Source organism: Musa acuminata, chromosome BXJ2-7 (assembly GCF_036884655.1).
Source record: "Musa acuminata AAA Group cultivar baxijiao chromosome BXJ2-7, Cavendish_Baxijiao_AAA, whole genome shotgun sequence".
NCBI lineage: Eukaryota > Viridiplantae > Streptophyta > Magnoliopsida > Zingiberales > Musaceae > Musa > Musa acuminata.
Window position 1 is genome coordinate 19156942 of NC_088344.1, and position 72089 is coordinate 19229030.

Sequence of the window (72089 nt, forward strand, 5' to 3'; positions counted from 1 at the left end):
GCATATTTGATCAGCTGATCTTTTATTTTGAGAGTATTGGACATTATTTATCTCCTTGCCTAATGTATCCCAGGATGACTTGTTTGGATTACCTCCAAATGTGATTTTGCTTTTGATTTGGTCCTTGGGACAATCCCAATATCTAAGCCTCTCTACATAAAGATATCATTTGAGTAAGTGGAATTGGTAAAGCAACTACAAGGATTATTAAATGAGGATTTTATTTGGCTTAATATTTCATCATGGGGTGCTCTGGTGTTAGTTAAAAAGATGTATGGAACATTGAGGCTTTGTAATGATTATAGACAGTTGAATTAGGTGACCATCAAAAATGAGTTTTTTCTGGAGTAACGACTTGCTTGATTAATTGTAGGGTGCGCAAGTATTTTTAGAAATTGATTGAAGGTCGGGTTACCGTCTATTGAGGATCAAGGAGAAGAATATTTCGGTCACTCGTGGATAATTATGTAATTGTATTGTATTGATGAAACTATTTAAGAGTAGGAGGAGGAAATAAAGATATCATAATCCTCATCTTTTCATCGATTGAGCTATGATCAATTTAGAGGACTAAATTTTCTTTCAAGGAGGGGAGAGTGTAATATCCCTCGCTTTTAAAAATTATTAATAAAGATTTATTTATAAATCGGGGGACCAATATGTAAATATGGAAATTTCAAGGACTAAACTGTTAAGTTGTAAAAAGAAGAAAATAAAGAAAACCGAAAATTTCGGTTTTATCCCATCGCCTCCCACGCTCTCTCTGTTTCTTCGAGAAACAGAGAGAAGCGGTGGGGCGTGGGGAGAAGAAGAAGAGAAGTAGAGAGAGAAGAGAAGAAGAGGGAAAAGAAGAGAGGAAGAAGAGGGAGAAGAGAAGAAAAGAAGAAGTAGAAGAGAGGGAAGATGGAGAGGAGAAAGAGAGGCAGCTGCAGCAGCTAGGGCTGTAGCACCTCTGTTTCCCGCAGGTGGAAACAGAGGAGAGGATGTGTGGGGCGTTGAGGATGAAAAGGGAAGAAGAAGAAGAAGAAGAAGAAGAAGAAGAAGAAGAAGAGAGGAGGATAGCTGCGGCAAGGCTGCAGCGAGGAGGTGTGTGGCCTTGGGGAGGGAAAGGGAAGAGGAGAAGAAGATAAGGAGAAGAAGAGGGAAAAGATAGGGAAGATGGAGAGGAGCGAGAGGTGGCAGCTGTTGGGTTATCATGGGGGGCGACATCATATGCGCAGCGGAAGAACAAGAAAACAAAAATCCCCGATTCCCAAAAAGATGTTCGTCGTCGTGCGAAGATTGGTGCGCAAAATCCGCAAAACACAAAACTGCGTATAGAGATTGTGTTACCTAGGGAGATCGTATATCCCTGTTTCCTTGCAGATCCTCAGGAGAGGGTGAAGGAGGTCAAGCGTCCTCCTCTCTAGCGGTGATCCACACAGCAGGGTTGCGACGACGCTCCTCAAAACTCCAGGCCTACTCTGAGGTGGAGAGGGAGAGGAGAATAGGAAGGGCAAGCAAAGACTCTAGCCTATGAGGCTGTGAATCCCTCCTATTTATAGAGATCCCGTGTCAAAACCCTAATGGGTCCTTTTCCCTAGTGGGTATTGGATCTGCATCCAATAAGACAAGGGCTCCGTCGGATATCTCATATCCGAACCTCTACTCATCACAATGCCTACCATATGTGTGTGACCCTCTAGGCCCAATATCGAGCTGGCCGTGAGTCATACCTGTCAGAACTCCTTCTAACTAAGTGAATTATTATCTCTGTAATAATTCACTCGACTCATCGACTACGGAAGTACTAGGCCACTACGCCGTAGTCCCCAGACGATACAGGGGAATCCAATCCATTGGACCTGTCTGTCCTCAGTTACCATGTACCTATAGTCCCTCATCCATCTAATATCCCAGAGACCGTATATCGAGCATGGTGCTGTCAGACCCATACGGTTTCTACTTGAGTCTCGCTCTAATCGGATTCTCCCGGAGAACTCTTTCTCTCTCAACCCGAATGACCCTGGCCAGGGATTTGTTTGAGCAAGAACACATGGGATATTCCTCTCATGATACCGAGAGTGGATGATCCTCTATCGACACTCAATAGCTCTCGTAAGGTCGACTACCACTCCCAATGACCAGCTGTACTAGATCTGGGAACAGCCAAACCTATAAGTCTGGTATCAAAGAGTGGAGCACTCATACAGGACATCCTTGGTGTCTCAAGTCTAAGAACCAGATACACCACTAGGACTACGGAATCGTTGTCTGACAATAAGGCATCATCAACCATCCAGCATTCCGTAAGCGGATCAATCAGTGAACTCATTCTCCAATGAGCACCTGTACTGTATCCCTAGTGTCCCTACACGAGCAGCTATGAGACCAGCTGCATCCATCATATGGACGGGTATACAGCACACCAGTCTATCCGGTTATCACGATGTCCCTCTCGAGTAACCTATGACCGGGATTATTTAGGATATGTGTTTAAAGGTGAATCGATCTCATTATCGTGATCTCATCACGATCCGATTCCCATTGCACAAATCCAAGGACATCACTATACATATGCATTTATGCAATAGTTATAAAGTGATATACGCCAAAAATATAATAAGCAAAAAGATTCTGTATCAAGTCACACGTGCCATCACTCACGTGATTGGCTTGCTGGGCACTTATGACTAGCAATCTCCCACTTGACCTAAAGCCAATCACCTATGTGTCTGATCCCCATCAGACCCCTGTGACGCTCAAAGACAATCTGAGACAATGGCTTTGTTAGTGGATCTGCAATGTTATCTTCAGATGGAACTCTTTCCACTACTACATCTCCTCGGGTCACGATCTCTCTGATAAGGTGGAACCTCCTCAGAACATGCTTAGATTTCTGATGAGACCTAGGTTCCTTCGCTTGAGCAATTGCCCCGTTGTTGTCGCAATATAGGGAAATCGGCTCCCCACTATCCGGCACGACTCCCAAATCTGTGATGAACTTCTTCAACCAGACTCCCTCCTTTGCTGCATCTGATGCAGCAATGTACTCCGCCTCTGTGGTCGAGTCAGCAGTGGTATCTTGCTTGGAACTCTTCCAGCACACTGCTCCTCCATTCAAGGTGTACACATACCCTGAATTCGACTTGCTATCATCGACATCAGACTGAAAACTTGAGTCAGTGTAGCCTTCAACCTTAAGGCTATTACCTCCATATACTAGTAAAAGATCCTTAGTCCTTCTCAAGTACTTAAGGATACACTTTACTGCTTTCCAGTGCTCCAAGCCTGGATCCGCCTGATACCTGCTCGTGACACTCAGAGCATGCGCTATATCAGGCCTAGTACATAGCATGGCATACATGATAGACCCTATTGCTGAGGCATAAGGTATCATATCCATGTTCGCCCTTTCTTCTGGAGTCTTTGGGGACATACTCGTAGAAAGCGATATCCCATGTCTCATCGGTATGAGACCTCTTTTGGAATTTTCCATGCCAAACCTTTTGACAATAGTTTCTATGTACCTGGACTGGGACAAGCCAAGCATCCTTTTGGATCTATCTCTATAGATTCTAATCCCCAAGATATAAGATGCTTCTCCTAAGTCCTTCATGGAGAAGTGTCTAGATAACCAAGCCTTTATTGTGGATAGCATTCCTATGTCATTCCCAATGATGAGGATGTCATCCACATATAACACCAAAAAGCTAATAGCGCTCCCACTTACCTTTCTGTATACACAAGGCTCATCTTCGTTCTTAACGAAGTCATAAGATCTGATTGCCTCATCAAATCTTATGTTCCAACTTCGGGAAGCTTGCTTTAGTCCATAAATGGATCTAAGTAACCTACACACCTTATCTGGGCAGTTCTTGGACACGAATCCCTCAGGTTGCATCATATACACCTCCTCCTCCAGGTTCCCGTTGAGGAATGCGGTTTTCACATCCATCTGCCAGATCTCATAATCATAGTGTGCTGCAATAGCCAATAGAATTCTGATGGATTTTAGCATTGCTACGGGTGAGAAAGTTTCGTCGTAGTCAACACCTTGCCTTTGACGATACCCCTTAGCCACTAGCCTTGCTTTATAGGTCTCTACCTTTCCATCTACTCCGATCTTTTTCTTAAAGATCCACTTGCAACCGATGGGTACAATACCTTCGGGTGCATCAACTAGGTTCCAAACCTTATTGGAGTACATAGAATCCATCTCAGAATTCATGGCTTCTTTCCACTTCCCGGAGTCTATACTCATAATAGCCTCCTCGTAGGTCTGAGGATCAATATCCTCTACATCCTCTGCTCTAATATGTCCCACATATCTCTCAGGAGGATGGGATACTCTATCAGACCTGCGTAAAGTTGAAACTTGTGTATTAGATACCTGAACAGACTCGGGCTGTAGAGTGGTGCTTGAGCTTGGTTCTCCAACCTCGCTCAATTCTATCATTCTCCCACTGTCTCCGTCAAGAATGTGTTCCTTCTCAAGGAACACTGCTCTCTTAGCTACAAAGACCTTTTGGTTCTCGAGATGATAGAAGTAATACCCACAAGTTTCCTTGGGGTATCCCACAAATTTACATCGCCCTGTCCTTGATTCTAACTTATCGGGGTTGTGTCTTTTAACATGGGCAGAGCAGCCCCAAATCTTAACTACTTTAAGATCAGGCTTCTTCCCTTTCCATATCTCATATGGTGTAGACACCACCGACTTAGTTGGAACTCTGTTCAGAAGGTAAGCTGCGGTTTCTAGGGCATATCCCCAGAATGAGATGGGTAGGTCAGCGAAACTCATCATGGACCGTACCATATGTAATAAAGTACGATTTCTCCTTTCAGAGACACCATTGAGCTGAGGTGTGTAAGGAGGTGTCCATTAGGATAATATCCTATGGTCCTTGAGGAACTGAGTAAACTCTGTACTTAAGTACTCACCTCCTCGATCTGATCGAAGAGTTTTGATACTCTTTCCAGTCTAGTTCTCCACCTCATTCTTATACTCTCTGAATTTCTCAAAGGCCTCGGACTTGTACTTCATTAAGTACACATATCCATACCTTGAGAAATCATCAGTAAATGTAATGAAGTAGGAGTAACCTCCAATGGCATGAGTTGACATGGGTCCACATACATCACTATGTATGAGTTCCAACAACTCATTGGCTCTCTCTCCAGTTCTACTAAATGGAGATTTGGTCAGTTTTCCACGAATGCAAGGCTCACAAGTTGCATATGACACGTAGTCGAATGGATCTAGATATCCATCATTTAGCAACTTTTGAATCCTTCTTTCATGGATGTGACCTAGCCTACAATGCCATAGGTATGCACTATTCACCTCATCTCGTTTCCTCTTAGACACTTACATTCATGATATGTGGAGTAGTGTCTTGCATAAACAAACCTTTATGCAATATTCCTCTCGTCAATCTCCCCTTAGCTTTGCTAGAATTTACAATAAATTATAGATGTGATAAGCAATATTGGTATCCAATACCAATGCACTATCACAAAAATCTAACAATTGGAGATTGATCATGAATGTACTTGAAGCTTCACCAAGCTTCTTGTTTCGCCCTTTCTGCAAGGTACTCTTTGCAGTTCCTCTTTCAGTGCCCATCTTTACCATAGTGGAAGCACTGGCCTTTGTCCTTTGTTGGGTCTTTCTTAGCAACCTTTGCTTTACCTTGTTTGCCCTTGCCCTTTCCCTTCTTAAGGGACCTTTCTGCTTTCCTTTTCTTTCTGGTCTCACCAGTGTAGAGAACTGGCTTCTCTTTCTTAATAGTACTCTCTGCCTCCCTCAACATATTGAGGAGTTTTGGGAGAGTCACCTCAAGCTTGTTCATATTAAAATTCATTATGAACTGTGAAAAAGAATCTGGTAGGGACTGAAGCACAATGTCCACACACAAGTTATCCTCTAGGACCATTCCTAGACCTGTGAGTTTCTCTATCCACTCAATCATCTTTAAGACATGGTTCTGAACCGGTGTTCCCTCAGTCATCCTAGCGCGGAAAAGGCTCTTGGATATCTCATATCGTTGAGTCCTTCCCTGTTCCTCAAATAATTTGCGGACATGTAGGAGAATAGATCTAGCATCAATCTTTTCATGTTGTCTCTGTAACTCTGGAGTCATAGAGCCCAACATATAGCATTGAGCAAGAGTGGAGTCATCAATGTACTTCACGTAGCGAGCGATCTCATCCTCGCTTGCCCCTTCTTCGGGCGTAGGCATCACTGTATCAAGGACGTACACGATTTTCTCCGCTGTGAGAATAATTCTCAAGTTACGGAGCCAATCTGTATAATTTGGACCAGTGAGGCGGTTGACATCAAGTATGCCACGTAAGGGATTTAAAAGCGACATTTTCTGAAAATAAAGATGCAGCAGAAATGAATAACATGCAGATTTTGCAAGAAATAAACTATCAAGATATGGACTTCTATCTTAATATGCTCCCACTATTTTACTAACGAGTCACGCGACACCCTCAGCACGTGAAACGGAAGTCTCCGGCAGACTTCTAGTGGGGATCAGGATCCAATCAGCGTCTTAGTGTAACCTCGAGGGACTCGACCAATCACACTAAGCCTAAAAGGTAGACAACTCTTGCCGATCACAACTCCTTGTGATTCCCGTCCTGTTCGGCCTCCGAATCACCATGGCCTCGAGGGACTCGACCAACCATGATGCTCGGTTAAGTCAACACCTTCGTTACAAGATGAGTCTGATTTGATGATATACCCTCGAGGGACTCGACCAAGCATACCATGCCCTCAGGTCACCGGTGACATCTCTATGTCGTAAGCAAGATAGCGAATCGCGATATAGGTGAGTCTCGAGGGACTCGACCAACTCAACCTACACCGGGATTCGGTTCCTACTCATAACGATGGAAGGCCACGTGGGTCAATCTAATTGCCTCACGTTTACCGACTTAATATTATCGAGAGATGTTTCTATAATTTGGTCTCCTAATATGACATGTCACACATATACATATTTAATATATATCTACATCGCATGCAAATATATATACATATCTAGTATGTGTATAATCAATCACATCAGATGATCATGGACCACAACCTAATATGATTAGGCCCGAGCCAATAGGCCTAATCACTCACATCAAGATCTATGTATGCAACGGTGCATCTCCATGCCCTGTGATCGTCCATCTTGTCCTCGTCGGTTCCGTCGACATCTTGATGCATCTCCATGCATCACGATCGTCCGTCTCGTGGGTCCCGCTATCGCATCCACGCTCCCGCTACGCCTCCTCATGTGATTACAACTTAATCATAGGCACGCAGGCCCGACAATAAACGAGAAATATAATGGAGGTTCGCAGACCTCAATAATAATAATCACAAGTACACACATCACACGGTCCATGATCATCCGTCCACTCATCATACATCACATGTATAAATAATCGTCATTATGTAGGACTACTAGATAATAAAAATAATAATCAACTAAACCTTTTAATTAATTAATATTTTCAGAAAACAGGGATATATAGGGAATTTCTCAATTCCTAAGGGTATTTTCGTAATTTGGACAAAAGACAGAAACTGGAATTTCTCAAATTCCGAGGGGTAAAACTATCTTTTGCCCAGAAAACCCTAATTTCCTACTGCCCTTTGCTGCTGCCGTTGCCGCCGCCACCCTGCTGGCGGCGGCCTGTGCGGCGAGGGGCGGGGCGCTGCCCTCGCCTGCGGGCGGCACGCCCGCTGGCGGCGCTGCCGCTGCAGGTGGGCGCCCCCGCGGGCGTCGCCGCCTCCGCGGGCAGTTCTGCCGGCGAGGCAGCGCCCGCAGGCGGGGCTGCCTCGCTGGCGGCCGCCCCTGCGGGGTTTTTGCCCGTGGGAGCAGCGGCCACAGGCGCCGCTGCCCTGCAGTGCCTCAGCCCGCGCTGCTGCCCCGCGGCGCCTCTACCCGCGGGCTCAGCGGCCGCAGGCGCCTCTACCCGCGGGCTGCCAGCCCCGCCGGCCGCAAGCCTGCTACAAGCAGACCGCCGGCCGGCTGCTGCAGGCACAGCGCTTGCGCATGCGCCGGCGCTGTGCTGCCTGGCTGCGGCTGCGGCTGCCGCTGCAGGTGGCTGCAGGCATGCAGATCGAGGGCAGCAACTGTTGCTGCCCTTCCTCGCTTTTGCGTCATCGATTTTGACGTCAAAATTCTTCCTAAACACAACACACGCAGTTCAAAAACCAATCATTCGCACGAACAACCTGGCTCTGATACCACTGTTGGGTTATCATGGGGGGCGACATCATATGCGCAGCGGAAGAACAAGAAAACAAAAATCCTCGATTCCCAAAAAGATGTTCGTCGTCGTGCGAAGATTGGTGCGCAAAATCCGCAAAACACAAAATTGCGTATAGAGATTGTGTTACCTAGGGAGATCGTATATCCCTGTTTCCTTGCAGATCCTCAGGAGAGGGTGCAGGAGGTCAAGCGTCCTCCTCTCTAGCGGTGATCCACACAGCAGGGTTGCGACGACGCTCCTCAAAACTCCAGGCCTACTCTGAGGTGGAGAGGGAGAGGAGAATAGGAAGGGCAAGCAAAGACTCTAGCCTATGAGGCTGTGAATCCCTCCTATTTATAGAGATCCCGTGTCAAAACCCTAATGGGTCCTTTTCCCTAGTGGGTATTGGATCTGCATCCAATAAGACAAGGGCTCTGTCGGATATCTCATATCCGAACCTCTACTCATCGCAATGCCTACCATATGTGTGTGACCCTCTAGGCCCAATATCGAGCTGGCCGTGAGTCATACCTGTCAGAACTCCTTCTAACTAAGTGAATTATTATCTCTGTAATAATTCACTCGACTCATCGACTACGGAAGTACTAGGCCACTACGCCGTAGTCCCCAGACGATACAGGGGAATCCAATCCATTGGACCTGTCTGTCCTCAGTTACCATGTACCTATAGTCCCTCATCCATCTAATATCCCAGAGACCGTATATCGAGCATGGTGCTGTCAGACCCATACGGTTTCTACTTGAGTCTCGCTCTAATCGGATTCTCTCGGAGAACTCTTTCTCTCTCAACCCGAATGACCCTGGCCAGGGATTTGTCTGAGCAAGAACACATGGGATATTCCTCTCATGATACCGAGAGTGGATGATCCTCTATCGACACTCAATAGCCCTCGTAAGGTCGACTACCACTCCCAATGACCAGCTGTACTAGATCTGGGAACAGTCAAACCTATAAGTCTGGTATCAAAGAGTGGAGCACTCATACAGGACATCCTTGGTGTCTCAAGTCTAAGAACTAGATACACCACTAGGACTACGGAATCGTTGTCTGACAATAAGGCATCATCAACCATCCAGCATTCCGTAAGCGGATCAATCAGTGAACTCATTCTCCAATGAGCACCTGTACTGTATCCCTAGTGTCCCTACACGAGCAGCTATGAGACCAGCTGCATCCATCATATGGACGGGTATACAGCACACCAGTCTATCCGGTTATCACGATGTCCCTCTCGAGTAACCTATGACCGGGATTATTTAGGATATGTGTTTAAAGGTGAATCGATCTCATTATCGTGATCTCATCACGATCCGATTCCCATTGCACAAATCCAAGGACATCACTATACATATGCATTTATGCAATAGTTATAAAGTGATATACGCCAAAAATATAATAAGCAAAAAGATTCTGTATCAAGTCACACGTGCCATCACTCACGTGATTGGCTTGCTGGGCACTTATGACTAGCAGCAGCAGCTAGGGCTGCAGCACCTCTATTTCCTGCAGGTGGAAACAGAGGAGACGTGTGGGGTGTTGGGTAGGAGAAGAGCAGAAGAAGAAGAAGAGGAAGAGAAGAAGAAGGGGAAGCAGGAGAAGAGGTTGTGATACCTCTGTTCCCTGCAGAGGAAACAGAGGAGAGGGTGTGTGTGACACCGGGAAGAAGAAGGGGAGGAAGGAGAAGAAGAGAAGAAGAAGAAAGGAAGGAGAAGGAAGAGGAGAAGGAGAGAAAGATGAGCAGGGGAGGAAGAAGAGGCTGCGGCTGTGGCTGAGGCTGCGACTGCTGCAGTGCAGCTGGGAAAGAAAAGAAAGGAAAGGGGGAAAAAGGGGCTACGGAAGGGATTGCGGCCACATTGGCAGCGACTGCGTATGCAGCAGCTGTGTCTGCGAAAGACAAGGAGGAAGGAAGTAGTGTAGTGGAAGGGGCAGCAATTGTGGCAGCGGCAGTGGCGGCAGCTGTGGCAGCTGCGTTTGGGAAAGAAAACGAAGGAATGAGAGTAAGAGAGAGCAAGTGACTATGCCTCGATGTTCGACACGTGGTGTAGTTGCGAAGAAAGGAAGAAAACGGGAGCACAAAACGAAACAGAGAGAGGACACGGAGGAAAAGTAGAAGGATTGGACTGACACCTTCCTTGGATATTCAGATCAAAATATTTGAAAGGCAAGTTCCCTGATCGTTTCTCCTATAATTGCTCTGATATTTCTTATTGCAAGTTTTCCGATCGTTCCTCCTATAATTGTTCTAATCCTTCCTATTGCAAGTATCCTGATCTTTCCTCATTGTCATTTTTATCTCTACATTTGCTTTGAATATGAGGAACTTTGAATTGTTCTAGCCTTGCACTTGATATATCTCCTATTTAGATGTAACGATTCGAATCTGTGCAACTTCCAAGATTCTGACCTTTCTACCTTGTTATGATTATAACTTCATGTATTGACATCTGTACTGATATGTTCTGAAATATCCTATCTGCCATTGATATGCTCCAATTACTCTGTGCTCCATTTGTTATGAATCAAATATGTTTGAATGACATGATACATATGATTTTGTATCTAATGAGATGGTATCCTGCAGAATTCTTGTATTCTGCCTTGCATTATGATACCTTACTTGTTTGAAATCGTTCTTTTTGTTCTGAATATGCTTTGTCACTTGCTGAGCCGTTTTTGGCTCACTCCGTTGTTATATAAATCTTTCAGGTCAGCTTGTCACTCTTCGAGATGTTTGATTTGGGCTGAGGCAGTGGATAGCTATTCAGAATTATGGGCAAGTCTGGTTGGTTATTATGATATTATTGTATAAGTATGTTTTGTATGTAATGAAATGTTGTCGATGAACCGAAATGGATATACTGTGTCAAAGTGTTAGGAGATCTCTCTTATTTGGAATTTCAGAATGTTAAGTCTAATTTATGATGATACAAACTTGTGGTGAATAGTTGGAGTTCTGATTGTATAAATTACTTAGCTTGTGGATTTATAAATGTTGTTCATGTTTGTTAAGTTGGCTTGGGATGCCATAAATGTGAATTATCGAGTGATGTGATATATGATTATAAATTGCACAGGTTTTATATATGTGAATTTGATAGAATGTTTTTCAGTGTCCTCAAACGTTAGTTTGGATCCTGGATTGGTTTGTGATGAAATTGTTTTAAAAATCATGGATATTTTGAGGGGCGTGACATTCTCTCCCAAATTGAACCCAAATGTGTTGATGAAGCCATGAAAGATGATTCATGGATTATCGCAATGCAAGATGAATTGAATCAATTTGAGAGAAATGAGGTATAGACGCTTGTTCCTAGGCTAAATGACCATTTAGTTATTGGTACTAAATGGGTCTTTAGAAATAAGCAAGATGAAAATGGTATCGTGGTTAGAAACAAGGCTAGATTAGTAGCCAAAGGTTTCAACCAAGAAGAAGGTATCGATTATGAAGAAACCTTCGCTCCTGTGGCTCGATTAGAAGCCATAAGAATGCTCTTTGCCTACGATAGTAGTAATAATTTTAAATTATTTCAAATGGATGTTAAAAGCGCTTTTCTTAATGGCTTTATTTCCGAAGAAGTCTATGTTGAACAACCTCCTGGATTTGAAAATAATAGTCTCCCTAATCATATGTTTAGATTAACTAAAGCTCTCTATGGTTTAAAACAAGCTCCAAGGGCTTGGTATGAGAGACTTAGTTCTTTTCTTATTGAAAATAATTTCATAAAAGGCAAGGTTGATACTACATTATTTATCAAGAACTTTGAAAATAATTTTCTCATTGTTCAAATTTATGTTGATGATATTATCTTTGGTTCTACGAATGAATCTCTTTGTGAATCCTTTGCTAAAACTATGAGTCTTGAATTCAAAATGAGTCTAATGGGAGAGTTAACATTCTTCTTAGGTCTACAAATCAAACAACTAAGCAATGACATCTTTATTAGTCAAACTAAATATACTATGAGTTTACTAAAGAAGTTTAATATGAATAACTCAAAAGCTATTAACACTCCTATGAGCACCTCCACTAAGTTAGAAATTGATGAAAGTGGGGAAAGCTTCGATCAAAAAACCTATAGGGGTATGATAGGAAGTTTACTTTACCTCACTGCAACTAGACCAGACATAATGTTCAGTGTAGGACTTTGTACTAGATTTCAATCAAACCCTAAGATATCTCATCTCAAGGCAGTTAAAAGAATACTCAGATATCTTAATGGTACCACAAATCTAGAATTATGGTACCCAAAATCAGAGAAGCTTGAGTTAATTGCTTATGCTGATGCGGACTTCGCTGGTTGTAGATTAGATAGAAAAAGCACATCAGGAACATGTCAATTCTTAGGACATGCCCTTGTTTCCTGGTCATCTAAGAAACAAAACTCGGTTGCACTATCAACAACCGAAGCTGAATATATTGCAGCAAGTACATGCTGTGCACAAGTTGTTTGGATGAAAAATACCTTAGAAGATTATAAAGTTCATCTTAAAAATATTTCTATTAAATGTGATAACACAAGTGCAATATGCCTAACAAAAAACCCTATACAACACTCAAGAACAAAACATATTGATATCATACATCACTTTATACGAGATCATGTAACGAATCATGATGTAATCATAGAATTCATTGATACGAAACATCAACTAGTTGATATCTTTACAAAACCTCTAAGTGAAGAACAATTTGATTTCATAAGAAGAGAATTAGGAATGTTGATGTGTCCGAATACTTAAACTAGTTAAAATTATTTTTCGGACGTTATTGATTACTATTACATGCCTTGGTATCACTTGATCAAATAACATGTTGGAAATTATGTGACAAATGTTTTTGAAAATCAGTAGCTTACTCATATCCGAATGCATGTAAGAAGTTCATCTTATTTTCGGTTTGAATGCTAAAAATAGGATTTTCCTATACACTCTTATGAAAACATTTTGAAAAATGAGTTTCCTCCTTCAAGCAACGAACTATAACATAACAAGGAGAAGAGATATTCAAAGTATTATATGTGTCATGCCTTCCTTTATGTGCTTGATAACCTGTTGGAATCACATCTACCATGCTTTTTGATAATGCTACCATGCTTTTTGTTGATGACAAAGGGGGAGAAAAATATGAATTGATATGGTTGCTATTACTGATGTTATGATTAGGCCATACCTGCTATCACTGATAATGATATGGCTACTATTACTGATGTTGATATGGTTGCTATCACTGATGCTATGATTAGGCCATACTTGCATCACTAAGAAATATATGATTGCCATATGCCCTATATCAAGATATCAAACAAAAATTTGCATCGTACGAACTGATATCTTACCATGTGATGCAATGCTACACTTGCTAAAATATTAGAAATGTGTACATCATGTAATGATATCAAAATCTTGCTTCACAGCTTTACATGTCGATATCTTACAATATGATGAATTGCTACAATAACCATCATTCAAACTTGTTAAATTTGAAAACGTATGTCAAGCCTTGACATCATCTTCAAAGAGATACATTATGATAGGAATCATGATGGGAATATGTCTCTTGAATTTATAAAGTTTTTAAATTCAAGAAGTATGGCATATAGACAGGGAGAGTTAAGGTTAACTCCATTATCAATTGATTGTCATCATAAAAAAGGGGGATATTGTTGAATCTCATATTTTGATGATGAAGTCAATTGTCATTTGTTGTCTAATGTTGTGTTGAGATAAGTGTGCAGGATTAACTACGATGAAAGTAAGACATGCAGCAGGAGTTGTGCCGGAGTCATGACAATGATCACGTTGGGAGTTCGAGAGCTCGACAGAAGTTCGGACAATCGTCGGAGGTTCTACGGGAACAAATCCGAGAAGTCCAGAAGCTTGCCAAAGGAGCTCGTCGGAACTTGCCAAGTGGATCGTCGCAGTCCAAGAGTTTGCTGGAAGTTCGCAGGAGCATCACCGAGGGTTCATCGGATGATCGACGGAAGTTCGCCGAAAACTCGCCGGAAGAAGCGAGTGACGCACCGAAGCAAGCTGCAGAATATGTCTTAGGAAATAATCGTAGTTAGCACTTTGATTAAGTTAGAAATGGGAGGTGATCCCATTAGCTTAATCCTGGGGCAATTGGGCCCCTGAAGAACTCAAATTGGGTCGAATGGTTCAACCCATTCGGACCCAGGTTGCTGTGGGAGGTGCAACCGCCCAGGCAGGGAGGTAGCACCGCCCAGGCTATGTCTCCCAGTGAGACTGGGCGGTGCAACCGCCCCAGCCAAGAGGTGCAACCGCCCAGGGCTCAGTCTCCGAGCGAGACTGGGCGGTGCAACCTCCTCTGTCAGGAGGTAGCACCGCTAGAGCTCAAGTTTCGAGCTCTGCCAAGCGGTGCAACCTCTCCAGTCAGGCGGTGCAACCGCCTGAGCTCGGTCTTCGAGCTCTAGCAGAGAGGTGCAACCGCCCCTGACAGAGGTAGCACTGCCCAGAGGCTCAGTCTTTGAGCTCTGCCAGGCGGTGTAACCTCTCCAGTCAGGAGGTGCAACCGCCTGATCCCGGAATTCCGGGATTTGATCGTTTTGAGCTCCAAATTTGAATTGGGTTGGGGCCTATAAATACCCCACCCATTCAGCACTGAAAAGATACAGACCTACACCGAATTCTTGATCTTTTCTGTGATTCTAAGAGCTCAAATTTGTGTAAAGTCCAAAAGTTCTCCTCTTTCTGTTCTTCAAGTCTTGAGTTATAAAGAGAGGAGAGAAAGGTTCTGTAAGGGTTGTCTCCTGAGCCCGTCAAAAGGAGTGAAACTGTAAAAGGGCAGTTGGCCTTCACCTATTGAAGGAAGGCCTCTAGTTGACGTCGGTGACCTCGTCGGTGGAGGAAACCAAAAGTGGAGTAGGTCAAGACTGACCGAACCACTCTAAATCTCTGGTTTGCTTTTATTTTGAGCACTTTATCATTACTGCAAACCTCCTACATAGCTACTGCTCTCTGTGCTTTTACGAACAAGTTTCTAGGTTCTGATCTTTCCGAATCTGCATTCAGACGTAAATCGATGTTTTTGTACAATCTTTACATTGTAGTTTACAGTTACGTTTTGATTCTATTTATAACTGCAAACTGTCTTCTGCGCTTTTACGAACGAGTTTCTTTGCAGTTTACGTTTACGTTTTGATTCCATTTATAACTACAAACTGCCTTTTGCGCTTTTACGAACGTGTGTCTAAGTTCAGATCTTTCCGAAATTGTGTTTAGACGCAAACTGTGCTTAGACGCAATCTGCGCTTAGACGCAAACTGCGCTTAGATGCAAACTGCGCTTAGACGCAATCTGAGCTTAGACGCAAACTGCGCTTAGATGCAAACTGCACTTAGACGCAATCTGCATTTAGATGCAAACTGCATTTAGACGCAAACTGCGTAAACTACGCTTAAACGCAAACTGTGTTTAGACGTAAACTGCACTTAATCATAAGTAATCTTAGAATCGGTTTTTGCATCAAAATAGTTTTTATCGAACAAACGCAGCTTTCGTTTTTAATCGCTGAAAGATTTCCGCTGCACTAATTCACCCCCCCCCTCTTAGTGCTCTCGATCCTAACAATCCCTCCACAAATCTTCTGTAATAACCTGCCATGCCCAATAAGCTTTTAACTTCTGTTACATTTGTTGATACTTTCCACTTAACTACAGCTTCCACTTTCTTTGGATCAACAGATATGCCCTTCCCTGAAATCACATGGCCTTAGAAAGCAATTTCATTCAACCAAATTTCACATTTGCTGAACTTTGCATACAACTTCTTTTCTCTTAGTACGGACAATATATTTCTCAAGTGTTCCTCATGCTCCTGATTACTTCTTGAATATACTAATATGTTATCAATAAATACAATTACATAATCGTCCAAGAATGGCTGAAATCTCCTATTCATCAGTTCCATAAAAGCTGCAGGGGCATTAGTTAAACCAAAAGGCATTACTAAGAATTCATAGTGACCATATCGAGTTCTAAAAGCTGTTTTTGGAATATCCTCCTTCATGATCTTCAACTGATAGTAACCTGACCTTAGATCAATCTTGGAGAATACTTGTGCACCCTGCAATTGATCAAACAAATCATCAATTCTGGGTAGGGGATACTTGTTCTTGATGGTCACCTGATTCAATTGTCTATAATCAATACAAAGCCTCAATGTTTCATCATTCTTCTTAACTAATAGCAGCGGAGCACCCCATGGTGAAACACTGGGTCGAATGAAACCCTTATCTAATAGTTCTTGTAGTTGCTTTTCCAATTCCTCTAACTCAAGTGGTGCTATTATGCATGGAGGCTTAGATATTGGGGTTGTCCCGGGGACCAAATTAATAGTAAATTTACCCTCTCTATCTGGAGGTAAACCAGGCAAGTCATCTAGAAATATATCAGGCAAGGAGGTAAATCATGCCTAATACTCTCAAAATAAAAGATGGGATGATCTAGTATGCAAAAAGTGATCATTTTATATAACAATCTATACTGGTATGATTTGAAGATAGTCAATCCATACTTAGTATAATATTAAAACTCCAAATATCTAAGAGAACCAAATCAGTAAGAAGTTCGTGTTCTCAAATAGAAATCAAACAAGATGACCAGATCGAGTTTGTTATTAAACAATCCTCAATAGTCGTATTTACATATAGCATATAATCTAGTGATTTAGGTTGAATGCCTATGTGATAAGCAAAATATTACGAATCAAATCATAGATGAGACACATGGTCAAACAAATATTTGCATTCTTTCAGAAACATGAATAATACCTTCGACCACTAATTCAGAAGCTTTAGAATCATATTCCGTGATAATATACACTCTAACATGGGCTGATGATTTATGAGGCAGTGATTCTTTCTTCTTGTTCAAAGGGCAGTCTTTTATTTTATGATTCAAATTTCCACAAGGAAAATAGGCTCTAGTCACCTACAAATATAAACTTATTTCATAATTTAACTCGCATCGTACATAGGATTGAATCTTTTGTGGTGACTTCCCTTTTTAAATCGATGATGTCTTAACCCTCTTGTTATCACATTCTGATTCATTTCTAATCTTTTTTTTTTTGGTAAACTTGTCCTTGCTATTCCTTTCCTCGATCTCCAAAAATTCTTTTGATCATCAGAACAATTTCGTACATCAAATATCTTCTACAATTGTATCATCCATTTTTCTACTACCAATGTATTAGGTACCACGCTTCTATTATGCCACTCTGATTTAATATCCCCGATCAACCCTTTTATCACACTTAATTAATCAAAAGCAGATGAAGTAGGAAGACTAAATGTCCTCGTCATCCTAGATTCCTAAAATGCATCAAAGAAAATTTTCACCAATCACTATAGTTCACTAGACCTCAATAGATTTTACACATCAACATATCAAATATTTCAGTGATCCTCAAACCATGCTCTGATACCACTTTGTCACGCCCCCCGAATTTAATTCCCATTCAGGAGGTATGAACCTAACTCAAAATTGATAATTTTATAATTCAACAAACAATCCAGGATCCAATCACACATTTGAGGTGACTAAAAATAATATTCAAGTCATTCACCTCTACAATCCACAATTCACAAAACCTGTGCAGTTTATAATCATACATCATGTCACTAGATGATTCTTAAAATCCATGTTAGGATCAAGAGCACTAAGAGGGGGAGGGGGTGGTGAATTAGTGCAGCGGAAAACTTTCGATGATTAAAACTGCATTCGTACGATAAGAGCGATTTCGGTAGAAAAGCTGATTCGTAAATCACTTTAACTTGTGATCAAGCAAGATGCAGTTAAAGCGAATCTATAAGGGCAGTTTGCAGTTATGATGAAAATCAATATGTAAGCGCAAACTGAAATATGATGTTCGTACGATATGCAAATTTGTCAAGTTTTGCTAGATGTGATGGAAATCTTGCTTCTTGAAATATGCAAATTTGTCAAGTTTTGCTAGATGTGCAAGTTAGCATTTTTGCCTCTTGAGATAGGCAAGATAGCACATTTGCTTCTTTTGAGATAGCAACTTTTTGCTTCTCTTTAGACTACAAGCTAGCAATTTTTACGATATGTAAGTTTCACAATATACAAGCTAGCAAAAATTTCAAAAGCAAATGCAAAATAGCTTTCTTGTGTAAGCTCATGATTCTTGCTTCTTATTGCAATGTCTAAGTTGCTAGTTTTACTTCTTGAGATAGGCAAGATAGCACTTTTGCAATTTTTGTTTCTTAAGATAGGCAAGCTTGTGATGTTCAAGATAACAAGCTCTTTCTTCTCTTTTGAGAAGTGTCATTTTTGCTTTCTTTGCAAAGTGCAAGCTAGCAAAATGCCAAACTAGCAAGAGATAATGTTTTACATGAGGCAAGCAAACAATTTGGCAAATGTTACATTTGCATCTTCTCTTTTGAGAAATGCAATTTTTGCTTTCATCTTGAATTGTGCAAGCTAGTTAGTTTGCCTCTTTTCATAATGTCCACGCTAGAAATTCTTGCTCCCCCTTTGTCATTATCAAAAAGAAGGGAAGACCCTTATATTAATTTTCATATTATGACAAAGGTAAGTATCATTCTTATTTGTGCATCATTATATATTCAAATTAAAACATACACAATTTCAAAAACCTTATTTTTCATGCACGATACCAAAAAATAAATCAATCATCATTAATAGGCATATCATACATGATACTCAAACATTAAATTTTTTAAGTATTTATCAGCATGTTGATAATGATACCAAACATTCATCATTTAAAGCATTCATGATACACATCATATGCAATAAATACATCATGTATATCATTATCATAAGTATTGCATACATCATTTTAACTTCATGAATATTTCATCATTGCATGCATCATACCAAAACATTTCAAGCTATACAAGCCATAAATACAAAGAAATCATGTCACGAAGGATAAAATCATTTGAATATCAAAAGACATGATTCATATAGTAAATATCTTCTTTAAATAAAATATCAAGAAAAATCATAGGAGTACAAAGAAGAGATCTTGTTTTAAAAGAAAATCAAGTAATAACTCCAAGAACTCACAAGGAAAAATCATGATTCATTTAGAAAATCTCCAGAATATCAAGTAAAATCGTAGAAAATCGATTAATAAGAAATTTTGATTTATAATAAAATCTCATGTATCGAATTTCGAGAAATCAAAATGATGATTTATATAAAAAATATCACAAGTTATATTCAAGAGAAAAATCATCATTCATTTTCAACTCATTCAATTTGTCACATCAATATTTTTTAGATATGCATGATACCGAAACATGGTTTTAAATCTTCAACATATAACATGCATAAATTCAAAATTTGAAAGGAGAATGGAAGAATTCAAAAGTATGAAGATTTTAACCATCTGATAAACAAATGTAAGACCAAGTCATGAATCCAAAATTCCATGAATCAAAATGATCATCAAAGGTAATCTCATGTTATTCCAAGAAATCAATATCATGATTTTGATAAAACTCATTTCAAATTTAAATCATCGAAATCACTTTTATGGTTCACAAAATTCATAACATAGGTAGATTCATGATTTCATTGATAATATATTTTCCCTTTTTTTTAAGTATTTGATTTCATGTTAGCATGCTTTTTCATTTATGTTAAATAAAAACATGCATCAACATTTAGGATCGAAAAATGAATTTCGTCATAAAACCATCAAGATCAATAGATTCTCAAAAATGAATTGTTATTGTCAAGAAAATCCGAAAATGAAATTTAACACTTTCATGCATTCGGACATGGTTTTGCAATATGTTTTTCAAATACACTCATGAAAATAACACATGCTTATCATCATGTATAACTTAAAATCTCATGCATAAAACTGTCAATCATTGTATCAAAAATATTTAATATTTTCATTACATCATTATGCATTACTTCAAATCAAACATGATTTCATTCAACAATGTTAATCAAACATGATATACATTATTACTTCTTAACCATGATTTAATATTTTCAATCAAAGTCATTTTGTTTGTTTATCATAAAATATACAATATTATCATTTTCGAAATTACTAGCATGATCATAATTTTTGTATTTTTATTTTTAAATATGTAATTTTCAAGAAAATTAATTCTAGACTAAAAAAGAAAATACATCATGAAAGCATCAAGTAATTTCAAAATAAATCAGGGGGATTTCGATTACCTTATCATTAAAAGCGGTTAAGGCGTAGTTTGCCACCTCGCCTTTCTTGATTTTCTCCTTTTTTTCGGAGGAGTTCGATTCATCCCACTTTGTGTTCTTCTTCTTTGGCTTCTTCCTCCATTCAAGTTCATTGTTTATTTTAGTTTTTTATTTAATAAACTTATTAAGATTTAGTGTTCGAAGTTCAAGTTCATCAATGTCCTCATCACTTGAGTCATCGCTCAAGTGGTATTCATTTGTCCAGGGTTCCAAATCCTTCATGTTCTTTGGAAGGTTGTTTTGTTCATCATGTTCATCATGTGCATTGTGCACCATTTCATATGTCATCAACGAACCAATTAGTTCTTCAAGTGGTAAGTTGTTTAGGTTTTTAGCTTCTTATATTACAGTTACTTTTGAATCCCACTTCTTAGAAAGATAACACAAAATCTTGTTTACGCGTTCAAAATCAGAAAAACATTTGCCAAGAGCTCTTAAACCATTGACGACATCCATAAAACGGGTGTACATGTCACCAATGGTTTCGCTTGGCTTGATTTGAAAAAGCTCGAAATCATGCTTCAAAAAGTTGATTTTCGAATCTTTAACTCTAGAAGGGCCTTCGTGTGTGATTTCAAGAGTGTGCCATATGTCAAAAGCCGTTTCGCACAAAGAAACCCGATTGAACTCATTTTTATCCAAAGCGCAAAATAAAGCATTCATAGCCTTTGCGTTTAAAGAAAAATACTTCTTCTCCAAATCCGACCATTCGTTCATCGGTTTAGAGGGAAGTTGAAAACTATTTTCAACAATATTTCATAAATCCAAATTCATAGAAATCAAGAAAACTCTCATTCGAGTTTTCCAGTAAGTGTAGTTCAATCCGTTAAACAACGGTGGACGAACAACCGATAAGCCCTCTTGAAAGCCATGAAGAGCCATTTCTCTCAAGTGTAAATCCAAAATGAGAAATACCGGACTCTAATACCAATTGTTAGGATTAAGAGCACTAAGAAGGGGGGGGGGGGTGAATTAGTGCAGCGGAAAACTTTCAACGATTAAAACTGCATTCGTACGATAAGAATGATTTCGGTAGAAAAGCCGATTCGTAAATCACTTTAACTTGTGATCAAGCAAGATGCAGTTAAAGCGAATCTATAAGGGTAGTTTGCAGTTATGATGGAAATCAGAATGTAAACGCAAATTGAAATATGATGTTCATACGATAAAACTGATTTATGTCTAAACACCGATTCGGAAAATACTAAACTTTGAATCACGATCATAAATTCGCAGAAGGCAGTAAGCTATTGAGGAGGTTTGCAGTAAAGATAATATGCTCAAAGTAAATGCAAACCAGAGAGCATCGCGATTTTAGAGTGGTTCGGTCAATCTTGACCTACATCCACTTCTGGCTTCCTCCACCGATGAGGACACCGACGTCCACTAGAGGCCTTCCTTCAATAGGCGAAGGCCAACCACCCTTTTACAGTTTCACTCCTTTTGATCGGCTTAGGAGACAACCCTTACAGAATTTTCTCTCCTCTCTTGAAAGATAAGAACTTGGAAGAAAAGAGAGAGAAGAACTTTTAACTCATACAACACTTTTGAGCTCTAAAAATCACAGAGTAAGATTAGGATTTTGGTGGTTTTGGCTGCCCTTTCATTGCTGAAAGAGTGGGGTATTTATAGGCCCCAAACTAGTTTAAATTCCGAGCTTAAAACTATCAATTCCCGAAATTCCGGGGTCTAGCGGTTGCATCACCTAGCAGAGCTCGAAGACTAAGCCTCTGGGTGGTGCCACCTCCTGTCAGGGGTGGTTGCACCTCCTGCCAGAGCTCGGAGACTAAGCTCAGGCGGTGCCACTGCCTGACTGGGGCAGTTGCACTACCCAACCAGAGCTCGGAGACCGAGCTCAGGCAGTTGCACCTCTGTCAGAGGCGGTTGCACCACCCAGTCTCGCTTGGAGACTGAGCCCAAGCGGTGCCACTACCTGCCTGGGGCAGTTGCACTGCCCAGCTTTCCTAGGAGACCCTCTCCTAGGCGGTGCCACCGCCTACACTATTTCAGCTCACTGGTTGGGCTCCAAACTTGGCCCAAACCAGTCCGAACACGGGCCCCATTGGCCCCTACGTGAGTTATAGGATTAACACCTAATCCTAACCCTAATTAACGTGCTAACTATGAATTTAAAGACATTTCCTAAGCTATTACAAAGTCCGTAAGTCAAGACTTCTTCCGGTGAGCTTCCGGCGAACTTCCGGCGGTCTTCCGATAAAACTCTTGGAAACCATTCTGCGGACTTCCGGGAAGCTCCGAGACTTCACGATTTGATCTTGGCGAGTTCCGACGAGCTTGTTTTGGCAAGCTCTTGGACTTCTCAGATTTGTTCCCGCAGAACCTCCGACGACCGTCCGGACTTCCGCCGAGCTCTCGAACTCCCAACGTGATCATAGACTTGACTCCAGCGTAACTCCTGCTGCATGTCTTTCTTTCATTGTAGTTAATCCTGCACACTTAAAACAAAACTTCGATCGAGACAATTAATCCTAAGAAATTAACTAAGTCGTCCGGCATGTCATTAGTCCCTCGACGCTTCGTTCGATTCTTCGGTGCATCGTCCTCTCCTACGGCCTATTGGCCAATCGGCTAGTTGACTCTGTAACTCCGATATCCTTGGCGCAATACCCGCTCTTCTTGGCCCAATGCCCAAGTCCATGGCCCGAAGCCTTCTGTCGATACGTCGATCGATCCATCGGCCCGACGTCCAATCTTCTGACATGTTCCTCCAGCACAACATGATTTTTCCTGGTTTAATTGTCTCATCCTGATCGAGGCATCCTGCGTCACTTAAAACGCAGATTAAAATATAAACATAATTATCAATTGGTTTCATCATCAAAATACGAGATTCAATAATCCAAAGGCAACTAACTAAATCATAACCACATCGTAAATCCATAGTTGTGAGAATCTTGTTGAATCTCGTATTTTGATGATGAAACCACTTGATATATGTTTACTATTTAATCTACGTTTTGAGTGATGCAGGATGCTTCGATCAGGGTGATACAATTAAAGCAGGAAAAATCATGTTGTGCCGGAGGAACATGTCAGAAGATTGGACGTTGGGTCGGTGGATCGATAGACGTATCGACAGAAGGCTTCAGGCCGTGGACTCGGGCATCGGGCCAAGAAGAGCGGGTATTGCGCCTAGGATATCGGAGTTGCGGAGTCAACTGGTCGATTGGGCAATAGGCCACAGAAGAGGACGATGTGCCGAAGAATCGGACGAAGCGTCGAGGGACCAATGACATGCCGAACAACTTGGTTAATTGCTTAGGATTAATTGTCTCGATCGAAGTTTGGTTTTACATGTGCAGGATTAACTACTATGGAAGAAAGACATGCAGCAGGAGTTGGGCCAGAGTCAAGACTATGATCACGTTGGGACTTCGAGAGTTCGACGGAAGTCCAGACGGTCGTCGGAGGTTCTGCGGGAACAAATCCGAGATGTCCAGGAGCTTGCCAAAAGAAGCTCGTCGGAACTTGCCAAGTGGATCGTCGCAAGTCCAGGTGTTTACCTGAAGTCCGCAGGAGCATCACCGAGGGTTCATCGGATGATCGACGGAAGTTCGTTGGAAGCTCACCGGAAGAAGTGATTGATGCACTGGAGCAAGTTGCAGTAAATGTCTTAAGAAATATCGTAGTTAGCACGATGATTAAGTTAGAAATAGGAGGTGATCCCATTAACTTAATCTTGGGGCAATGTTTAGACTCTAGCTTGGAGAGTCCTAATTGAGAGGGACATTCATGTAAAATTGTTAGGACTCTAGCTAAGAGAATCCTAATTGAGAGGGACATTCTGTTATGACTCTAGCTAGGAGAGTCCTAATTGAGAGGGGCATTCATGTAGGAAGTATTTTCTTAGAGAAGAATTAGGAGTTGTAAGGGAATAGGAGTCTTGACTAGGAGTCCTACTAGGAGTTGGTTAGAAGTAAGAGTCTTAAGTAGGAGTCCTATTAGGAGTTAGGGTTTAGAAGCCCTATAAATAGCCATATATTCCTTCTCTTTTTATAAGCATTAGATGAATCTTTTATGCAGCCTTTGAGCAGCAACTTGGAGGGAGGAACCCTTATAGAGTTCTAAGGAGGCCGATCCCCTAAAGAGATCAACCCCAAGTTTAGAATCTGCAGGGGTTCTAACACCTGGTATCAGAGCAGCGTTCTTGGTGTCTCGCTACCCTTCCACAGCCATCCATCAACCCTCCACAACCATCCAAAGCAATTCCCACAATTGCTTAAAAGATCGTCACCGAATTCCGCCATCATCTCTACCACCGCAGATCATCCTTTGATCTCCCCGTGAATTGCAACAGGTTCTAGTTTCCTACCTTACTTTTGCTGCAATTTAGTTATCCTTATTCAAAAATCAAAAAAAAAAAAAAAATCGTTCTTATATTGCTGCATAAACTTTTCGTCACAAAGTTTTCATCTCTACGACGAAAGATACATTGCAGAATTTCAGCCGCATAGCACCAACTGTTTGATCTTGCTACTATGCTTTTTCTATCCAAATTTCTGTGAAATTTTTATGACATCTTTGACACTTCCTAACAGTGGATTTCCCTTTGGTTTCATCAAAAAATTCTCAATATAAACTACTGATCTTTTATGTCCAATCTGCTACACTTGAATTGCAGAATTCAAGCCGCATAGCACCATCTGTTTGATCTTGCTACTATTCTTTTTCTTTCCAAATTTCTATGAAATTTTTATGACATCTTTGACACTTCATAACAGTATATTTCCCTTTGGTTTTATCGAAAAATTCTCAATATAAACTACTGATCTTTTATGTCCAATCTGCTGCACTTGAAAATCTATGTTGCAGAAAATTTCAGCTGCATATCGTTGCCTTAACCCATCTATTTGCAATATTTTTTGAATGAAATTTCTTATAGACTTCATATATCATCTTGGCTTCCATTTAAGATTGATCTATTAAGAAATTCATCTCTAAAAACGATTTTATGTTGCTGCAAATTTTCATCGTAGCCCGCTGAAATTTTTCGATGATAATTCTGCAATTGCAACTTGCACCAATTTCTTTGTTGTTATACTGCCGAAATTTTGATAATTAAATTAGATATCCTTGCTGTCATATAAACTGTGATTTTGCTATCAATTCCCTCCTCAATTCTCTCAAGTTTTTGGTGGAAATTACGTCGAGAAACCGTTGTTTCTTCGACGACAATTCTACTCTTACAAGACAGCACATACTTGCTGCAACTTCCACGGATTTCTGTCAAACCTTTGCTACCATCTACCATAGATCCAAAACTTTCATCCACATCCCTAAAACTCTACTAAACCACACCCTCAAACTGCACCCAAAACAGCCACAAAACAAGCCTAAACCGCAGCCTACATCCACCAATCCACCAACACTTTCGACCATCAATTCTCTCAACCTATACATGCCTTTAACCCAACAGCAAAAGAGAGATCTTAACATTATTGATTTGGGGCCATATACTATGGCATCTAAGGAGGTAATTAATGCTAAATTCGAAGCCTTGGAGGTGCGAATGGAGGATAAGATTCGGACGCTCTTTACCGAACTCAGATTGGGCCGACCACTAAGCCCGAAGAAATCATATCAAGGAGAGAGCTTTGCCCAATCACACAAAGCCCGAAGAGATGACTTCCAAGGGAGGGTAGGCTCTATGACCAACCCCAACTATCCATGCATAAGAGTGGACTTCCCTAGATGGGAAGGAGACCCGATTGGTTGGATCTCGCGCGCGGAGCAATATTTTCGGTACCACAAAACCGCGGATGTATCTATGGTGAAAATTACAGCTATACATCTTGAAGGGGATGCTATACAGTGGTTTGACTGGTTTGAACATACTTATGGAGTCCTTTCATGGCGTCAATTCAAAGAAGGGCTGCTGATTCGCTTCAGACCAACCGATTACGAGAATATTGACGAACAACTAGCAAAGATCCAACAAACCTCCACCATTCAGGAGTACCAAACCAGGTTTGAAAGGTTATCTAATCAAATTCATGATTGGTCTCAAAAACAGCTATTGAGGACCTTCATTGAGGGCTTGAAGCCGGAGATCCGAGGAGAAGTTAAAGCGCGACAACCGTATACGCTTATGGCAGCCATCTCTTTCGCACGACATCAAGAGGAGCAATTGAACCATGAAGCTCGGAGGACTAGGGTTGTTCCTCAACCAGTAATATTGAAGCCCTCAGCCCCCCCTACTGTCGACCAAGTCCCTGCACCAAAGAGGTTAACAGGAGAAGAGCTTTGGGAGCGATATGCGAAGGGGTTATGTTGGCATTATGACGAGCCGTGGTGCCGTGAGCATCGCTGTAGTAAAAGAGGACTTCTTATGATTGAATCGATAGAAGAAGAGGTCATTGAACATCCAAAAGAGAGCCTTGAACATGAAGAAGAATATGCAAAAGAAGAGCCACAACCGACTGACGTTACAGTACACGCACTAGCCAGCTACTCAAACCCGCAAACGATGAAAGTTGGAGGCCTTCTCAAACAACAACCGATCACTGTTCTCATCGACACGGGCAGTACTACTAACTTCCTATATAGTAAGCTTGTTGTTCGGATAGCATTACCTATCGAGAATTGTTGCAAGCTTGATGTTAAGGTCATCAACGGACGGATTTTGAATTGTGATCGTAGGCGCCCGCAGGAGAAACTATTGCTGAAGGACCAAGAGATAATTGCAGATTTCTTCCTTCTCCCTCTTAACAATCATGAGGCCATGTTTAGAATTAAATGGTTGATGACATTAGGTGATATTTTCTGGAATTTTATGAAACTAATTATGAAATTTTACAGTAAGGAGAAACAGGTGACATTGCACGGGAAACGTGGGGGCGACATAACAACGATTTACACACAACAAATGGAGAATGTTTTGCATAAAGCATGCAGTGGCTTTTTGGTACAACTTGAGCAGTAAACTAAGGGAGAGCTAATAGAATTTGAAGATCTAAATCTACTTTCTTTGCTTGCTAAATTTTCAAATATATTTGATGAACCGTGCAACCTACCTCTTACCCATCGGCATGATCATTGTATAACGATTCTTCCAGGCAAATCTTCAGTAAATACTTGGCCATATCAGTATCTACATCTCCAGAAGGATGAAATAGAAAGGATTATAAAAGAGATGTTCGAAACAGGAGTTATTCGGCCGAGTTGCAACCTCTACTCTTCACCGGTGCTACTTGTACACAAGAAGGACGGAACATGGCGAATATGCGTTGATTACTGAGCTCTCAATAACATAACCATTAAGGATAAATACCCTATTCCAGTACTAGATGAATTGCTATATGAAAGTGTAACATCCCCCATTTTTAAAAATTTAGTAAAAGGTTTGTTTGTAAAAATAAGGATTATTTAATAATTTTTTATATTAAATGATATTATATTAAAGGTTTATGGCTAGGGACCTAAAAGTAAATATTAAAAGTTTGATATAATTTATGGAAGATTCAGATTTAAGTTAGAAAAAAAAAAAAATATATATATATATATAGTGGACATGTGTCACTAACTAACATAAGGTTGGTGCCACTTATCTTTGCTCTAAAGATGACACCTAGCCCCTTTCATGCATGCATGACACCTTGCAACTTTTGTATTAGCCAAAACCTAAATAATTAGATGAAAGGTTAAAGAAAACAAACCTGAAGAGTTGCAGCCAACGTGAGTTTGAGAGAAGAAGAAGAAGAAGAAGAAGAAGAAGAAGAGCTTGAGGTTTTTCATCAATTTTCTCACATTTGGGATTCAAATAATTTGAAGGCAAGTGTTCTAACCCAATCCCACAGTAACCTTAATCTCTGTTTTCATTTTTATTCTATAAAATTTGAAAGATTTCAACTGGGAACCAGACCTTCTTTCGTTTTGATATAAAGTTATGAATCTGTAATTTTTCGGTAATCTGACCTCTATGCAATGTTTCGGTCATAACATTTTGTAATAAACTCTGATTTAGACAAAACCTATTCCATTTGAAAGTAGACAAGAAAATCTTTATTTTGATATAAAGATCGAATGATTTGGAGTTTAAATGCCTACTAAGACTTCTGTTTAAATTAACCCTACAGATTCTGCAAAACAGGGACCGAAATTTCTGACCTCTTGTTGCTTAACTACTTATAACTTTCTGTTGTGAACTCAGATTCATACAAAGTATGTTTTATTCGAAGATAGACTCAAAATGATTTCTATATATACCTGATTTGAAATTTTTGGAGTACAATTGCTAACTGAAACATCTGCTTTCATCGACCCTATGGATTCAGTAAAACAGAGCTATTATTTTCAGACCTTTCGCTGCGAAATTATCTGTAACTCCCGGTTGTAAATTCCAAATCTTGTAAAACTTGATTTGCATAAAACTAGATTGATAAAGCTTTCTAATGACACCTATTTTGTATAAATTGGAGCATAATTGGTTATCCAAATAGTTTATACAATGTTCCTATCAAATTCTGCCAGAATCGAGCTTTGGTCGATTTCGGCTTTCCTTGTTACTTTCCTTTGGAAATCGATTTTGGCAAAAACTCTTACTTTAGTTAAGCTTTACATTATTATCTTAAATTCCTGTATACTTTAGTCCTTTATTTATTTGTATATCTGCAGCTATCATCTAAAGTTCATGTTTGCATCGTAATTCGGCACATGCATCCCATTGTTCCGCATTTGCTTTTGAAATGTGCCTCTTCCAGTTTCATTTCGTTGGCCATTGTATTCACCTAACTTTCTTATTTCAATTGAGCTATATGTGATTTCTTTAAATCCTTGTATGCTCTTGCTTTTGCTTCCTTTCAAATCTGAATATACTTGTGAAAGATTATTGCTTACTTCGGATTGACTCGTAAAGGCACATGTACACTTTGTTGTTCCGCGTGTGCTTCCGATATATGCTGCTTATTGTTAAAACTGCCCTCTTGTACTCTGGTGTGTGGGATTGTCTGGACCCTTGCCAGAAATGGTAAAGGATATGCGCTTGTTGCCTGCTATGTGGGATCCCGCTATGTGGGATATGCGCTTGTTGCCCGCTATGTGGGTATGTGCTTAGAGCCTGCGATGCTCTGCCGGCCCCCTTTGACTTCACCTAGGCGTGGGTGGATGGAGCTCCCAGACGTGGGAGACTTTTGTCAGGTGGTCATTCAGAAATGGATGAATCACATTCTGACTGAGATCCCACTACACCTTCTGTATGTTTGATATGATATCCAGAGCTTTGTTTATGTGTTTCTGTACATGCTTTGGATAAGATTGATATGTTTGCATCGTCATGTGACATTTGAGCTTATATTCATGTTTTGTTCTTTGATATATTTATGAAATGTTATAAGTCTTTGTTATGCCTTGAAAACTACCATATGTCATCGATATGCTCCTTATGCCAATGATATACTCCAATTATCTTTCCTCGATTGTATAAACAAAACGTTCTTCGAACGAAATGACATCGTAATTCTGCATTCATGGTATCCAAAATGCTCCTTACGTCTTTGTTATGCCTTGAAATTACCATATGTCATCGATATGCTCCTTATGCCAATGATATGCTCCAATTTCCTTTCCTCGATTGTATGAATAAAACGTGCTTCGAACGATATGATATTGTAATTCTGCATTCAAACAAAGCATGCTACTATTTCATCCTGTATCTCTGCTTTGTATTTTGATACCTCATTTGTTTAAAAACTATCCTCTTTGCTATGGATATGTTAGTCATTTGCTGAGCTTTATATGCTCACCCCGTTGCTATATATATTTTTCAGGATAGCTTATCGCTCACTAAAATGTGTAAATTGGGTTGAGGCAGTGGAAGACTAGAATATTTTGGGGCAAATATTTTGTACTTGATAGGTTGAGGTTATATAAGTTCTTTTTCGGTGTAATGAAATATCAATGACAAATCTAGATTGATGTATCTTGTAAATATTTGAAAAGTACCTCTTATGTCAGGATTTTGGAAATGTTAAGTCTAAATTGTGTACTGATATAAACATGTAGTACATGTTGGTTTTGTGATTGCATTAATTACCGCGCTTATGGATTTATGATATAGTTATGGTTTAATTAAGTTGCTTTTGGATTTTAAGAATCTTCTATTGGCATGATGTATGATTATAAACTGCACAGGTTTTGTGAATTGTGGATTGTAGAGATGAATGACTTGAATGTTTTTCTTAGTGACCTTAAATGTGTGATTGGATCCTGGATTGTTTGTTAAATTATAATATTATCAATCTTGAGTTAGGTTCACACCTCCTAAATTAGAACTAAATTCGGGGGGGGGGGGCATGACAGAGTGGTATCAGAGCATGGTTTGAGGATCACTGAAATATTTGATATATTGACGTGCAAAATATATTAAGGTCTAGTGAACTATAGAGATTGGTGAAAATTTTCTTTGATGCATTTTTGGAATCTAGGATGACGAGGACATTTAGTCCTCCTACTTCATCTGCTTTTGATTAATGAAGTACGGTAAAAGGGTTGATCGAGGATATTAAATCAGAGTAGCGCAGTAGAAGCATGGTGAACCTAATACATTGGTAGCAGAAAAATAGATGATGTGATTGGAGAAGATATTTGATGCACGAAATTATTCTGATGATCAAAAGAATTTTTGGAGATCAAGGACAGGAATAGAAAGGACAAGTTTACCAAAAAAAAAAAAGATAAGAAATGAATCTGAATGTGATAATAAGAGGGTCAAGACATCATCGATTTGAAAAGGGAAGTTACCACAAAAGATTCAATCCTGTGTATGATGCAAGTTAAATTATGAAATAAGTTTGTATTTATAGATGACTGGAGCCTATTTTGCTTATGAAAATTTGGATCATAAAATGAAAGATTGCCCTTTGGACAAGAAGAAAGAATCACTGCCGCATAAATCATCAGCCCATGTCAGAGTGTATGTTATCACAGAATATGATTCTAAAGCTTTTGAATTAGTGGTTGAAGGTACTATTCATGTTTCTGAAAGAATGCAAATATTTGTTTGACCATGTGTCTTATCTATGATTTGATTCGTAATATTTTGCTTATCACATGGGTATTCAACCTATGCCACTGGATTATATGCTATATGTAAATACGACTATTAGGGATTGTTTGATAACAAACTCGATATGGTCATCTTGTTTGATTTCTATTGGAGAACACGAACTTCTTACTGATTTAGTTCTCCTAGATATTTGGAGTTTTGATATTATATTAAGTATGGATTGACTATCTTCCAATCATACCAGTATAGATTGTGATACAAAATGATCACTTTTTGTATACTAGATCATCCCATCTTTTATTTTGAGAGTATTGGGCATGATTCACCTCCTTGCCTGATGTATCTTAAGATGACTTGCCTAGATTATCTCTAGACAGAGAGGATGAATTTGCTTTTGATTTCGTCCTTGGGACAATTCCAATATCTAAGCCTCTTTATAGAATGACACCACTTGAGTAAGTGGAATTGAAAAAGCAACTACAAGGACTATTAGATAAGGGTGCTCCGGTGCTAGTGTTTCATCATGGGGTGCTCCGGTGTTAGTTAAGAAGATGGATAAAACTTCTAAAGGATTATGATTGTACCATTCGTTATCACCTGGGTAAAGCTAATGTTGTAGCATAGGCCCTTAGTAGAAAATCTACAAGTTTTATAGCGACTTTGGTTGTGAAGCAATGGAAGTTATTAGAAGAGAATTATGATTTGAATGTTGAGAAAAGGGCAAGACTCAATGATATTAATGACCTCCATCCAATCTGATCTCATTCAACAAATTAAAGGAGGACAACTACGTGATCGATGCTTGATCTGCTTAAGGAATGAAGTAGAAAAGGGATTGAAACTGAATTTTCGAGTTTCAGAGGATGGCCTATTGAGATTAGGGAATAGAATATATGTTCAAAATGACTCAGATATCAAAAATCAAATCCTAAGAGATGGTCATAATTCAAAGTACACCATGCATCCTGGTAGCACTAAGATGTATAGAGATCTCCAAAGTCATTATTGGTGAGAAGGCATGAAGAAGGAGATTGCAATATATGTTTCAAAGTGTTTGACTTGTCAGCAAATCAAAGCAGAACACCAAAGACCTAGAGGTTTGTTGCAACCTTTAGATATTCCTTAATGGAAATGTGAATGTATTGCCATGGACTTTATTTCAGGACTACCCCGAACATCTATAAAGCATGATGCTATTTGGGTTATCATTGATAGGTTAACGAAATCTGCACATTTCCTACCGATCAATATGACTTATTCTTTTGATAGGCTTACAGATTTATATATATAAATGAAATAGTAAGACTTCATGGTGTTCCAAAGGAGATAATCTCTGACAGAGACTCCAGATTTCTATCTAGATTTTAGAGAAGGTTACGGGAATCTATTGGCACTAAAGTCAAGTTTAGCACTGCTTATCACCCTCAAACTGATGGTCAATCAGAAAGAACCATTCAAACACTTGAGGATTTGCTTCGAGCCTATGTTATGGATTGGAAAGGTGAATGGGATAAAGATATCTCTCTTATTGAGTTCACTTACAATAATAGTTATCATTCAAGTATTCAGATGGCTCCTTATGAAGCTTTATATGGGCGAAAGTGCAGGACGCCTATATGTTGGGAAGAAATTGGCGACAGAAAGTTATTAGCATCAGAAAAAGTACAAGAGACTATTGAGAAAATTCAACATATAAGAAAAAAGGTTAAAGACTGCTCAGAGTCGTCAAAAGAGTTATGTTGATAACAGAATATGAAATATTGAGTTTCAAATCGGGGATTTTGTATTCCTGAATGTCTCCCCTTCTAAAGGCATTGTAAGATTTGGGAAGAAAGGAAAGTTAAACTCAAGATTTATTGGACCTTTTGAGATTCTTGAGAGGGTTGGTTCTGTCGCTTACAGGATTGCCTTGCCACCATCATTGTGCCATATCCATGATATATTTCATGTTTCAATGATCAGAAAGTATATACCTGATCCCTCTCATATCATTAAGTATGAGCCGATGGTGATTGATAAAGACTTGTCTTATGTGGAAGAGCCCACTCAGATTGTTGATAAAAAAGAAAAGATCTTGAGGAATCGGGTTATCCCTTTAGTTAAAGTGATCTGGAGATATCATTCTGGAGAGGAAACAACTTGGGAGCTTGAGGAAGAAATGATGAAAGCTTATCCTCATCTTTTCGTCGAATGAGGTATGATAAATTTAGAGGACTAAATTTTTTTTAAGGAGGGGAGAGTGTAACATCCCCCATTTTTAAAAATTTAGTAAAAGGTTTGTTTGTAAAAATAAGGATTATTTAATAATTATTTTATATTAAATGATATTATATTAAAGGTTTATGGCTAGGGACCTAAAAGTAAATATTAGAAGTTTGATATAATTTATGAAAGATTCAGATTTAAGTTAGAAAAAAAATATATATATATATATATAGTGGACATGTGTCACTAACTAACATAAGGTTGGTGCCACTTATCTTTGCTCTAAAGATGACACCTAGCCCCTTTCATGCATGCATGACACCTTGCAACTTTTGTATTAGCCAAAACCTAAATAATTAGATGAAAGGTTAAAGAAAACAAACCTGAAGAGTTGCAGCCAACGTGAGTTTGAGAGAAGAAGAAGAAGAAGAAGAAGAAGAAGAAGAGCTTGAGGTTTTTCATCAATTTTCTCACATTTGGGATTCAAATAATTTGAAGGCAAGTGTTCTAACCCAATCCCACAGTAACCTTAATCTCTATTTTCATTTTTATTCTGTAAAATTTGAAAGATTTCAACTGGGAACCAGACCTTCTTTCGTTTTGATATAAAGTTATGAATCTGTAATTTTTCGGTAATCTGACCTCTATGCAATGTTTCGGTCATAACATTTTGTAATAAACTCTGATTTAGACAAAACCTATTCCATTTGAAACTAGACAAGAAAATCTTTATTTTGATATAAAGATCGAATGATTTGGAGTTTAAATGCCTACTAAGACTTCTGTTTAAATTAACCCTACAGATTCTGCAAAACAGGGACCGAAATTTCTAACCTCTTGTTGCTTAACTACTTATAACTTTCTGTTGTGAACTCAGATTCATACAAAGTATGTTTTATTCGAAGCTAGACTCAAATTTCTTTCTGTATATACATGACTTGAAATTTTTGGAGTACAATTGCTAACTGAAACATCTGCTTTCATCGACCCTATGGATTCAGTAAAACAGAGCTAATATTTTCAGACCTTTCACTGCGAAATTATCTGTAACTCCCGGTTGTAAATTCCAAATCTTGTAAAACTTGATTTGTATAAAACTAGATTGACAAAGCTTTCTAATGACACCTATTTTGTATAAATTGGAGCATAATTGGTTATCCAAATAGTTCATACAATGTTCCTATCAAATTCTGCCAGAATCGAGCTTTGGTCGATTTCGGCTTTCCTTGTTACTTTCCTTTGGAAATCGATTTTGGCAAAAACTCTTACTTCAGTTAAGCTTTACATTATTATCTTAAATTCCTGTATACTTTAGTCCTTTATTTATTTGTATATCTGCAGCTATCATCTAAAGTTCATGTTTGCATCGTAATTCGGCACATGCATCCCATTGTTCCGCATTTGCTTTTGAAATGTGCCTCTTCCAGTTTCATTTCGTTGGCCATTGTATTCACCTAACTTTCTTATTTCAATTGAGCTATATGTGATTTCTTGAAATCCTTGTATGCTTTTGCTTTTGCTTCCTTTCAAATCTGAATATACTTGTGAAAGATTATTGCTTACTTCGGATTGACTCGTAAAGGCACATGTACGCTTTGTTGTTCCGCGTGTGATTCCGATATATGCTGCTTATTGGTAAAACTGCCCTCTTGTACTCTGGTGTGTGGGATTGTCTGGACCCTTGCCAGAAATGGTAAAGGATATGCGCTTGTTGCCCGCTATGTGGGATCCCGCTATGTGGGATATGCACTTGTTGCCCGCTATGTGGGTATGTGCTTAGAGCCTGCGATGCTCTGCCGGCCCCCTTTGACTTCACCTAGACGTGGGTGGATGGAGCTCCCAAACGTGGGAGACTTTTGTCAGGTGGTCATTCAGAAATGGATGAATCACATTCTGACTGAGATCCCACTACACCTTCTGTATGTTTGATATGATATCCAGAGCTTTGGTTATGTGTTTCTGTACATGCTTTGGATAAGATTGATATGTTTGCATCGTCATGTGACATTTGAGCTTCTATTCATGTTTTGTTCTTTGATATATTTATGAAATGTTATAAGTCTTTGTTATACCTTGAAAACTACCATATGTCATCGATATGCTCCTTATGCCAATGATATACTCCAATTATCTTTCCTCGATTGTATAAACAAAACGTGCTTCGAACGAAATGACATCGTAATTCTGCTTTCATGGTATCCAAAATGCTCCTTACGTCTTTGTTATGCCTTGAAATTACCATATGTCATCGATATGCTCCTTATGCCAATGATATGCTCCAATTTCCTTTCCTCGATTGTATGAATAAAACGTGCTTCGAACGATATGATATTGTAATTCTGCATTCAAACAAAGCATGCTACTATTTCATCCTGTATCTCTGCTTTGTATTTTGATACCTCATTTGTTTGAAAACTATCCTCTTTACTATAGATATGTTGGTCATTTGCTGAGCTTTATATGCTCACCCCGTTGCTATATAAATTTTTCAGGATAGCTTATCGCTCACTAAAATGTGTAAATTGGGTTGAGGCAGTGGAAGACTAGAAGATTTTGGGGCAAATATTTTGTACTTGATAGGTTGAGGTTGTATAAGTTCTTTTTGGGTGTAATGAAATATCAATGACAAATCTAGATTGATGTATCTTGTAAATATTTGAAAAGTACCTCTTATGTCAGGATTTTGGAAATGTTTAGTCTAAATTGTGTACTGATATAAACATGTAGCACATGTTGGTTTTGTGATTGCATTAATTACCGCGCTTATGGATTTATGATATAGTTATGGTTTAATTAAGTTGCTTTTGGATTTTAGGAATCTTCTAGTGACATGATGTATGATTATAAACTGCACAGGTTTTGTGAATTGTGGATTGTAGAGATGAATGACTTGAATGTTTTTCTTAGTGACCTCAAATGTGTGATTGGATCCTGGATTGTTTGTTAAATTATAATATTATAAATCTTGAGTTAAGTTCACACCTCATAAATTAGAACTAAATTCGGGGGGGGGGGGGGGGGGCGTGACAGAAAGGGAGCACAAATCTTCACAAAGATGGACCTTTGATCCGGGTATTATCAAATACGAGTGTACGAAGAAGTCATACCGAAAACTGCCTTTCGAACACACAACGGCCACTAGAAATTTTTACTTTCTTCAACAAAAGTTGGGATATCTTGGGCATATCATATCAGAGGAAGGTGTAACGGTGGACCCCTTCAAAATTGGAGCAATGCAAAACTGGCTGACCCCGAGAAAAATAAAATTGCTATATGGCTTTCTGGGTTTAACAGGCTACTACCGCAAGTTCGTGAAAAACTATGGAAAGATCAGTGCACCACTTACTTCCTTACTGAAAAAAGATGTCCTCCAATGGTTGGATAGAGCCTCCACGGCCTTCGACAAACTTAAGGCAGCCATGACGACAACGCCGGTGCTAACACTACCAGATTTCAACCGACCCTTCATTATTGAGGCCGACACATCTGGAGTCAGAATTGGAGCCATTCTCATGCAAGATGGTCGACCACTCGCATACACTAGCAAGGCATTATCTCCCTCCCATCAAAATAAGTCAACATATGATAAGGAGATGCTCGTCATTGTGTGCACAGCAACGAGGTGGAGACCCTACTTGATTGGTCGACGATTTTAAAATAAAACCGACCATAAAAGCCTCAAGTACTTTTTGGAGCGAAAGATACCATCTCCTGAGCAGCAAAAATGGGTAACAAAACTTCTTAGACTTGATTTTGAAATAACTTACAAAAAGGGGAAAGAAAATGTTCTTGCAGATGCGCTTTCGCAGCTACCCGAGCAAGTTGAAATTTCGATCGTTTTACTTCCAACCAGCGACTTCCTTGAGGATATTAAGATGGAATGGCAGGAAGATTCGGAGACCAGTAAGATACAAAAAAAATTAGAGGAAGCACCAAGCTCCGTGGCTCATTACAATCGGGACTCAAAAGAATTATGCTATAAGGGACGCATTGTGCTTGTGACAAATTCTACTTGCATCTTCAAGAGCAGATTTTGGACAAAGTTATTCCATATGCAGGGTACTAAATTGAAAAGGAGTATGACATATCACCCACAAACCAACAGCCAGACAGAAGTTTTAAATAGGTGCTTGGAGACAGCCCAAAACCATCCACCAAATATGACTACCCAAATAGAACTCCAGACCCTGCCAAGTGCCATTATTGATCGACGGATCGTGACTCGACGACGATGACCTACTAATGAAGTGCTAATACAGTGGGCGAACCTACCAATAGAAGATGCCACTTGGGAGAACTATGACGACATGAAGATCAAATTTCCAGAATTCATGAATCATCAGCCTCGAGGACAAGGCTGATTTGAAGAGGACGGGTCTGTTAGGACTCTAGCTTGGAGAGTCCTAATTGAGAGGGATATTTATGTAAAACTGTTAGGACTCTAGCTAAGAGAGTCCTAATTGAGAGGGACATTCTGTTATGACTCTAGCTAGGAAAGTCCTAATTGAGAGGGGCATTCATGTAGGAGGTGCTTTCTTAGAGAAGAATTAGGAGTTGTAAGGGAATAGGAGTCTTGACTAGAAGTCCTACTAGGAGTTGGTTAGAAGTAAGAGTCTTAAGTAGGAGTCCTATTAGGAGTTAGGGTTTAGAAGCCCTATAAATAGCTATGTATTCGTTCTCTTTTCAGAAGCAATAGATGAATCTTTTATGCAGCCTTTGAGCAGCAACTTGGAGGGAGGAACCCCTATAGAGTTCCAAGGAGGCCGATCCCCTAAAGAGATCAACCCCAAGTTTAGAATCTGCAAGGGTTCTAACAGGCAACTGGGCCCTTGATAGACCCAAATTGGGCCGAATGGATCAACCCATTCGGACCAGAATTCCTGCCTAGCGGTGGCACCGCTAGGGTCGGTGGTGGCACCGCTAGGGTCGGCGGTGGCACCGCCCAGGAGATGGTTGTTAGGACTCTAGTTAGGAGAGTCCTAATTGAGAGGGACATTTATGTAAAACCTACCTAAGCCGACCTCTATTAAAGAGCTGAAGTGGCCGGCTAGGGTTAGAAGGTTATTTCTTAGAGAAGAATAAGGAGTTGTAAAGGAATAGGAGTCTTGAGTAGGAGTCATATTAGGAGTTGGTTAGAAGTAGGAGTCTTGAGTAGGAGTCCTATTAGGAGTTGTTTAGAAGTAGGAGTCTTAAGTAAAAGTCCTATTAGGAGTTAGGGTTTAGAAGCCCTATAAATAGTCATGTATTTCACCTCTTTTCATATGCAGTAGATGAATCTTTTCTGCAGCATTTGAGCAGCAACTTGGAGGGAGGAACCCCTATAGAGTTCCAAGGAGGCCGATCCCCTAAAGAGATCAACCCCAAGTTTAGAATCTGTAAGGGTTCTAACACCTGGTATCAGAGCAGTGTTCTTGGCATCTCGCTGCCCTTCCACTGCCATCCATCAACCCTCCACAACCGCCCTAAGCAATTCCCACAATTGCTTAAAAGATCGTCGCCACATTCCACCATCATCTCCACCACCGCAGATCATCCTTTGATCTCCCCGTGAATTGCAACAGGTTCTGGTTTCCTACCTTACTGCTGTTGCAATTTAGTTATCCTTATTTGAAAATCCAAAAAAAAAAAAACTGTTCCAATATTGCTACATAAACCGTTCGTCACAAAGTTTTCATCTCTACGACGAAAGATACATTGCAGAACTCCAACCGCATAGCACCATCTGTTTGATCTTGCTACTGTGCTTTTTCTATCCAAATTTCTATGAAATTTTTATGACATCTTTGACACTTCCTAACAGCAGATTTCTCTTTGGGTTTTTCAAAAAATTCTCAATATAAACAATTGATCTTTTATGTCTAATCTACTATACTTGAAAATATGCACTGTAAAATTTCAGCCGCATAACACTGTTTGTTTGATTTTGATACTATATTGTTTCTATCCAAATCTATACAAAATTTTTATGATAGCTTTGACACTTCCTAACAGTGGATTTCCCTTTAGTTTCATCAAAAAATTCTCAATATAAACCACTGATCTTTTACGTCCAATCTGCTATACTTAAAAATATGTGCTGCAAAAAATTTCAGCGGCATATTGTTGCCGTAACCCATCTATTTGTAATCTTTTTTTGAATGAAATTTCTTATACACTTCATAGATCATCTTGGCTTCCATCTAAGATTGATATATTAAGGAATTCATCTCTAAAAATGATTTTGTGTTACTATAAATTTTTATCATATCCCGCTAAAATTTTTCGACGATAATTCTGCTATCGCAACTTGCACCAATTTTCTTGCTGTTATACTGTCGAAATTCTCTTGATTAAATTAGACATCCTTGCTGTCATATAATCTGTGATTTTGCTATCAATTCCCTCCTCAATTCTCTTAAGTTTTTGGTAGAAATTACATCGAGAAACCATTGTTTCTTCGACAACAATTCTATTCTTACAAGACAGCACATACTTGCTGCAACTTCCACTGATTTATATCAAACCTTTGCTGCCATCTACCACAGATCCAACACTTTCATCCACAGCCCTAAAACTCCACTAAACCACACCCTCAAATTGCACCCAAAACTGCCACAAAACAAGCCTAAATCGTAGCCTACATCCACCGATCCACCAACCCTTTCGACCATCACTTCTCTCAACCTATACATGCCTTTAACCTAACAACCAAAGAGATATCTTAACATCATAGATTTGGAGGCATATACTATGGCATCTAAGGAGACAATCAATGCTAAATTCGAAGCCTTGGAGGCGCGAATGGAGGATAAGATTCGAACGCTCTTTACCGAACTCAGATTGGGGAAGCTCTATGACCAACCCCAACTATCCATGCATGAGAGTGGACTTCCCTAGATGGGAAGAAGGAGACCCAATTGGTTGGATCTCGCGCGAGGAGCGATATTTTCGGTACCATAAAACCGCGGATGCATCTATGGTGAAAATTGCAGCTATACATCTTGAAGGGGATGCTATACAATGGTTTGACTGGTTTGAACATACTTATGGAGTCCTTTCATGGCGACAATTCAAAGAAGGACTGCTGATCCGCTTCAGACTAATCGATTACGAGAATATTGACGGACAACTAGCAAAGATCCGACAAACCTCTACCATTCAGGAGTACCAAACCAGGTTTGAAAGGTTATATAATCAAACTCATGATTGGTCTCAAAAATAGCTATTGAGGACCTTCATTGAGGGCTTGAAGCTAGAGATTCGAGGAGAAGTTAAAGCACGACAATCGTATACGCTTATGGCAGCCATCTCTTTCGCATGACATCAAGAGGAGCAATTGAACCATGAAGCTCGGAGGACTAGGGTCGCTCCTCAACCAGTAATATTGAAGCCCTCAGCCCTCCCTATTGTCGACCAAGTCCCTACACCAAAGAGGTTAATAAGAGAAGAGTTTCGGGAGCGATATGCGAAGGGGTTATGTTGGCATTGTGATGAGCTGTGGAGCCGTGAGCATCGCTGTAGTAAAGCGGGACTTCTTATGATTGAACCGATATAAGAAGAGATCATTGAACATCTAGAAGAGAGCATTGAACATGAAGAAGAAGATGCAAAAGAAGAGCCACAACCAATCGAAGTTACGGTACATACACTAGCTGGCTACTCAAACCCGCAAACGATGAAAGTTGGAGGCCATCTTAAACAACAACCGATCACTGTTCTCATCGACACGGGCAGCACTAATAACTTCCTAAACAGTAAGGTTGCTATCCATATGAACTTATATATTGAGAATTGCAGCAAGTTTGTCACTAAGGTCGCCAACGGACGGATTTTGAAGTGTGATCATAGGTGCCCGCAGGTGAAACTGTTGCTGCAGGACCAAGAGATAATTGCAGATTTCTTCCTCCTCCCTCTTGATGATCATGAGGCCATACTCAGAATTAAATGGTTGATGACATTAGGTGATATTTCTTGGAATTTTATGCAACTAATTATAAAATTTTACAATAAGAAGAAACAGGTGATACTGCATGGGAAACGTGAGGGCGACGTAACGATGATTTGCACACAACAAATGGAGAAGGTTTTGCATAAAGCATGCAGAGGCTTTTTGGTACAAATTGAGCAGCAAATTAAAGGAGAGCCAATAGAATTTGAAGATCCAAACCTATTTCCTTGGCTTGCTGAATTTTCAGATATATTTGACGAGCCGCACAACCTACCTCTTACTCGTCGGCATGATCATTGTACAATGATTTTTTCAGTCAAATCTCCAGCAAATACTCAGCCATATCGGTATCCAGATCTCCAGAAGGATGAAATAGAAAGGATTGTAAAAGAGATGCTCGAAACAGGAGTTATTCGGCCAAGTTGCAACCTCTATTCTTCATTGGTGCTACTTGTATGCAAGAAGGACGGAACATGACGAATATGCGTTGATTACCGAGCTCTCAATGGCATAACCATCAAGGACAAATACCTTATTCCAATAGCCGATGAATTGCTAGATTAAAGGGAGTACAAATCTTTACAAAGCTGGACCTTTGATCCGGGTATCATCAAATATGAGTGTGCGAAGAAGACATACCGAAAACCACCTTTTGAACACACAACAACCACTACGAATTTTTGCTTTCTTCAACAGAAGGTGGAATATCTTGGGCATATCATATTAGAGGAAGGTTTGGCAGTGGACCCCTTCAAAATTGGAGCAATGCAAAACTGGCCGACCCCGAGAAACATAAAATTGCTATATGGCTTTCTGGGTTTAACAGGCTACTACCGCAAGTTCATGAAAAACTATGGAAAGATTAGTGCACCACTTACTTCCTTAATAGAAAAAGATGTCTTCCAATGGTTAGACAGAGCCTCCGCTGCCTTCGACAAACTTAAGGCAGCCATGACGACGACGCCGGCGCTAACACTACCAGATTTCAACCAACCCTTCGTTATTGAGGCCGACGCATTTGGAGTCAGAATTGGAGTCATTCTCATGCAAGATGGTCGACGACTCGTATACACTAGCAAGACATTATCTCCCTTCTATCAAAATAAGTCAACATATGATAAGGAGATGCTCGTCATTGTGCGCGCATCAACAAGGTGGAGACCCTACTTGATTGGTTGACGATTTCAAATTAAAATCGACCATAAAAGCCTCAAGTACTTTTTGGAGCGAAAGATATTATCCCCTAAGCAGCAAAAATGCGTAACAAAACTTCTTCGATTTGATTATGAAATAACTTAGAAAAAGGGGAAAGAGAATATTCTTGCAGATACGTTTTTGTAGCTACCCGAGCAAGCTGAAGTTTCGATCGTTTCACTTTCGACCAGCGACTTCCTTGGTGTTATTAAGATGGAATGGCAGGAAGATTCAGAGACTAGTAAGATTATAAAAAATTTGGAGGAAGCACCAAGCTCCGTGGCTCATTACAATTGGGACTCAAAAGAATTACACTATAAGGGACGCATTGTGCTTATGATAAATTCTACTTGCATCTTCACGAGCAGATTTTGGACAAAGTTATTCCATATACAGGGTACTAAATTGAAAAGGAGTATGGCATATCACTCACAAACCGACGGTCAGACGGAAGTTGTAAATAGGTGCTTGGAGACAGCTCAAAGCCACCCACCAAATATGACTACCCAAGGAGAACTTCAGACTCAGCCAAGTGCCATTATTGATCGATGGATCGTGACGCGACGATAACAATCCACTACTGAATTACTAATACAGTGGGCAAACCTACTAACAGAAGATGCCACTTGGGAGAACTATGATGACTTGAAGATTAAATTCCCAAAATTCATGAATCGTCAGCCTCGAGGACAAGGCTGATTTGAAGAGGGTGGGTTTGTTAGGACTCTAGCTAGGAGAGTCCTAATTGAGAGGGACATTAATGTAAAACCTACCTAAGCCGACCCCTATTAAAGAGCTGAAGTGGCCGGCTAGGGTTAGGAGGTTATTTCTTAGAGAAGAATAAGGAGTTGTAAAGGAATAGGAGTCTTGAGTCGGAGTCCTATTAGGAGTTGGTTAGAAGTAGGAGTCTTGAGTAGGAGTCCTATTAGGAGTTGTTTAGAAGTAGGAGTCTTAAGTAAGAGTCCTATTAGGAGTTAGGGTTTAGAAGCCCTATAAATAGTCATGTATTTCACCTCTTTTCATAAGCAATAGATGAATTTTTTCTGCAGCCTTTGAGCAGCAACTTGGAGGGAGGAACCCCTATAGAGTTCCAAGGAGGTCGATCCCCTAAAGAGATCAACCCCAAGTTTAGAATCTGCAAGGGTTCTAACAATGGTCTCCCAGGAAAGCTGGGTGGTGCAACAGCCCTAGTCAAGTGATGGCACCGCCTAGGCTCAGTCTCCGAGCGAGACTAGGCGATGCAACCGCCCCTGACAAGTGGTGGAACCGCTTGAGCTCGGTCTCCGAGCTCTGCCAAGCGGTGCAACCGCCCTTGACAGGAGGTGGCACCGCACAAAGGCTCAGTCCGAGCTCTACCAAGTAGTGCAACTGCCCCTAACAGGAGGTGGCACCGCCCAGAGGCTCGGTTTCCAAGCTTTGCCAAGCGGTGTAACCGCCCTAATCAGGCAGTGCAACCGCTAGACCCTGGAATTCCGGAAGATGACAGTTTGGAGCTCGGAATTCAAACTGGTTTGGGGCCTATATATACCCCACCCTTTCCTGCATGAAAGGGCACCGAAAGCTTGATTTTACTCTACGATTTTAGAGCTCAAAATTGTTGTAAAGGCTAGAAGTTCTCCTCCCTCTTTTCTTCTAAGTTTTGATCTTTCAAGAAAGGAGAGAAAATTATGTAAGGGTTGTCTCCTAAGCCCGTCAAAAGCAGTGAAACTATAAAAAGGTGGTTGGCCTTCGCCTATTGAAGGAAGGCCTCTAGTGGACATCGGTTACCTCATCGGAGGAAGCCAAAAATGGATGTAGGTCACGATTGACCGAACCACTCTAAATCTCGGTTTGCATTTACTTCGAGCATCTTATCTTTACTGCAAACCTTCTTAGTAGCTTACTGCCTTCTGCTCATTTACGAATGTGTTTCATAGTTAAGTATTTTCTGAATCAGCGTTAAGACGAAAATTGGTTTTATCGTATGAACATCATATTTCAGTTTGCGCTTACATTCTAATTTCCATCATAACTGCAAACTACCTTTATATCTTTGCTTTAACTACATCTTGCTTGATCACAAGTTAAAGTGATTTACGAATCGGCTTTCTTACCAAAATCGCTTTTATCGTACGAATGCAATTTTAATCGTCGAAAGTTTTCTGTTGCACTAATTCCCCCCCCCCCCCCCCCCCTCTTAGTGCTCTTGAAACTAACAAATCTATATAATTACAAAACCAATATGTACCACATATTTATATCATTCATTACATAATTTTAACTTAATATTCCCAAAATCCTAACATGAGAGGTACTTTTTAATTATTTACAGGATACATCAATCTAGATTTATCATTGATATACACAAAAGGAACTTATAAAACATCAACATATCAAGTACAAAAGTTTTGCCCCGAAATCTTCTAGCTTTCCACTGCCTTAACCCAAACTACATATTTTAGCGAGCGATAAGCTATCTTGAAAAATTTATATAACAACGGGGTGAGCATATAAAGCTCAGCAAATGACTAACATATCCATAGCAAAGAGGACAGTTTTCAAACAAATAAGGTATAAAAAATATAAAGCAGAGACACAAGATGAAACAGAAGCATGTGTTGTTTGAATACAGAATTATGATGTCATTTCGTTCGAAGCATGTTTTGTTCATATAATCGAGAAAAGGTAATTGGAGCATATCATTGACATAAGGAGCATATCCATGGCATATGGTAATTTCAAGGAATAACAAAGACTTATAATATTTCGGAAACATATCAAAGAACAAAACATGAATAGAAGCTCAAATGTCATATGACGTTGCATTCATTTCATTCTTATCCAAAGCATGCATAGAAACATAGCCAAAGCTTTGGATATCATATCAAACACATAGAAGGTGAAGTGAGATCATAATATAATATGGTCCATCCAATTCTTAATGACCGTCAAACAGAAGTCTCCCACATTTGGGAGCTCCATTCACCCACATCTGAGTGAAGTCATAGGGGACCGGCAAAGCATCGTGGGCTCTAAGCATAACTCCCTTTACCATTTTTGGCAAAGGTTCACATTTATCCCACAAATACCAGAGTACAAAAGGACATTATGAATAATAAAATTAGCATATATCGGAAGCACATGCAGAACAATAAATATGCCTTTCGAGTCAATACGATGCAAACATAATCTTTCACAAATGTATTTAGAATTGAAAGGAAATAAAAGAAAGAGCATACAAGGATTTCAAACAATCATATATAGCTCAATTGAAATAAGAAGGTCAGATGAATTCAATATCCAAATAAATGAAACTGAAAGAGGCACATATCGAAAGCAAATGTGGAACAATGGGATGCATGTGCCTATACGAATCATTGCGATGCAAACATAAACTTTAGATGATAGCTGCAGGTGTACAAATAATTAAAGGAAAAAATATATAGGAATTCAAGACAATAATGAAAAGCTCAACTGAAGTAAGGGTTTTTGCCAAAATCAATTTCCAAAGAGAAGAAACAATAAGAGGCGAAATCGACCAAAGCTCGATTCTAGCAGAATTTGAGAGGTAGATTCTATAAATTATTTGGATAATTAATTATGTTCCAATTTATACAAAATAGGTGTAATTATAAATCTTTGTCAATCTAGTTTTAGGCAAATCAAGATTTACAATAATTGAAATTTACAATAGGGAGTTACAAATAATTTCGTAGCGAAAAGTCTGAAAACATTAGCTCTGTTTTACTGAATCCATAGGGTCGATGAAAATAGATGTTTCAGTTTACAATTGTACTCCAAAATTTTCAAATTAGGTACATATAGAAAGCATTTTGAGTCTAGCTTCGAATAAATCATACTTTGCATGAATATGAGTTCTAGCATAAAGTTATAAGCAGTTCAGCAATAAGAGGTCAAAAATTACAGTCCCTGTTTTTCAGAATCTATAGGGTTAATTAAAACAAAAGTCTTAGTAGGTTTTTCAACTCTAAATCATTTAATCTTGGTATCAAAATAAAGATTTTTGAGTCCACTTTCAATTGGAATAGGTTTTGCCTAATCAGAGTTTATTACAAAAAGTTAGGACCGAAACAATGTATAGAGGTTAGGTTACCGAAAAATTACAGATTTATGGCTTTGTATCAAAACAAAAGAAGGTCTGGTTCTCAGCTGAAATCTCTCAAATTTTGCAGAATAAAAATAGAAACAGAGATTAAGGTTACTGTGGGATGTGGTTAGAACACTTGCCTTAAAATAGTTTGAATCCCAAATGTGGAAAAATTGATGAAAAACCTCAAGCTCTTCTTCTTCCATTCTCTTCTCCAACTCACGTTGGCTGCAGCTCTTAAGTTTTGTTTTCTTTAACCTTTCATCTAATTATTTGTGTTTTGGCTAATGCAAAGGTTGCAAGGTGTCATGCAAGCATGAAAGGGGCTAGGTGTCATCTTTAGAGCAAACATAAGTGGCACCATTAGGTTAGCTAGTGACTAGATGACATCTTTAGAGCAAACGTAAGTGGCACCATTAGGGGTTAGGTGTCATCTAATTATTATATATTTTTTTTTCAGGTCATATTCTTATAGAGATAAATTGCACTTTTATTTCTTTAATTCCGAAGAATGCAAGGGCTGATTCACTAGAGAACTATCGACCCATATCATTATGCAACTTTATTTACAAGATCATCTCCAAAGTATTGGCAAATAGAATGCAAAAGGTAATACACAAGATCATTAGCCCAAATCAAGCTGCTTTCATCAAAGGGAGAATATACATCATAACATTTTGCTTGCTAATGACTTGGTTAAAGATTTGCATTCAAAAGCAAGAGGGACAAAAATCTGTTTTAAAGCTGATTTACGGAAAGCCTTTAATTCAGTTAATAGGAAATTTATCTATAAGATGCTCCTCGATATGAACTTCCCATAGCAATGGGTTAATTGGATCCAATCTTGCCTGGAAACTCCAAAGTTTTCGATACTCTTTAATGGCTCACCTATTGGTTTTTTTGGGAGCACGAATAGCATCCGACAAGGTGATCCACTCTCTCCGTATCTCTTTACTATTGCGATGGAAGGACTTAGCTGTATGATGGAACACGCAGTCTTAAATGGCAGCATTAAGGTACCCATTGCTAGTTCTATTCATATATCACATATAACATTTGTAGATGATTTACTTATCTTTCTCCAAAATGAACCAACTTCAGTAAAGAACCTGGCTACTATTATGAATGACTTTGGTATGGTTTCTGGACTTCAGTTAAATCATGCGAAAAGTAAAGTATATATGAGCCCTTACGTTGAGGATAAGGTCTTTATTGCACAAACTTTGGGGGTTAGTGAGGGAAGCTTGCCAGTTCCTTATTTGGGTCTCCCGCTCATATCCACAGGCATTCACAAAACCCACTGTCAGCCTATCTTGCAAAAAATAAAGAATAGAATTTCTTCTTGGAAAAATAGGTTTCTATCAAAAGCAGGACGACTCAAACTCATCCGTTCGGTATTGCACTTCTACTCTATATATTGGTGTAATGCATTTCTTCTGCCTACTGGACTTCTCCAAGATATTGAACGGTTATTAATGAACTTCTTCTGGAATGGCACAAATGATAAGGCAATGCATATGGTAAATTGGGATAACATTTGCAAATCGAAAGATGTAGGGGGGCTAAACTTGAGAAATACTAGAGATTTGAAATCAAGCATGTCTGGTACAGCAATTGTGGGATCTTTTGCAAAACAAATGTTTCTTATTGTCACATTGGGTTTCTGCTAGGTATCTTTCAAAGGAATCAATCTGGAAAATTTCAACAAGAACATACCACTCTATAGCTTGGAAAGGAATTTTAAAGGCAAGGAATTGGCTAATCAAACACATTTCTTATGTAATCTCTTCTGGAACTAGTACTAATATGTAGTACGATCCTTGGGTGAATGGGAAGAGTATATTTCAATTATATGGCGACAGAATACGAAAAGATCTTGGGGCTCCCAAAGATTGGAAGGTTTTCGAGTTCATTGCTAACGGTACCTGGTGTCTCCCTAATCCTATTTCTCCCGAAATGTTATCACTTTAGCCGACTATTATAGCTATTCCAATCAGGAACAATTCTTCAGATATACTTATTTGGCCTCATGACAATGGCAAATTTAGTGCCACATCCGCATGGAATCAAATTAGGCAAAGAAATAACAAGTGGGTCCCAAGCAGTTGGACATGGGATCGATCGAGATCACAAAGACATTCCTTATGTACATGGCAGGCCCTTCTTAATAAACTACCTATAATAGACAATATGAAAAGAAGAGGTATCATGTTAACTGAAGCTCCCTTTGTATGCAACAAGAAGAAACTATTGACCACCTCTATTTTGCTTGTGATTATACAAAATGGATATGGAAGGAGATTCTCCAGTGATTTGAACTCAATAGACTGCCGCAACCAAACTTGCACCAAGAACTAGGCGACCTCATGTAATGTTTCTCAAGAAAAGGGCCTCTCACACAACTGGCAAAGGTTACTTTCAGATGCGCTATTTGGTGGATGTGGAAAGAGAGATGTAACCGAATCTTTGAATGTCAACACACACAATACTCAGCTCTTGAAAGAGATTATTAGAGACTCAAGATCATGTATGGAGCAAGATCTCAAAATGGAGCACTTTACCCAAAGAGAAAAAGATATTTTTATCAAATTTAATTTTGCTATTAGCTAAAGATCTTGGGAATGATGCCAAATTATGTACCCATAAGTAGTTTTGATATATCTGGATAAACATTTTCTATGTTGACTATAATTAGGAGTTATAGTCTATATTCATAACTATCGCTTTCGCACTCTATGAGTTACTTGGCTTTGTCTATGACTTGTATAGATAAAGCTATTTGTAGAAACTTTACACATAATCAATTTACTTTTACTTACCAAAAAAACAAAAGCTAGTGACACATGTCCACTATATTATTTTTTTTCTTTAACTTAAATATGATTTTTTTCATAAATCATATCAAACTTCTAATATTTACTCTTAGGTCCATAGTCATAAACTTTTAATATAATATCATTTAATATAAAATAATTATTAAATAATCCTCATATTTACAAACAAGCATTTACTAGATTTTTAAAAATGGGGGATGTTATAGGTACTGCTAGACCGGGCAATGGTACTATCCAACGTAGTATTAGTGTTAGACTAACACTAGCGGTGGTACCGCCCAACACAGTCGATGGTACTACCCGTACCTAGGAGACACAAGATGAGAGGTTTTTAGGCTCTAAGTTTGAATTAACTTGAGGCCTATAAATACCCCTCTCAACCCTGGTTAACTTACACAAGCACAGAGAGTAAAAAGGAAAATAACTCTGTTGTAATCTTGTGTGAAACTCCTCTCAAAGTTCTAAGTGTTAGAATAGTTTGAGAGAGGAGTGAGTGGAGGTATAAGAGTTATCTCCTAAACCTGGTAAAAGGAGAAAGAGCTGTAAGAAGGAGGTTGATCTTCGCCTATAAAGGAAGATCGATAGTGGATGCCGGTGGCCTCGACAAAAAAGGAATTGGTGGAGTGGATATAGGTCACGACGTTCGAACCACTATAAAATCGGCATGTTCTTCTTTGGTTTGCATTTCTATATATTTGAGCAATTTACTTTATTGCAAACCTCTTAACTTGCTTTACATCCACTACGCATCTTCCGTACGCTTTCAAGCTATCTTTAAGAAAACGCTTTCAAGTTAACCTCTCTCTAAAACGGTTTTCATCGAAATCGATTTTTATCGTAAGAAGGTTTTTTGAACAGACGTAATTTTACTACGACACTAATTCATCCCCCCTCTTAGTGATGACTCTTTTCCTAACAAAATATTTTTGTTGAAACTTTCCAAATTGATTCCTTAGAAAGATACCTAGTAGAAACCCATTATGACTAGAAGGAACAATTGTTTTGCAAAAGATACAACAATTTCTATATTAAACATGCTTTATTAAAATCTCTACTATTTCTCAGGTTCAGCTGTCACGCCCCCTCAAAATATATCCATGATTTTTAAACTTTTCGTCATAGACCAATCCAGGATCCAAACTAACGTTTGAGGACACTGAAAAATATTCAATCAAATTCACATCCATAAAACATGTGCATTTTAAAATCATATATCACATCACTCGATATTTAACATTTATGGCAACCCAAGCCAACTTGACAAACATGAACAATATTTATAAATCCACAAGCTAAATAAATTATACAATCAGAACTCCAACTATTCACCACAAGTTCATATCGTCATAAATTAGACTTAACATTCCGAAATTCCAAATAACAGAGATCTTCTAACACTTTTACACAGTATATCCATTTCGATCATCAGAACAATTCATTACATACAAAATATGCTTATACAACAATAGCATAACAACCGACAAGACTTGCCCATAATTCTGAATAGCTATCCACTGCCTCAGCCCAAATCAAACATCTCGAAGAGTGACAAGCTGACCTGAAAGATTTATATAACAACGGAGTGAGCCAAAAACGGCTCAGCAAGTGACAAAACATATTCAGAACAAAAGGAACGGTTTCAAACGAGTAAGGTATCATAATGTAAGGCAGAATACAAGAATTCTCAAGGATACCATCTCATTAGATACAAAATCATAAGTATCATGTCATTCAAAACATATTTGATTCATAACAAATGGAGCACAGAGTAATTGGAGCATATCAATGGCAGATAGGACATTTCAGAACATATCAGTTCATAGCAAATGGAGCACAGAGTAATTGGAGCATATCAATGGCAGATAGGACATTTCAGAACATATCAGTTCATAGCAAATGGAGCACAGAGTAATTGGAGCATATCAATGGCGTATGAAATGTTCCGGAGCATATCAACGACATATGGAACATTTCGAAACATATCAACAGTGGAGGAAACATTTCAGAGCATATCAATAACAAATACCGTACAGAAGCTCAAACGTCGTCTTTGACATTGCAAACATATCAATCTTATCCAAAGCATGTACAGAAACGCATAACCAAAGCTCTGGATATCATATCAAACATACAGAAGGTGTAGTGGGATCTCAGTCAGAATGTGATTCATCCATTTCTGAATGACCACCTGACAAAAGTCTCCCACGTCTGGGAGCTCCATCCACCCACGTCTAGGTGAAGTCAAAGGGGGCCGGCAGAGCATCGCAGGCTCTAATCACATACCCACGTAGCGGGCAACAAGCGCATACAGAATATCCCTCATAGCGGGACCCCACATAGCGGGCAAATAGCGCATACCCTTTACCATTTCTGGCAAAGGTCCAGATAATCCCACACACCAGAGTACAAAAGGGCAGTTTCAATAATAAGTAGCATATATTGGAAGCACACGCGGAACAACAAAACGTACATGTGCCTTTACGAGTCAATCCGAAGTAAACAATAATCTTTCACAAGTATATTCAGATTTGAAAGGAATTGAAAGCAAGGGCACATATGGAATCCAAGCAATCACATATAACTCAATTCAATAAGAAGATTTGATGAATTCAATGTCCAAAGGAATGAAACTGGAATAGGCACATATCGAAAGCAAATGCGGAACAATAGGATATACATGTGCCTATATGAGTCAATACGATATAGCATAAACGTTACACAACAGTTTTCAAGAATGCAAATAATTTTTAGGACAAGAGCATACAAGAATTCAAAGCAGTAATATAAAGCTCAATTGAATAAGAAAGCTAAAGGATATCAATTTCCAAAGGAATGAAACCAGAATATGAGAAATCGACCAAAGCTCGATTTCTGGCAGAATACAGAAGGCACATTGAACAAATGATTCAAACTATCAATCGTGCTCCAATTTACTCAGAAATAATCATTGGATAATACTTTCAGATAAGACAGGCTTCATATGAATTGAACTGTCCAACAGAGAGAGTTACAAATAATTTGGTAAGCAAGAGTCGTAGAACAAAATCTCTATTGGCAGAATTCATAATGTCAGATTCAACAGATAACTGGGCAGGTGTTTAGATTCCAAATCTTTCAATCCATATATCATGGAAAGGTCTACGAGTCTAGGTTCCAATGAAATCAGTTTTGAACAAATCAGAGTTTCCACAAAGGCTCAGAATCTCAGAAGTTGCACAGATTCGAATCGTTACGTCTAAACAGGAGATATATCAAATGCAAGGCTATAACAATTCAAAGTTCCTCATATTCAAAGCAAATGTGGAGATAAAATTGACAGTAAGGAAAGATCAGGATACTTGCAATAAGACATATCAGAGCAATTATAGGAGAAACAATCAGGGAACTTGCAATAAGACATATCAGAGCAATTATAGGAGAAACGATCAGGGAACTTGCAATAAGACATATCAGAGCAATTATAGGAGAAACGATCAGGGAACTGGCAATAAGACATATCAGAGCAATTATAGGAGAAACGATCAGGGAACTTGCCTTTCAAATATTTTGATCTGAATATCCAAGGAAGGTGCCAGTCCAATCTTTCTACTTTTCCTCCGTGTCCTCTCTCTGTTTCGTTTTGTGCTCCCGTTTTCTTCCTTTCTTCGTAACTACATCACGTGTCGAACATCGAGGCACAGTCACCTGCTCTCTCTTACTCTCATTCCTTCTTTTTCTTTCCCAAACGCAGCTGCCACAGCCGCCGCCGCTGCCGCTGCCACAATCGCAGCCACGACCGCAACTGCGGTCGCAACCGCAGCCCCCTTCCACTGCACTATTTCCTTCTTCCCTTCTCTCGCAGACATAACTGCTGCATACGCAGTCGCTGCCGCTGCGGCCGCAATCCCGTCCGCAGCCCCTTTTTCCCCCTTTCCTTTCCTTTCTTTCCCGGCTACAACTGCCGCAGTCACAGTCGCAGCCATGGCCGCAGTCACCACAACCGCAGCCTCTACTTCCTCTGCTACTCTATTTCCTCTCCTACTTCTCTTCCAACTGCAGCTGCCACTGCCGCAGCTGCCACCCCTTCTCCTCTTCCTCTCTTCTTCCTCTCCTTCCCTTTCTCTTCTTCTTCCTTTCCTTCTCTTCTTTCCCAGCCACAGCTGCAGCTGCCATCACCGCAGCCGCAGCCCCTTCTCCTCTTCCTCTCTTCTTCCTCTCCTTCCCTTTCTCTTCTTCTTCCTTTCCTTTTTCTCTTTCCCTGCCACAGCTGCAGCTGCCATCGCCGCAGCCGCAGCCCCTTCTCCTCTTCCTCTCTTCTTCATCTCCTTCCCTTTCTCTTCTTCTTCCTTTCCTTTTTCTCTTCCTCTTTCCCTGCCATAGCTGCAGCTGCCACAACCGCAGCCGCAGCTACTTCTTTCCCTTCTCCTCTTCCTTCTCCTTCCTTTCTTCTTCTTCTCTCCCCGCTGCAACTGCTGCAGTCGCGGCCGCAGCCACGGCCGCAACCTCTCCCTCCTCCCCTGCTCATCTTCCTCTTCTTCTTCTCTTCCAGCTGCAGCTGCCATCGCCGCAGCTGCAGCCCCTTCTTCCCCGGCGTCACACACACCCTCTCCTCTGTTTCCTCTGCAGGAAACAGAGGTATCACACCTCTTTCTCTTCCTCTTCTTCTTCTTCTCCTCTTCCCCTCTTCCCTTTTCCTCCCCAAGGCCACACATCTCCTCGCTGCAGCCTTGCCGCAGCTATCTTCTTCTTCTTCTTCTTCTTCTTCTTCTTCTTCCCTTTTCATCCTCAACGCCCCACACATCCTCTCCTCTGTTTCCACCTGCGGGAAACAGAGGTGCTGCAGCCCTGGCTGCTGCAGCTGCCTCTCTTTTCCCTCTTCTTCTCCTTCTCTTCTTCTCCTCTTCCCTTTTCCTCCCCAAAGCCACACACCTCCTCGCTGCAGCCTTGCCGCAGCTATCCTCCTCTCTTCTTCTTCTTCTTCTTCTTCTTCTTCTTCTTCTTCTTCTTCTCTTCTTCTCCCCACGCCCCACAGCTCCTCGCTGCAGCCCTCGCTGCAGCCACCTCCTCTTCTTCTTCTTCTTCATCTTCTTCTTCTTCTTCTTCTTCTTTTCTTCTTCTCCCCACGCCCCACAGCTCCTCGCTGCAGCCCTCGCTGCAGCCACCTCCTCTTCTTCTTCTTCTTCTTCTTCTTCTTCTCTTCTCCCTCTTCTTCCTCTCTTCTTCTCCCCACGCCCCACAACTTAACAGTTTAGTCTTTGAAATTTCTATATTTACATATAGGTTCTCCAATTTATAAATAAATCTTTATTAATAATTTTTAAAAGCGAGGGATATTACATCAGCCCCCTTCATCTTTCGGTTTTTAGAAGCTGTCCTAGTTTACCATATGTATTGTCTTATCATTTTTGTCATTCCAAAAGAAGTTCATAAATAACCATTTAATATTCTGGAGAAGTCCAACAGGTAGATGAAATGCATTAGACCAATAAATAAAGTAAGAGTATAATACCATACTAATATGTGGTACGATCCTTGGGTGAATGGGAAAAGTATATTTCAATTATATGGTGACAGAATACGAAAAGACCTTGGGGCTCCCAAAGATTGGAAGGTTTCCGAGTTCATTGCTAATGGTACCTGGTGTCTTCCTACTCCTATTTCTCCTGAAATGTTATCACTTTGGCCGACTATCACAGCTATTCAAATCAGGAACAACCCTTCAGATATACTTATTTGGCTTCATGACAATGGTAAATTTAGTGCCACATCTGCATTTAATCAAATTAGGCAAAGAAATAACAAGTGGCTCCCAAGCAATTGGACATGGGATCAACCGGGATCACAGAGACATTCCTTATGTACATGGCAGGCCCTTCTGAATAAACTACCTACAATAGACAATATGAAAAGAAGAGGTATCCATCATGTTAACCGATGCTCCCTTTGCATGCAACAAGAAGAAATTGTTGACCATCTCTATTGACAAACCAAACTTGCATCAAGAATTACCTGACGTCATGCAATATTTTTTAAGAAAAGGGCCTCTTACATAATTGACAAAGGTTATATTCAGATACGCTATTTGGTGGATATGGAAGGAAAGATGTAGCAGAATCTTTGAGTGTCAATACACAAACAATGCTTAGCTCTTGACAGAGATTATTAGAGACTCAAGATCATGTATGGAGAATGATCTCAAAATGGAGCACCTTACACAGAGAGAAAAAGATATTTTTATCAAATTCAATTTTGCTATTAGCTAAAGATCTTGGGCATGATGTCAAAAGCTATACCCACAGGAAATCTTGGCATATCTTGACTTTAAATTTTATTTGTTGGCTACAGTTAAGAGTTATAGTCTACAGCATGTGTAGTCATAACTACCGCATGAGTACTCTTTAAGTTACCTAGCTTCGTCTATAACTTGTATAGAGAAAGCTATTTGTAGAAACTTTACACAAAATCAATTTACTTTTACTTATAAAAAAAAAGAGTACAATACCGAATAGATGAGTTCAAGTTGTCCAGCTTTTGAAAGAAGCATATTTTGTTGAATCTCGTATTTTGATGATGAAACCACTTGATATGTGTTTATATTTTAATCTGTGTTTTGAGTGATGCAGGATGCTTCGAATAGGATGAGATAATTAAAGTAGGAAAAATCATGTAGTGCTGGAGGAACATGTTAGAAGATTGGACGTCGGGCCGATGGATCGGTCGACGTATCGACAGAAGACTTCGAGCCATAGACTTGGGCATCGGACCAAGAAGAGCGGGTATTGCGCCAAGGATATCGAAGTTGCGGAGTCAACTGGCCGATTGGGCAATAGGCTGCAGGAGAGGACAATGCGCCAAAGAATCGAACGAAGCATCAAGGGACCAATGACATGCCGGACAACTTAGTTAATTGCTTAGGATTAATTGTCTCGATCGAAGTTTTGTTTTAAGTGTGCAAGATTAACTACGATGAAAGAAAGACATGCAGTAGGAGTTGCGCCAGAGTCAAGACTATGATCATGTTGGGAGTTCGAGAGCTCGACGAAAGTCCGGACGGTCGTCGTCGATTCTGCGGGAACAAATCCGAGAAGTCCAGGAGCTTACCAAAAGAAGCTCGTCGGAACTTGCCAAGTGGATCGTCACGAGTCCAGGAGTTTGCTGGAAGTCCATCAGAGCATCGCCGGAGGTTCATCGGATGTTCGCCGGAAGCTCGCCGAAAGAAACGATTGACACACCAGAGCAAGCTGTAGTAAATGTCTTAAGAATTATCGTAGTTAGCATGTAGATTAAGTTAGGAATGGTAGGTGATCCCATTAACTTAATCTGGGGGCAATTGGGCCCTTGACAGACCCAAATTGGGCCGAATGGATCAACCCATTCGGACAAGAATTCCTACTAGGCGGTGGCACCGCCAGGGTCGACAGTGGCACCGCCCAGGAGAGGGTCTCCCAGGAAAGCTGGGCGGTGCAACCACCCCAGGCAGGCGGTGGCACCGCTTGGGCTCAGTCTCCGAGCGAGACTGGGTGGTGCAACCGCCCCTGATAAGCGGTGGCATCGCCAGGGCTCAGTCTCTGAGCAAGACTGGGCAGTGCAACCGTCCCTATCAGGCGGTGGCACCACCAAAAGGCTCAGTCTCTGAGCTTTGCCAAGCAGTGCAACCGCCCCTGACAAGCGGTGGCACCGCCCAGAGGCTCAGTCTCCGAGCTCGGCCAAGCGGTGCAACCGCCCCAATCAGGCGGTGCAACCGCCAGACCCTGGAATTCCGGGAGATGACAGTTTTCAGCTCGAAATTCAAACTGGTTTGGAGCCTATAAATATCCCTCCCATCCTTGGGTAAAACATACAAGCACAGAGAGATTAAAAGAAAAAAATGCTGCTGCAATCTCTAGAATTTTCCTCCTCTAGCTTAAGTGTTAGAATTCTGTTTAAGAGAGGTGAGTAAGTGCTTGTAAGGGTTGTCTCCTAAACCCAGTAAAAGGAGAAGAGGGGTGTAAGAAGGAGGTTGATCTTCGCCTAGTAAAGGAAGATCGTTAGTGGATGCCGGTGGCCTCGACGGAAGAGGAATTGGAGGAGTGGATGTAGGTCACGATTGATCGAACCACTATAAACTCTCGTCTTCTCTGGTTTGCATTTACTTTAAGCATCTTATCTTTACTGCAAACCTCCTCAGTAGCTTACTGCCTTCTGCAAATTTACAAATGTGTTTCTTAGTTAAGTATTTTCCAAATCGACGTTAAGACGGAAATTGGTTTTATCATACGAACATCATATTTCAATTTGCGCTTACATTCTGATTTCTATCTTAACTGCAAACTGCCTTCCTTACTTTACTTCAAATACATTTCCGTAAGCTTTCAAAGTTATTATCTACATGAAATGACTTTTACGTCGGAATCAGATTTCAACGTACGAACGTAGTTTTAATCGTCAAAAGTTTTTCGCTTCACTAATTCACCCCCCCCCCCCCTCTTAGTGCTCTTGATCCTAACAATTGGTATCAAAGCCGAGCCCAATATTTCTCATTTCGGATTTACACCCGAGAGAAATGGCTCTTCATGGCTTTCAAGAGGGTTTTTCGGTTGTTCGTCCACCATTGTTTAACGGATTGGGCTACACTTATTGGAAAACTCGAATGAGAGTTTTCTTGATTTCTATGAATTTGGATCTATGGAATATTATTGAAAACGGTTGTCAACTTCCCTCTAAACCGATGAACGAATGGTCGGATTTGGAGAAGAAGTATTTTTCTCTAAACGCAAAGGCTATGAATGCCTTATTTTGCGCTTTGGACAAAAATGAGTTCAATCGGATTTCTACATGCGAAACGGCATTTGATATTTAGCGAACACTTGAAATCACGCACGAGGGAACTAATAGAGTCAAACACTCGAAAGTTAACATTTTATTGCATGATTTTGAGCTTTTTCGAATGTAACCAAGCGAGACTATAGACGACATGTACACTCATTTCACGGATATCGTCAATAATCTAAGAGCTCTTGGCAAATATTTTTCGGATTTTGAACTCATAAACAAGATTTTGCATTCTCTTTCTAAGAAGTGAGATTCAAAAGTAACTGTAATACAAGAAGCTAGAAACCTAAACAACTTACCACTTGAAGAACTAATTGGTTCGTTGATGACATATGAAATGGTACACAATGCACATGATAAACATGATGAACAAAACAAACTTCCAAAGAATAGAAAGGATTTGGAATCCTGGACAAATAAATACCACTTGAGCGATGACTCAAGTGATGAGGACAATGATGAACTTGAACTTCGAACACTAAATCTTAATAAGTTTACTAAATAAAAATCTAAAATAAACAATGAACTTGAACGGAGGAAGAGGCCAAAGAAGAGGAAGGCAACCAAGGATGAATCAAGAACTTCCAAAGGTGAAACGGCGAATTGGCCTTTGACGGGCTTCGACTACAAGGTAAGTAACTCAACTCTCTTGAATTATTTTGAAATTACTTGAAGTCCTTCATGAGTGCTTAATTTAGATAGTAGGAATAGGAAATAAATAAATTATTTTTCAAAAATTATATCATGTTTTTCTTTTTAGCATCTTTGAAAAATTAAAAATTTGATCATGAAAAGTATATTGCTAAGGTTTCATGATGTTTGGAAATGTTGAATGATGTATTTAACATTAGGGATGATAATATGATATGTGATAATGCTTAGGATAAATCCATGCATGTTTATCTTGATGATTTTATGTCATGCATGAGTTTTTGAAGTAAATATTGATTTGAAACTCTCATTTTAGATTAATATGTTTTTGGTCTCATCGTTTGTATGACGAATTAAGATGACATTCTCATGACATATTAAGATGACAGTGCATGTATATCTATGTAAGAATTTCTTGATAGTCTTTTGATGATAGATGTGATATCTATTGAATCTCGTATTTTGATGATGAAACTACTTGATATATGTTTATGATTTAATCTACGTTTTGAGTGACGCAGGATGCCTCGATCAGGATGAGACAATTAAAGCAGGAAAATCATGTTGTGCTGGAGGAACATGTTAGAAGATTGGACGTCGGGCCGGTGGATCGGTCGACGTATCGACAGAAGGCTTCGGGCCATGGACTCGGGCATCGGGCCAAGAAGAGTGGGTATTGTGCCAAGGATATCGGAGTTGCGGAGCCAACTGGCCGATTGGGCAATAGGCCGTAGGAAAGGACGATGCACCGAAGAATTGGACGAAGCGTCAAGGGACCAATGACATGCCGGACAACTTGGTTTATTGCTTAGGATTAATTGTCTCGATCAAAGTTTTGTTTTACATGTGCAGGATTAACTACGATGAAAGTAAGACATGTAGCTGGAGTTGCGCCGGAGTCATGACAATGATCACGTTGGGAGTTCGAGAGCTCGACGGAAGTTCGGACAGTCATCGGAGGTTCTGCGGGAACAAATCCGAGAAGTCCAGAAGCTTGCAAAAGGAGCTCATCAGAACTTGCCAAGTGGATCATCGCAAGTCCAGGAGTTTGCCGAAAGTCCGCAGGAGCATCACCGATGGTTCATCGGATGATCGACAGAAGTTCGCCGGAAACTCGCTCGAAGAAGCGATTGACGCACCGGAGCAAGCTGCAGAATTTGTCTTAGGAAATAATCATAGTTAGCACATTGATTAAGTTAGAAATGGGAGGTGATCCCATTAGCTTAATCTTGGGGCAATTGGGCCCCTGAAAAACTCAAATTGGGCCGAATGGTTGAACCCATTCGGACCCAGGTTGCTGTGGGAGGTGCAACCGCCTAGGCAGGGAGGTAGCACCGCCCAGGCTATGTCTCCCAGCAAGATTGGGCAGTGCAACCACCCCAGCCAAGAGGTGGCACCGCCCCGGGCTCAGTCTCTGAGCGAGACTAGGCGGTGCAACCTCTTCTGTCAAGAGGTAGCACCGCCAGAGCTCAAGTTTCAAGCTCTGCCAAGCGGTGCAACCTCTCCAGTCAGGCGGTGCAACCGCCTGAGCTTGGTCTTCGAGCTCTGGCAGAGAGGTGCAACCGCCCCTGACAGAGGTGGCACCGCCTAGAGGCTCAGTCTTCGAGCTCTGCCAGGCGGTGCAACCGCCCCAGTCAGGAGGTGCAACCGCCTGATCCCGGAATTCCGGGAATTGACAGATTTGAGCTCCAAATTTGAACTGGGTTGGGGCCTATAAATACCCCACCCATTCAGCACTGAAAGTATAGAACACACACTCGAAATCTTGCTGTCTTTCTGTGATTCTTAGAGCTCAAAACTGTTAGTTCTCCTCCTTCTGTTCTTCAAAGTTTGAGTTGTAAAGAGAGGAGAGAAAACTTCTGTAAGGGTTGTCTCCTAAGCCCGTCAAAAGGAGTGAATCTGTAAGAAGGTGGTTGGCCTTCGCCTATTGAAGGAAGGCCTCTAGTTGACGTCGGTGACCTTATCGGTGGAGGAAGCCAAAAGTGGAGTAGGTCAAGATTGACCGAACTACTCTAAATCTCGGTTTGCATTTCCTTTGAGCATTTTACCTTCACTGTAAACTTCTCAATAGCTACTGCCCTCTGCGATTTTATGAACGAGTTTCAAGGTTCAAACGTAAATCTGCGTTTAGATGTAAATCTGCGTTTAGACGTAAATCTGCGTTTAGACGTAAATCTGCTTTTTAGCATGTTGATCTTATTGCAGATTGCATTTACGTTTTGAGCTGTACAATAGCAGCACACTGCCTTTATACTTCTGCTTAAACTGCGTCTTATCTAATCAAGTGATTTACGAATCGGCACTTAGACGTAAATCTGTTTCTTCGTACGAACGTCGGATTTCAGTTTGCGTCGATATTCTGGTTTTTATCATAACTACAAACTGCCTGCATAGATTGACTATAACCTTGCTTAGTATCAACTTTCATATAGAGTTGTCTTTATCGTTCAAATGCAGCTTTCGGTTTTAATCGCAGAAAGTTTTCCGCTGCACTAATTCACCCCCCCCCCCCCTCTTAGTGCTCTCGATCCTAACAATTGGTGTCAGAGCCTGATTTTTCTCATTTCGGATTTACACCCGAGAGAAATGGCTCTTCATGGCTTTCAAAAGGGCTTTTCGATTTTTCGTCCACCGTTGTTTAACGGATTGGACTACACTTATTGGAAAACTCGAATGAGAGTTTTCTTGATTTCTATGAATTTGGATTTATGGAATATCGTTGAAAACGGCTTTCATCTTCACTCTAAACCGATGAACGAATGGTCGGATTTAGAGAAGAAGCATTTTTCTTTAAACGCAAAGGCTATGAATGCCTTATTTTGCGCTTTGGACAAAAATGAGTTCAATCGGGTTTCTTTGTGTGAAACGACTTTCGATATTTGGCGCACTCTTGAAATCACGCACGAGGGAACTAGTAAAGTCAAAGACTCGAAAGTTAATATTTTACTGCATGATTTCGAGCTTTTTCAAATGAAGCTAAGCGAAACCATTGGTGACATGTACACCCGTTTTACGGATGTCGTTAATGGTTTAAGAGCTCTTGGCAAATGTTTTTCGAACTCTGAACTTGTGAACAAGATTTTGCGCTCTCTTTCTAAGAAGTGGGATTCAAAAGTAATAGCTTTACAAGAAACAAAAGATTTAAATATGTTTCCACTTGAAGAACTAATTGGTTCATTGATCACATATGAAATGACGTGCAATGCACGTGAAGAACTTGAGAACCACCTTCCAAAGAACAGGAAGGATTTGCGACATAGAACATTTGAAGACCACTCGAGCATAAGCTCAAGTGATGGTGAACTTAAACTACAAATGAAACAAAAATTAAAAAGTAAAAAGAATGGAACTACTTGCTTTGAACGCAAGAAGAAGAACAAAAATTAGGATGAATCGAGCTCCTCTGAAGACGAGGAGAAAATCAACAAAGGCGAGGTGGCAAACTACGCCTTTACGTCTTTCAACGTTGAGGTAATCAAAATGCCTTTAATTTACTTCAAAATTACATGATGTTTTTCATGATGCATTTTTCTTTTTCTTTAAATTTTCTTGAAAATTACATTTTTAATAATTTAATAATGAAAATGCAAAAATATGATCATGCTTGTAATTTTGAAAATGATAATGAAAATTGCATGTCTTATGTTAATGCAAGATAGAAATCTAATGATTGTACACCTAGTGAGATTAAATCTTATTTATGTGCTTGAGAAGCAAGAATGTATATTTTGATGATTTTCATATTGCTTTTCAATGACGATACATGGCTTTTGTCTGGAAGGCTTGATATTTTTCATTGTCTTTGTTTGTTAAATATGATGTATGGTTTTGACATAAGAATAAAGATTTGAGCATGCTATTATAAAGTCAATCATATAAATTAAAACTAAAGAAGTTTTAGGCATTTATAAGAATCATTCAAAATTATGTTCAATGAAACCTTGCTTAATGTTGCAATGAAAATATTAAAGTTTTGATACTATGATTTGATGATTTTATACATAATGATTTTTGTGATTGATGGTTTTATGATGAAATTCATTTTACGATCCTAAACGTTGATGCATGTTCTCATTTGACATAAATGAAAAGGTATGCTAACATGAAATCGATCACTTAAGATGAAACACTTAAAAAAGGGGAGAAATATATGAATTGATGCTATAAACAAGAGATATGCTATGATTATCCCATGCTTGCATCATCAAGAGATATATGAATTGATATGATTGCCATATTTGCAATGCTTATATGAATTGCTGCTATGATTGCCAATTTTGCATTATGCCATGTTTGCATCATGTGTTAAGATATCAAGAACTTATATCGTAATTTTACATATTGATATTTTACCATGTGATGAAATGCTACAATTGATGAACACTTGAAATGTAATCCTCTATCTTATTGATTTTTCAATAAATGTATGCTTGTCATATATGAATTTATTGAATGTAATTTTGAGGATGATTTCAGATTTGACAAATGCTTGATTCGTATTTACGACATAAGAGACACTTTAAATATGAATCATGCTTCAATCATGTTAAATGCTTCAATCATTTTCTATCTCTAGAGTTCTCGATTTTGATGAAATACAAGTGATAAATTCATTTATGATATCTTGTAAATCACTTGAATTATGAATGAGTTTTTTATGATGTGTTAAAAGAATCACTTAAAAAGAAAATGCTTTTCCCATCTTATTGAGATTAATGATTTCATGATATTGTGTGAATCTCGAAATTGATTTTGATGAAATAGTAATAACGTTATTCATGTTATGAATCTTAAAATGATAATATGCTTCATGTGATAATATGAATACATGAAACACTTATGATATGATTTTTATACAATTCCTTGTATTCATAAAATATTTATCTCATCATCCAATAACTCTTCTTGATATTCCTTATGAGATGAATTGAAATAATGCATGAAATACAAATGAGGAGTTAATGATCATGCATAATAGGATGTAATGAATTCTGACATTTAGATACCATCGTTTGAATATCTATGATCATGTTGCCAAAATGATATATCATGAATGCTTGAATATCATGTTTAATATGCTCATGATGATGATTGATTTTTCGGTATCAAATGTAATGTTAATGAATTTGTGCATTGAAACTATAATGATTACTTACCTTTATCATGATTTAGAAATTGATGTAAAGGGTTTTTCCCTTCTTTTTGACAATGACAAAGGGGGAGATAGATTGCTAGCACAATTCAAGAAAAAGGCAAAAATTACAAAAGAGAAGAAATTGCTATCTTGAACATCACCGATAATTGCTAGCTTGAAATGTCAAGAAAATACAAAAACTTGTTTATTTTCTTGCACATCTAAAGAGAAGATGCAAATGTAACACTTGCCAAATTGTTTGCTTGCCTCATGTAAAACATTATCTCTTGCTAGTTTGGCATTTTGCTAGCTTGCACTTTGCAAAGAAAGCAAAAATGACACTTCTCAAAAGAGAAGAAAGAGCTTGTTATCTTGAACATCACAAGCTTGCCAAACAAAACTTGCAAAAGTGCTATCTTGCCTATCTCAAGAAGTAAAACTTGCATATCGTAAAAATTTGCTAGCTTGCAACTTGCATATTTCAAGAAGCAAGAGTTGCCTTCTTGAACATCTCTAAATTGCTAGCTTGCAAGTTCTAAAATGTTGCAACATTGCTAGCTTGCATGTTATAAAAGTGCTATCTTGTATGCTGTAAAACTTGCATATCTAAAACTTGATAGCTTGAATGTTCTAAGCATGATGTAACATTTGCTAAATTTTCCGGCTTCAAAACTGCATGATGATAAAACTTGATATTATGCAATGAGTTGAACCAATATCATAAACACTTGATTGTGGTACTTCTCCTTTTTGTTGATGACAAAGGGGGAGAAGTATGTTGATGACATGACATGTTATGCATAAGTTTATGCATAAGTTCATATTGACGTGTTGCAAGTATTCATGATGAATATTGTAATGACTTGAATTCAGTTTGAATTCAAGATTCTATCAATATGGCATATTGATAGGGGGAGTTTGTTTAAACTCCGGGAGTTAAGTTTAACTCCGTCATCAAGTGGTTGTCATCATCAAAAAAGGGGAGATTGTTGAATCTTGTATTTTGATGATGAAACTACTTTATATATGTTTATGATTTAATCTGTGTTTTGAGTGACATAGGATGCCTCGATCAGGATGAGACAATTAAAGTAGGAAAATCATGTTGTGCTAGAGGAACATGTCAGAAGATTGGACGTCGGGCCGGTGGATCGATCGACGTATCGACGGAAGGCTTCGGGCCATGGACTCGGGCATCGGGCCAAGAAGAGTGGGTATTGTGCCAAGGATATCGGAGTTGCGGAGCCAACTGGCCGATTGGGCAATAGGCCACAGGAAAGGACGATGCGCCGAAGAATTGGACGAAGCGTCGAGGGACCAATGACATGCCGGACAACTTGGTTAATTGCTTAGGATTAATTGTCTCGATCGAAGTTTTGTTTTACATGTGCAGGATTAACTACAATGAAAGTAAGACATGTAGCTGGAGTTGCACCGGAGTCATGACAATGATCACGTTGGGAGTTCGAGAGCTCGACGGAAGTTCGGACAGTCGTCGGAGGTTCTGCGAGAACAAATCCGAGAAGCCCAGAAGCTTGCAAAAGGAGCTCATCGGAACTTGCCAAGTGGATCGTCGCAAGTCCAGGAGTTTGCCGGAAGTCCGCAGGAGCATCACCGAGGGTTCGTCGGATGATCGACGGAAGTTCGCCGGAAACTCGCCGGAAGAAGCGATTGACGCACCGGAAAAAGCTGCAGAATTTATCTTAGGAAATAATCGTAGTTAGAACATTGATTAAGTTAGAAATGGGAGGTGATCCCATTAGCTTAATCTTGGGGCAATTGGGCCCCTGAAGAACTCAAATTGGGCCGAATGGATCAACCCATTCGGACCCAGGTTGCTGTGGGAGGTGCAACCGCCCAGGCAGGGAGGTAGCACCGCCCAGGCTATGTCTCCTTGTGAGACTGGGCAGTGCAACCACCCCAGCCAAGAGGTGGCACCACCCCGGGCTCAGTCTCATCTCCTAGCGAGACTGGGCGGTGCAACCACCCCAGCCAAGAGGTGGCACCACCCCGGGCTCAGTCTCCGAGCGAGACTGGGCGGTGCAACCTCTTCTATCAAGAGGTAGCACCGCCAGAGCTCAAGTTTCGAGCTCTACCAGGCGGTGCAACCTCTCCAGTCAGGCGGTGCAATCGCCTGAGCTCGGTCTTCGAGCTCTGGCAGAGAGGTGCAACCGCCCCTGACAGAGGTGGCACCGCCTAGAGGCTCAGTCTTCGAGCTCTGCCAGGCGGTGCAACCGCCCCAGTCAGGAGGTGCAACCACCTGATCCCGGAATTCCGGGAATTGACAGATTTGAGCTCCAAATTTGAACTGGGTTGGGGCCTATAAATATCCCACCCATTCAGCACTGAAAGTATAGAACACACACTGGAAATCTTGCTGTCTTTCTATGATTCTTAGAGCTCAAAACTGTTAGTTCTCCTCCTTCTGTTCTTCAAAGTTTGAGTTGTAAAGAGAGGAGAGAAAACTTCAGTAAGGGTTGTCTCCTAAGCCCGTCAAAAGAAGTGAATCTATAAGAAGGTGGTTGGCCTTCGCCTATTGAAGGAAGGCCTCTAGTTGACGTCGGTGACCTCGTCGGTGGAGGAAGCCAAAAGTGGAGTAGGTCAAGATTGACCGAACCACTCTTAATCTCGGTTTGCATTTCCTTTGAGCATTTTACCTTCACTGCAAACTTCTCAATAGCTACTGCCCTTTGCGATTTTACGAACGAGTTTCAAGGTTCAGACGTAAATCTGCGTTTAGACGTAAATTTGCGTTTAGACGTAAATCTGCTTTTTCGCATGATGATCTTATTACAGATTGCATTTACGTTTTGAGCTGTACAATAGCAGCACACTGCCTTTATACTTCTGCTTAAACTGCGTCTTATCTAATCAAGTGATTTACGAATCGGCACTTAGACGTAAATCTGTTTCTTCGTACGAACGTCAGATTTCAGTTTGCGCCGATATTCTGGTTTTCATCATAACTGCAAACTGCCTGCATAGATTGACTGTAACCTTGCTTAGTATCAACTTTCATACAGAGTTGTCTTTATCGTTCAAACGCAGCTTTCGGTTTTAATCGCAGAAAGTTTTCCGCTGCACTAATTCACCCCCCCCCCTCTTAGTTCTCTCGATCCTAACAATATCATGATGTGTTTGGTCTTGATGGCTTCATGACGAAACTTATGTTTCGATTTTAAATGATGATACATGTTTTCACAAAAGACTTGAATACCCTCACATGAAATCAATTGTATAAAATGAAAATAATTTTCTATCCTATTGAGAATAATGAATTTATGTTACCAATCTTGTGAATCTCATGAAAATAAACATGATGAATATTTTGAAAATAAATGAGTGTATCATGCATTTGGTCTTAATGATTTCTCTTTAACATACTTTTTGAAATCATACTTGATGATGAATATCAAGATATTAAAAGGATGTTATCATGGAATCATGTTTGATGATTTGTATTTTACCTTTCCGTCTTAAATGTTGACACTTGTTTTATTAAAAGTAAAGGCATGCTTATAAACAGCAAATCACATGAATAGAAATTTATAAAAATGAAATGTGATCCTCTATCTTATCGTCTTTTCAATAAATCTATGCTTGTCATGTATGAATTTATTGAATGTGACTTTGAGGATGATTTCGGATTTTACAATTGCTTGATTCATACTTATGACATGAGACACATTTTAAATATGAATCATGTTCAATGCTTCAATCATGTTACATCTTCTTAATTCATTTTATTCTCCTACATTTATTTACCAAAGAGGAGAATCTTCCGAATGAATGAAATGATACAAATGAATCACTTTTTGATATATCTTTTTAAAATATCTTTTTTATGTGATGTTGATATTTTGAGATGCCTATTGGAATTCATGACATGAGATAATTGAATCCTTGACTTACTCTTTATATGGATTGAAAATGGATGTTTAAAATCGGGCTTGATGAGTTGTTTTATAAGATTTTGCCTTTACGTCTTGAACTTTCATGCTTATCTTGATTTGGCATATAAAGACCAAGGCGTGCTTAGATGAAAAAGAATCACTTAAAAAATGCTTTTCCCATCTGATCGAGATTAATAATTTCATGATATTTTATGAATCTCGAAATTGATTTTGATGACTTGATTATGAGTTTCAAGTTAACGATTTGATTTGAATGAGTTTTATCTAAATCATAATCTTGATCTTGCAAAATTGGAATCACAAATAATATCTTTTGGTATTCATGAATTAATACTCACAATATGAAAGTATTGGTATTCATGACTTGAATTTGATTGAAACATTGCATGCTTAAATTAATCATTCTCCTACGTTTCAAAAGTTATTTAAATGCCTTATGTGATGACTGAAAATTAATTTTTCTTTATGATGAATCACGAATCATGACTTGATCTATGATATTGATATATTTTAATCATGATCCTTGGTTGTATAATTCTTTTGCTCTATTAAAAGGATTTGTCGAATGAATCATGTCCTTCTTGAATTTTCTTGATATCATGACATGATTTTGTAATATGGCTTGTATAATGATTAAAATTTTTTGGCCATTGATTTCTCCCTTCTTTTCGGTAATGACATAGGGGGAGAAAGATTGCTAGCTCAAGGCAAATGCTGGCTAGCTTATACTCTTCCCTTCTTTTTGACAAAAACAAAGGGGAGAAAGCTTTTGCTAGTTAGAACATTCAAAGAAAAGCAAAGTGCAATCTTGCACAAGAAGCAAGTGTTGAATTGCCTTGATTGAACTTAAGAATCTTGCTATGCTTTTGTGCTTATATGTTGTGATGAAAATCTAGCTTCATGTTACAAAAACTTGCATATCTTTTAAAATAGCTAGAGCTACTTCTCCTTTTGTTGATGACAAAGGGGGAGAAATATATGAATTTATACTATGAGTGCCGTATTTGAATGAGAAATATATGAATTAATGCTATAAGTGCCATATTTAAATTTGAATTATGTTAAGATATCAAAAGAAGCTTGCATCGAAATATATGGTAAATTGATAATCGAAATGCTATGATTGCCATATGCCATGTTTGCATCATGTTAAGATATTAATAACTTGCATCGTAATTTTACTTGTTGATATCTTGCCATGTGATGAAATGCTACGATTTGTTGCTAAAATGATGCATGCAATACTTATGCTTTTTATGTGATGTATTGCATATGATATGAATCATGATTAAAATTACCTTAATTTGAATTCAAGGTTTATCTCAATTATGGAATTTTGAAATAAGAATGATTACTCACCTTTGTCATGATTTAGAAATTGACATAAAGGGTCTTCCCTTCATTAGAAAAGGTCTTCCCTTCTTTTTGAAATGACTAAGGGGGAGATAACTAGCGTATACAATTCAAGAAGAAAGCAAAAATTGTAATTTTCAAAAGAGAAGAAATTGCTATCTTGAACATCACCGAAAATTGCTAGCTTGAAACATCAAGAAAATGCAAAAATGTGCTATCATGCCTATCTCAAGAAAAGCAAATATACCAATTTGCATATCTTTGAATTTGCTAACTTGTAAAACTTACATATTTCAAGAGCAAGAGTTTTTTTTTTTTTTTGTAAGTAAAAGTAAATTGATTGTGTAAAGTTTCTACAAATAGCTTTATCTATACAAGTCATAGACAAAGCCAAGTAACTCATAGAGTGCGAATGCGATAGTTATGACTACACATGCTGTAGACTATAACTCCTAATTATAGTCAACATAGAAAATGTTTATCTAGATATATCAAAACTACCTGTGGGTACATAATTTGGCATCATTCCCAAGATCTTTAGCTAATAGCAAAATTAAATTTGATAAAAATATCTTTTTCTCTTTGGGTAAAGTGCTCTGTTTTGATATCTTGCTCCATACAGGATCTTAAGTCTCTAATAATCTCTTTCAAGAGCTGAGCATTGTTTGTGTGTTGACATTCAAAGATTCTGTTACATCTCTCTTTCCACATCCACCAAATAGCGCATCTGAAAGTAACCTTTGCCAGTTGTGTGAGAGACCCTTTTCTTGAGAAACATTGCATGAGGTCGCCTAGTTCTTGGTGCAAGTTTGGTTGCGGCAGTCTATTGAGTTCAAGTTTGGTTCCTTCCATTTCCATTTTGTATAATCACAAGCAAAATAGAGGTGGTCAACAGTTTCTTCCTGTTGCATACAAAGGGAGCATCGGTTAACATGATAGATACCTCTTCTTTTCATATTGCCTATTGTAGGCAGTTTATTGAGAAGGGCCTGCCATGTACATAAGGAATGTCTTTGTGATCCCGATCGATCCCATGTCCAACTGCTTGGGACCCACTTGTTATTTATTTGCCTAATTTGATTCCATGCGGATGTGGCACTAAATTTGCCATTGTCATGAGGCCAAATAAGTATATCTGAAGAGTTGTTCCTGATTGGAATAGCTATAATAGTCGGCCAAAGTGATAACATTTCGGGAGAAATAGGATTAGGGAGACATCAGGTACCGTTAGCAATGAACTCGGAAACCTTCCAATCTTTGGGAGCCCCAAGATCTTTTCGTATTCTGTCGTCATATAATTGAAATATACTCTTTCCATTCACCCAAGGATCATGCCACATATTAGTACTAGTTCCAGAAGAGATTGCATAAGAAATGTGTTTGATTAGCCAATTCCTTGCTTTTAAAATTCCTTTCCAAGCTGCAGAGTGGTATGTTCTTGTTGAAATTTTCCATATTGATTCCTTTGAAAGATACCTAGCAGAAACCCAATGTGACCATAAGGAACATTTGTTTTGCAAAAGATCCCACAATTGCTGTACCAGACATGCTTGATTCCAATTTCTAGTATTTCTCAAGTTTAGCCCCCCTTCATCTTTCGGTTTGCAAATGCTATCCCAATTTACTATATGCATTGCCTTATCATTTGTGTCATTCCAGAAGAAGTTCATTAATAACCGTTCAATATCTTGGAGAAGTCCAGCAGGTAGAAGAAATGTATTACACTAATATATAGAGTAGGAGTGCAATACCGAACGGATGAGTTCGAGTCGTCCTGCTTTTGATAGAAACCTATTTTTCTAAGAAGAAATTCTATTCTTTATTTTTTGCAAGATAGGCTGACAGTGGGTTTTGTGAATGCCTGTGGATATGAGCGGGAGACCCAAATAAGGAACTAGCAAGCTTCCCTCACTAACCCCCAAAGTTTGTGCAATAAAGACTTTATCCTCAACGTAAGGGCTCATATATACTTTACTTTTCGCATGATTTAACTGAAGTCCAAAAACCATACCGAAGTCATTCATAATAGTAGCCAAGTTCTTTACTGAAGTTGGTTCATTTTGGAGAAAGATAAGTAAATCATCTGCAAATGTTATATGTGATATATGAATAGAACCAGCAATAGGTACCTTATTGCTGCCATTTAAGACTGCGTGTTCCAACATACAGCTAAGTCCTTCCATCGCAATAGTAAAGAGATACGGAGAGAGTGGATCACCTTGTCGGATGTCATTCATGCTCCTAAAAAAATCAATAGGTGAGCCATTAAAGAGTATCGAAAACTTTGGAGCTTCCAGGCAAGATTGAATCCAATTAACCCATTGCTGTGGGAAGTTCATATCGAGGAGCATCTTATAGATAAATTTCCTATTAACTGAATCAAAGGCTTTCCGTAAATCAGCTTTAAAACAGATTTTTGTCCCTCTTGCTTTTGAATGCAAATCTTTAACCAAGTCATTAGCA